This window comes from Hippopotamus amphibius, chromosome 14 (assembly GCF_030028045.1).
Source record: "Hippopotamus amphibius kiboko isolate mHipAmp2 chromosome 14, mHipAmp2.hap2, whole genome shotgun sequence".
Lineage (NCBI taxonomy): Eukaryota > Metazoa > Chordata > Mammalia > Artiodactyla > Hippopotamidae > Hippopotamus > Hippopotamus amphibius.
The window spans coordinates 79,760,349-79,829,265 of record NC_080199.1 but is presented as its reverse complement, the minus strand read 5'-3'; the positions used below and the strand labels follow the sequence as shown (position 1 = coordinate 79,829,265).

Sequence of the window (68,917 nt, the reverse complement as noted above, 5' to 3'; positions counted from 1 at the left end):
TCCACAGTCAACGTTATCACTGGCTGAAGAGACTGGAGGCTCATTAAACTGACAAGTGACATACGGTTGGAAGGAATTACTGATAAACTGAATACAGGGCCCAGGAAGGTCTAGGGGACCCAAGGGATACACCAAGGCCGGCAGGATGAAATCCCTTCCGGGGGAAGAGGCAAAGCCCTGAATTTAGGCCTGAAAATCAGGGTGACACATGCTGCAAAGGAAAGCCTAGTTTTTAAAGGAGGTGGGGGATGGGGAGCGGGGAGGAAAGAGGGTTACTCTTTGTGAAAAACTGGAAACAACGCAACGGCTCACTACCAGGGCCCGGTTACACACTTTGGCTCAGGCATTCTGGGGAACGTTGCACATCTGCTAAAAAGAACAAGTTAGAGCTGTACACACAGGCCTGGAGAGCGTTCTGAGGCGTCTTAGTAAATGAGATGCTGTCGCAAAAGAATGATGTAGGAAAAGCAAACCCACCAACAGTGTGGTTGTGTGTGCGTGTGCGTGTGTGTGCGTGTTTGCATGTAAGCAGCTGCAACGCGGGACGTCTGCGTGGCTTTGCGTCGGAACGGTGACACCGACACTCTGAGCAGGGCCGGAAAAGAGACTTTCACTTTGACTTTATTTCTGTATTTAATCCGAAAGCAAATGTATTTATGTATTAATTCTACAGTTACGCACACCACATCAGTGGCCTTTTTGATTGAAAATGAGGAACGGTGATGAGGCTGTTGAAAAGCTAGCTGGAGAGCAGACCTCTTCAGCGACGAGGCCGGGTCCTGGGCGGGCAGTGGCTGGATCCGTCTCCCTGCAGGGGGTGGGGGTGGTGGCAGGGGTGGAGGTGCCCCTCCTGCTGGACACCGGCCGGTCCCGGCTCCACAGGGGAGGCGAGGGGGCGTCTTGTCCTGTTTCTTCTCTGCCTGGACCTACTGGGTCCGGGCACGGGGGGTGGGGAGCTGCTTCAGAGTGAATGAACGGAGGAATCAGTGAATGAGAGGCTAACGTGGACCCGTGTCCCTGGAAAATGAAGTCAGGGTTGAACTTGGACGTGTGCTCAGCTATCGAAGATTCCTGAGTGGCAGACGGACTCCTCTGGGCCCAGCAGAGGGCAGAGCAGGCGTGGAGGCAGGTGCCCCGGAGGCAGGTGTCCACCCGGCCCAGGGCCCGCTCCGCGGGCTGCCTCCCTCCCTCCATCACCCGAGCTCTCCCCACACACGACCCCCGGGCGGCTGCGCGCCCTGCCTGGGCCCCGGCACCTCCTACTCCCCGTGCGACTGTCTGCGCTTGTCTGCTGGGACGGGCTTGTATTTTGTTTGTTCGCATCCCAGCTGCCCAAGGGCTCCTGGTGCTCCGCTGGCGCTCGGTGACATTGGCCGAGTAAACAACCAGCAGGGGCAGGCTCGCCGCGCCGTCTCGGAGGCGGAGCCCTCAGCCCTGCCAGCGCCGGGAGGGGCACTGCCAGGTTCAGGAATCCCCCCACCCCCCACACCCGGGGGCTACGCAGTCCCCCCACGTGCCCTGTGCTCCCGCCCGGGGGCTGTGCCGGCTTTCTGAGCTGCCCCCACCGTCTGGAGGCCGAGGGCAGCGCTCTGGCGGCGTCAGGGACGTCGTGTGCGTGAAGCACTTGGTAAGCTGTGCGCGAGGTGCGCAGCGCCCCAGCAAGGTGGATCAAACCTCTCTCTCTTACACGCGACCCTTCTCCAGGTGCAGAGTGACAGAGCCGCCCTGTTGTCCCATCCGCCCTCAGCCTCTCCTCCGCTGTCTCAGTGGTGTCTCTTCCCCCCCCCCCCGAACTGTACTTATTTCAGGCTCTGAGGACGCGGGCATTTTCCCCAAGCCTCCCCGCTATGGAGGTGTGCGAGGCTCATTCCTGTCTAAAAGCCCCTCCGTCCACTCTGCAGCCTGTGCCCGTCCAGTGGAACGAGAATGATGGCATGTCACTCAGCGCTAGACCGTGCGGCGAGGTTTACACGAATCACCTGTTGGAGGGCCACGAACCCCGGGGAGCACTCCGCGGGCCCCGTGAGACGAGGACGCTCGGTCTGGAGAAGCCAGTGAGCCCCGGTGGAGCCACGACGACCCCTCCGCACGCCGCCTGCTCCCCCGGCCCACCCCGACGTCAGGGGCCGCAGGAGGGGCGGCCCAGCCCCCCCACCCCGCCTCCGTCCTCCCGATTCCACTCGGATCCACGCACGGAGGAGCGGGGCCCAGGGCTGCCCGGCCCAGGGAGAGGCAGCCGCTGGGCTCTTCCCACTGCCTTTTAAGGCGCCGGAGGCCACGCTGCTTCCGGCCGGCGCTGACCCCGCCCCCGCCGAGGCCGGCCTGTGAGGCCCCGCGCTTGGGGCGGCCAGCCTGGCAGAGAACGTGGGTGGAATCGTTAGACATAAGACAGGGAATTCCCTGGTGGTCCAGTGGCTAGGACGTGGCGCTTCCACTGCAGGGGCTCGGGTTAGATGCCTGGTCAGATCCCACAAGCCACATGGCACGGGAAACAAAACAAAACAAAACAGAGCTTTTTCTTACCTCCTGCACATGATCGGTGGATGCTTTGAGATACAGACGCAGCACGATCATTCCCAGAGGTCAGGCTCTAATTTTCAGGCATGTGGCCAAACCTGTCTGTAAGTGCTTAAAAGTGGCCAGTAGTTGTCTGTAATTATTTCAACCCCGTCTTTTAATACCCGAGACTAATAATCGTCACAGGTTGTACGTGAGCACCTCTATTTAAAAAGTCACACGCTCCTCTAACAGGCTGTATGCAGGGCACCCTGGAAGGTGGTTGGGGACCGCTTCTTATCCCTTCTCTATCACTTGGAGGAAAGTTGACTGCTTTTTGTCATTTTAAGTTGATCTAAGGCGTTCCCTGGCGGTCCAGTGGTTAGGACTCTTGCGCTCTCATTGCCGAGGGCCCGGGTTTGATCCCTGGCTGGAGAACTAAGATCCCAAAAGCTGTGCGGCACAGCCAGAAAAAAAGAAAAAAATCCATCTAAAAAGTGTATGGTTCCCTATAGAAACACTCGTAATTACTGATGTGTAAAATGCTTTCAGGTCCCTGGATGAAGGCTCCGACCAGGGGCCGCTGCTGGCTGTCCTAGGAGGGACACAGCCGCTGCCGGAGCTGTCAGGCCCCACACACGGATGGGAAGGGGCCCTGGGCACAGAAAGCACTTTATGAGACAAGTTGTGGTTCCTCACAAGTGTGCATTTGTCTGAAGTCCTGTGGAAAACCCCACAGAAAAGACACCCGACAGAATTCTTCTCCTGCCTCAGCCAACCTTGACCGGGAATAACATTTTATAGTGTTTCAATGATTCGTCTAGGCGCCACCCTGGTCACGTGACCCCAACTCCGCATCCTCCAAGCAGCAAAACCAATTCACACCCCACACGGTGCCTGTTCCTCAGGAACCTGTCTGCAGTGAGTGGGGGCAGGGCAGGAGTCATCCTTCTTCCTCCCTCCCTGTCAGTCTTTCTGGTGACGGAGGCTTTTCTGTAAATGGGGCAGAAGGATCCCAGAATCGTGGACAGACACCGTGGTAACTTACCCGTTTAGTGTTGCGAAATATAAAATATGAACATATTTTTAAAAAACTGGCTAGAGATGAAATTAAAAGCTGCTAGTCTATTAAAAACTGTAATAGATTTTAAATAACTATCATGTAAATTAATTCTATTTTAATATTTAAGTAACTTTTGATATTACAAAATTATTTTAGTTACAAGTATGTAACTAAAGCTATTATTTATTATTACAAAATGTTTTTATAATGCTGTTCTTGGCAACGAGAAAATCTTTACTCTCATTGACGCATGCTGGGTACCAATTTTTGGAAACCGTGTCAAGCATCATGTTAATTTAGGATTCGTTTTGTCTTACAGAACTGCTAAAAGTCATCTAAACCCTAGCTTCTATTTTTAAAAATTAGTTAATTAGTTTATTTATTGGCTGTGTTGGGTCTTCATTGCTGCGAGTGGGCTTTCTCTAGCTGTGGCGCGTGGGGGCTACACTTCCTTGCAGAGCGAGGGCTTCTCATTGTGCTGGCTTCTCTCGTGGCGGAGCTTGGTCTCTAGGCTCATGGGCTTCAGTAGTTGTGGCTCGCGGGCTCTAGAGCACAGGCTCAGTGGTTGTGGCACACAGGCTTAGTTGCTCCACGGCATGTGGGATCTTCCCCAACCAGGGCTCAGACCCGTGTTCCCTGCATTGGCAGACGGATACTTAACCTCTGTGCCACCAGGGAAGCCCCTCTAGTTTCTATTTTTAAAAAGTGTCTATTAATTCTATTTTCACTTAAAAAACCTGGATGCTGAAAAGGGAAGCAAACAAACCTTTGAAGTAGATGAAACATTTTTAATTGTCAGAATTTAGTCTTTCCATCTGTTCTTTAGAAACAGTAACTACCCTCACCCCCCAATGTTGCCATTTTGTTCTGCAGCATTAAATCGTACTGTGGCAATAAAATACTCACAAGCCACCTCTTTAAGTCAGCGTTCTCCCCACCCACTGTTGGTAGTAGCTGGTGTTACATCCAGTCTGTATCTCTCATGCAAAATCACATCTAAACTTTTGAAATGAGGCCGTTCGCTATTGAAAGCCATCACTAAGGACTTCTAGTTTGCAGTGCTCGAGAGAAGCTGAAATGCAGCACACACCACGCTTCACATGATAGCCTCTTGGGGGCACTGCAAACCCTTCCTACCTGAAAGGCCATATGTAAATTCAATGGGAGCATCTAATTATATGCTGTTTACATATCATAATCTGAGCCTTTGAAATTAGAGGAACATATAATGAGTGGTTCTTTGTAGATCAAAAGAGCATATCTTATTTTAAATTTTCACTTAAAAAAGTATAACAGAGTTTGAAGCACTAGGTAACCTCGTCCATTGTTAAAGACTAAAACGTCAAAGGAAATAAAAGAACCAAGATTCTCTACGTTATGTTCACCTTTAATTCAGGGGAAATGGCAAAGGGAGCCCTCACTGGATTGACCAGAGCTTCTCAGCGCCGGCTTCAGGCCCTGGCGTTTCTCTCCTTTCCTCAAAGAAAGAGAAACAAACGCCACGTTCTTTGTCTGAAATAGGGAAGTACTGTCGGCACCGCCCCCCCGCCAGCTTTTTCAGAGAAAAGTGGCAGAGGCTTGGAGCTCTGCCCTCCAGGGGCTGCAGCCCCTGGAGGCACCTGGGGTCCCACGTGAGATCCACAGGGGGTCAAAGGTGGCCTTGAAGACGGGACGCTGGACCTGGGAGGCTCGGGGGCCCGTGCCCACCGCCGGGCACACGGCTCCATCCTGATGCTATCTTTTATCTGAAGCTGGCTACTGTGTTACACTGGTCTTTTGGACTTTCCGGAACAAACTCTAATCAGCAGGTAACACAATTCCGTGACATTGAGTAGGATGCAAATTCCAGACACGGCGACCATGAAAACCGTGAACACGGTCTTCTCCGTGGGCCTGGACACGAAGCAGTCCACCGTGTTGGGGCAGGGCCACGCGTTGCACTTCACCAGGCGCTGCATCGCGAAGCCGTCGTACATGACGTAGAACACGTACATGAAGGCGGCCTCGAAGATGACCCGGAAGAAGATGCTGCCGGTGTAGGTCCACCACAGCGAGCCCTCGATGCGGACCTTCTGGCTTTTGATCTCTTCGATGTCCTTAAATTCGCTCTTCATCTCTCCCTTGATGAACTTCCTTTTCTTCTCGTGTCTGTAGTAGGCCACGTGCATGGCCACCAGCAGGGCGGGCGTGGACACGAAGATGAGCTGCAGCGCCCAGAGCCGGATGTGGGACACGGGGAAGTAGTGGTCGTAGCACACGTTCTTGCACCCGGGCTGCAGCGTGTTGCACACGAAGTCAGCCTGCTCGTCCCCCCACACCTCCTTCGCGGCCACCACGAGGATCATGACGCGGAAGATGAAGATGACCGTCAGCCACACCTTCCCGATGCTGGTGGAGTACTTGTTCACGCCCCCCAGGAGCGACTGCAGCCCGCCCCAGTCCATCTTCTCGGCCGGGCAGCTTGCTCTGGAAAAGAACGTGACACAACACGGGGGTGACGGGCGGGGCCGCCCCGAGAGGCGCTGTGTGTCCAGGCGAGTCAGCACCAGGGCCCCTCCCCAGCCAGTGCCGGCTCTCACACAACCTCACACAACAAGGGGAGAACAGAAGCCACTTCGTCTGCCGCGTGCAGACCACCTCGAACACGACCTCCAGCGAAGAGGGGGGGCACGTTCACCCCAGAGACGCACCTGACCTGCAGCACGCGGTCAGCCTGTGGGCGGGGCGCCCCAGCAAAGCTGCCCGGCGCCCTGGACACGCTGCCTGCACCCCCAACCCTCCGACGGCACCCCGTGCTCCCAAGTGCTCGTTGACCTCCGGTTCTGGACGGTACCCGTGACTCACGCCAGCCGGACCGACCTCGCCTTGGAGGCCAAGCCGCCAAGTCTCCCGGCAGCACCACTTTCCTTAACTATTTCAATTAAGCTTCCGGCCGCGGGACACAGCAGTGAAACCACTGTCCCCAGTGGCAAAATCCACGTTCAATGCTGCCCAAAGGGCTTCAGGTTCTTCTTCTATATGAAAAGGAACAGATCAGAAATGGTCCTCCCGGGACTTCCCTGGAGGTCCAGTGGCTAAGACCCCGCTCTCCCAGTGCGTCTATCCCTAGTCAGGAACTAGATCCTGCACGCCACAACTAAAGATCCTGAGTGCCGCAACTAAGACCCGATGCAGCTAAATAAGTAAATAAATATTAAAAAAAAGAGAAAGAAATGGTCTTTCTGTGGAGAAAAGCATGGGTTTTTGTGACCATTCTATGTATGGACTGGGGTCCTTGCCGTCCTGATGGGTCTGACAGGTCGGTTAGTACTCAGGTTTGAAAAGTGTTGTGGCTGCATTTTTTATCTTGGGCTCTGGTTTTAATTTAGAAGGGTGTCTCAAGAGGTGCACTGTAAAAAAAAGAAACGACAGAAAGTTTAACTCAGTGATTCCCCAGGGACTGGCCCTGTCAGGCGCCCTTACGCTGTGGAAGGTCAGTCGGATGCTGCTGGGTGACATGCTGCCTGTTGAAAAGGGACCTGGAAGCCTGTGCAGTCACCTTCCACGAGCCGGTGGCCTCTTCATCCCAGGGTATGAACTGTCTTCAGGTAAGCACAGTCAACCCATCTGTGTCAATCAAGCCTCTTTTAAGCAAGACTCCACCCTCTGCAGCCTGATGAGTAATCTGTGTCCACCCCTTCCAAACTGGTTCTCAGTCCTCCTCCTTCTCTTACTTAAAAGCTCAGTGCTCTTTACTCTGAGCAAGTCGGGTCCTGTTTCCCGATGGGCTTCCTGCGCAGGCTGGGGAAAGTCTGGTCTCCCCGCCGCCTCGGGGGCACTGCTGGGGGCACCCAGGCCTGGCTGAACTTATCCGGGGCCACCTCGTTCACAGGACACAGCGGAGACGAGAGGAGGGTCAGGACAGGAGAGCTACGAGCACTGAGACGTCATTGGGGAAGGTCTGCTCTGGGCTCAGCCCTGACCCTACCATACAGCTGGCCCAGGAGGCCTCAGCTTCTGCACCTGGTCCGTCCTGCCCCGGCCACGTACCCAAAGCTCCTGTGAAATCAGACCCTCCAGTTCTTCGCTGGCACTTAGTGGAAACAGGACACTCACAGAAACAGTCCAGCCGACCTGTATCAGCACAGCCGGCTAAAAACCCAGGGTGGGGCCAGTGCCGCCCCACCACCCACACTGCTCAAACCCGCGCCATCCGCAGCGGCTGAGAAGAGCAGCACTGGCAGTAAACCCGGCATCCTGGTTGTTTTTGAAAGCTCTTGGGTGGGCCGCAGCCACCTGCTCTAAAGATCCTTCAGGAAGAGGAGCAAATTAAAGCTAGATCCCGATGGGACCGGGTAACGGGGGGAGGCGGACCCACCGGCAGGATGAAACTGTTCCCAGGCCCGCGCTGACCCCTGCCCTTCCTGGCCTGCCCGCCCCTGCCGGGCCGGGTGGAGGAGCTGGCTGTGTCCTTTAGGGAGGCTGCTGGGTGACCACCAGGTTCCAGAAGAGGCAAGAGGAATCTTTACCCCGTAACTTTCCAACCCTTACTCTTCTCGATGGTGGCGCTGGACCAGCCGTCTCCGCAGACCCCCGCCCCCCAGGTGCGCCGCACCTCCGACCCGACCCAGAGGGCAAGCGGGACGCGGCTGTGGGCACCCATCTCGAGCGGGCCCCGGGGCGGCCGCGGGGTCGGCTCTCCGGAGGCTGGAGGACGGGCGCGGCCTCCTCGCGGTCCAGCAGGGGAGGTCCAGGGCCCACGGCCCCCCAGGCAGGGCTCCGGGCTCACCCCCTGCGCCCCGACAGCCGCCCCCCCGGCCGCGCGGCTCCGGAGCGGCCGGGGGGGAACAGGCCCCCGCGGGGACAGCGCAGTGTCCCGCAGGGGCAGCTTCCGCCCGCCCCGCGACACCGAGCAGAGGCTCCCGGCGGCGGCGGGCGCGGCGGCAGGTGAGGCTCTCGCGGAGGAACCTGCCGACCCGGGCACCGGCCCGGCCCTCCTTCCCGGCGCGGCCCGGCTCCGGGGCGGCCGGTGCCAGCTCCAGGCTCTGCCCGGGAAGCTCCCGGCCAGGGGCCCGCGACCGCCGCCCGCCCTGTGCCCGGGACCCGGCGGCGGGGCCCCGGTGGCGCCGCGTGCAGGCTGGGGGGCCCGGGTCCCCCCCGCGGGTCCCGCAGCCCGAGGCCTCCCGGGGGTCCCCCCTCGCGGGTCCCGCAGCTCGCGGCCTCCCGGGGGCTCTCTCCGCCGGGTCCGCAGCCCCACCGTCCCGAGGAGCCGCGAGTGGCGCCGGCCTTACCGCTGGCAGCGGGGCGCACGGGCTGAGCGCGCGGCGGGGCCGGGGGTCGGCGGGGGCGCCGCGGCGGCTGGGAGTCGGGAGAGCGCGGCGCGCCGGGCGCTCGGCCTTGGACACCTGTCGGCGCGGCGGCGCCTTTTTAACCGCGCCCCGCGCCCCGCCCCCCGCCGCCTCCCCCGCGCTGTTGAGAAAGTCCGGGACCGGGCGGCTCCTCGGCGTCCGGCCGCCCCCAGCGCCGCGGGCGGGGCGCGCCAGCCCCGGGTCCCCGCGCCCCCAGCTCCCGGCCCGCGTGCGAGCCCCGGCTCCCTGCGTTTTGGGGAGAGGAGGAGGTTAAAGGTTCGGTGTCGTTGCTTTATTGTTATTTCTGCTGGGACCGGTTCAAGAGTACTGTCGCAGTCAGAGCTCTGAGTTAATTGTTTTTTTTTAATATTCGAAGAGTAAGTTCGGGCCAGAGGTCCGGTTCCCCGCGAGGCTCTCCCCGCGGCGGCGCCGGGCCGGTTCCCTCCCGGGGGTGTCGGTTCACGATGGGCGAGGGAGGGCACCTCTGGGCTTGGCCACGTGCCCATTTCTTTCTCCCCCAAACCTCGCAGGCAAACTTAACACACGCCTCCTTGGGTCCCTATTTAATTCGGTCACTTTCAACTGCGTGCCAGGGGCCGGGGTTGGAGGTGGTGGGGACACGGGGCCTGCCCCAGGGACCCTGCGCGCAGACCCAGCCCTGCGCCCCAGCGAGGGCGCCCCCCGGCCCTGCCTCCCACGGCTGAGAAAACGCAAGGAGGCTCCTCGATTCGGGGTCGGGGCCCACCACGAATGAAGTCTACCGACCCCCTCCCCCGCACACACACCAGGGGCGCACGGGTGGCATTTCTGGAGAGGCTCCCTGGGAAGCTCGGTTCCTGTCCCGGAAGCTTGAGCTCGGATTACGAGGTTTCATTGTTCACATGTGGTTAGGTATTTTGATGTTCACAAAGCAAGTGGATGGAGAATTAAAATCGCAAGAGTGGGCCGCTTCTGGGGAACCGTGCGCGCGTGGGGGGCAGGAACCTCGCTCCAGAATCTCTGCAAAGAGGCCAGCCCTGAGGGGCAGGCGTGCTGGCTCCCACGCTCGGCTTCACTTAGGTAGGCTTTGCCGTGAACAGAGGTGATTCACCTTGACAGGGCAGATCTGGCCCGAGAAATGGGTTTCCCGTGATTGCCAACATTAGCGTAAAAGTATTGACTTTTCCTTGTACAAGTTGCGCCCCATCGCCACGGGCCAGCTTAGGCCGTTCTTGCTGGGCGAACCTGAGTTTGTCCCGCGGTCACTACCCCACCTTCCAGCCCCAGGTCTTAGTCCGCGAGAGAGTGTCTGTTCGTGAACCGACAAAGCCCTACGAGGCCCGTCTGAGAGATGTGCTGAATCCACTGGTTAGAAATTACAAGGGGGAGGTGGGTGGCCTGGAGGAAGCTTCCTGGCCTGAGCCTCCTGGGAGCTGGTGGGCTACCCTCAGGTTGTCGGGGCAGCGCTCTGCGGGGGTCTCCGCTGGAGTGAAGGAAGGGTCTGGAAATTTTGCGGGAAACGGGCTGGTAAAGGAGGTTTGGAGATTGAAAGTTGACCCACTTTCCCTGCTGCAGAATCTCTCCTTGGCGTTTCCCTGTGTGTTTCATGACTGCAGATTGCTGTTCAACTTCCTTTTTCTGCTTTCCCTGACTTAGTCTCCTTATTTGCGTAATGACTGCATGTTGTTGGCTAATTGTGTATCCTGGCCACTCTGCATTTTAGGATTTAGAGTTAGCCCTCCTACAGCTCTTAAGTCTTAATGACAACTCAGCACTTGATTTTCCTCCGTTTGGGGTGACGTCTGTTGTTTTCTGTGCGTTGGTGTTTTCTTCTCAACCAGACCCGGATTCCTCCAATAAGGTAGATCTCTCGGAGGTATTTCCGTGTCCTCCAGAGCAGAGGGGAGAGGGTGTAAGATAGAGAAAGGGTCTCAGTCGGGACGTCTGACATTATTGCCGCAGGACTTAGACCTATGTGCGCTTAGCAGATGACACCACAAATTAATATTTTTATAGATCCTGAAATTATCTTGTGAACAGCACAATCCTATATTGCTGCATTGTTTTTGGTTGAAAGCATTGCTTTGCTGTATGTAAGCAATGAAAATAAGCCTTCATTTTCAGGTCTTCACCTTTCCACATAGCCCCTGGAGAAGGCTGACCTGTCCTGCCTTCCACACCAGCCTCCCCGGCCTGGTGGGTGCACCTCTCCGGCCTCATTAACTAGGCACCAAGCTAAATAGAGGATAGTTTTGGGCTCGGTTTTATGGAAGAACTCTGGTGTCTCCTGGGTAGGTCTCGAGTGACGCTGATACAGGCCCTTTCCAGGGACGGTCAGGCCCTTTCCAGGGACGGTCAGGCCCTTATTGGGTAACTATTGATGAGTAACAGGTGGGGATCAGTGACAACTGCACCTGTCACTTCACAGTGTCAGACATGCGTGTGACTAAGGTTTTTACATACGTGCTTCGTAGCAAGCAGACAAATCCCAGGGATTCAAAATGGAGTGGAACTTTTATGCAGGTATTTAACGTGATGCAGTTGTCGGGCTCTAAGGGGAAGTGCTGTTGTGTAAGGCTATTTGATATTTCAATCTGACAGTTGTTTTGTAAAGAAACCAAGAAAGTTGCTATTGTGCAAGAAATCAGTGTGAGACAAACGCTTTCTTTTTCTTCTTTAAGAACTTTTATTGAGATGCAATTGACATACAATAAACTGCATGTATTTGAAGTGTACAGTGTGATTTTTTTCTTATCAGTGTGTTTAGGGCAATCCCAACCTCCCCATTTGCCAACCCCGCCCTCCCCCCCCCCCCCCCCGCCGCTGCCGCGTTCCCCACTTGGTGTCCATATGTTCGTTCTCTACATCTGTGTCTCTATTTCTGCCTTGCAAGCCAGTTGATTTGTACCATTTTTCTATATTCTGCATATATCAAACACTATTTCTTAATATATTTTAATGAATGATTGCCTACCGGCTGCCTGAGGGGGCAGCCCCTTGAATTTCCCCAGGAAGGACGCTCTGAATGTACAGAAAGAATGTCCCAGTTAAATTCCTGACTCATAAGTCGTACGTAGGTGATAGCAGAAATGTCTCCAGACAAGAAGGGACCTGTGAGAGAGCGAAGCCCCCGTGCTGACACTTGGCAGTTTGGGGGTCGTTGGGTGTCTCTGAGCTATTGGTTATAAGCCATTAGCTGTTGATCTGCACCTACGTTCTTGACTTTGCTGTTGAAACATTAATCATATTAATAACTGGCAAAAAGGGGTAATTCAACCCTCCTCAAATGAGCAGACATTAAGAACTCCTGGCGTCCCTGCATAATTAGTTAATAATGACTTACATATGATAATATCATTTTAAAGCAGGCGTGGCCCTAGTGTGATCCTTTCACGTTTTTGTGGATAATTATCACAGGAGAAGAGCATTTCACTAAGCTTTCTCTCTGCATCATTGACCCACACCCTCACGTATGTATCCTGAAAACTGTTCATGTCAAATTTAGGGAAGTAGATCAATCACATTCCAGATATGTGGGACAAAAAAAGATCTCAGGTGTTACTAATTTGTGGTTCACTTTCAAATTAAAGTAATAAAAATTCCAGCTTTTGAGTTGTGACCAAAAGTGTTATAAGCCTTTCCATTTTCCTCACTCTATTTTTTGGGGGGCCACACGGCACAGCTTGTGGGGTCTTAGTTCCCCTAACAGGGATCGAACCACTGGACCGTGAAGAATCCCCCCCCACCATTCCCGTATTCATACATAGAGTGTTTGGGGGAAACCTGAGTTGTCGGGTGTGTGGGTTGCAAGGCAGTGGTCAGAGAAGTTGATTTCCTTGGCTTTACCAGATCCATGTATACTCTTACCAGCAAATCCATCCATGCAGCTCTGGTACGATTATTTAAGCAGACTGTGGAGAAATTACAAAGAGGCTTGCAGATGTATTTGTATCAAAAACATGTATTGGTCAGAAATGAATTCAAAGCTATAACTCCCAGGCAAACTGGTAGGGAAAATTGACTTTTACTGAATATAAAGATTAGGTTCTGTAAGCTTTGGTGAAGTGTCAAAATGGAAATTCTGCACAATTCATAAAGGACCAAAAGAGATTTCTACCTTTTCGTTGTGTTAGAACAATATAGTGTTATATATCATCTCGAAGAGCTTTTGGAATAAGTTAGGGTCTAGTAAACACTCATATTAAGGGTTTCTTTATTAAAAAAAAAATTATAGGCATAGGTTTGACAAAGGGCTGCAGAGCAACGATCACCTGGTTTGCTAGACCACAGCAGCTTTTTGTGCAGTGCTAGTGTGGACGGTCCTGCGTTTAGATCTGTCGCTGTCTGAAAACTGAGGATTCCAGGGTCCGTTTTGCACCATGGGCTGTTCTCTGGCTTGGAAAGCCCTCCTTTGGGAATTGAACATGGAGTCTGTGATCTCAGAGCTGGGTTTGTGTGTTAGCCATTCATCTAAACTTCTCCTTGAACTGTTTCAGAGCCATTTGTACTTTGGGGGAAGAAGCCCATATTGGATGGTTGCATCTCATCCTTGAAAAATCTTGGGGTGGGGGTGGGGGTGGGGAGCAGGCACTTGCAATACCCAGAGTGCCCAGTAGATGGCACTGGGAAGACTCCCCGGGGAGACACTGGGGAGGAGGTCTCAGGACAAGGATGGATGACCTTTTGCTTTAGTCTATAGCGTTGCTTGTCGCGACCTTGTCCATAGGCTGGGAAATAAGTGTCGTTCCTTTTTTTTCACAACTAAATGAAATGGAATAGAATAGGGACATCAGAACACATTGCTTTTAATAAGTTAAGTCACGGTTTAGGAAATGTTTGCTTTGGTATTTTCACACTCACACGTGTGCTGATCTCAGTGTAAAGTGTGCTTGCTGCTGTAGGCTTCTGTCACACATGTGGAACGTCGTTTCCACGGAGACAAGCGTATCCCTGTTGCCTCGGGAGACGTGGCGTCTCTGCAGGAGAGACATCCCGGCGCTGAGCGTGGCCTCCTGCCCTGCTGTGCCTCCTCCGAGCTCACAGCCTGGGGACCCCAGCAGCTCCCAGCTGCTTAAGACCCTTTCAGGCTGGAAGATGACCTCTGCCATCTGACTTGTCTCCCAGGGCTCCTCTCTGATCTGAGGATGTGGGTTCGTGGGATGGAGGAGAAGGACCATTTGATTGAGTCCTTTATTAACTTAGTAAAGTTGTTTGTCTCGGAAAGGACACACATGCTGCTCTGATGTCCAGCACGCGTGGGTCAGGGGCCAGCCGTCTTAGCCGATTACGCATTTAACTCAAGCATGTGGGCTGCACAGTTGTGCTTTGGGAAAGAGGAGACGATAACCGTACAGCCTCGCGTCGTTCCTTTATGGCCTTTGAGGTGAGCCCGAGGTGGTGGAGCCTGGGCTTCTCTCCTTAGCGATTCGGAGGCTCCATACGTGTGGCGGACATTGCTGGAGACGGTGGGGTCTCCTGGAGGATCTCGGCGGCGGCGTCTCAGCCCCTGTCTGGTGTGAAACCCCATCTCTGCTCTCAGGCCATGTGACGCTGCCTGCTGGGCTGTCGTTCGCTTTGGAACAACATGGTCCCTGCTTACAATCTACCAAAGGGAAGGAGAGACAGTTGCAGAAGTAACGTGTTTGAACAGTTAATTTATATTGTGTAACTGACACACAAAACACAAACACAAACGAAGGAATGTCTGGGGATACTCTGTGCAAAGGTCCCTGGGCTGCTCATTGACACGTGACTGGTACCCTGGCGTGCCAGGTGCTTTAGGGTTACTTCATCACACAACACGAGGGGAGTATTGTTTTAAATTGTATTGTATTTTATTTTAACTGATTAATTAATTAATTTTTGGCTGCGTCTGGTCCTAGTTGAGGCACGCAGGCTCTTCGCTGGGGCCCGTGGGCTTAGTTGCTCCGCAGCCTGTGAGATCTTAGTTCCCCAACCAGGGCTCAAACCCATGTCCTCTGCGTGGGAAGGTGGATTCTTAACTCTGGAGCACTAGAGAAGTCCCTCTGTGAGAGTACGTTTAATCCAGCCCAGGGGCTTCCTAGGTGGCGCAGTGGATAAGAATCCGCCTGCCAATGCAGAGGTCACGGGTTCGATCCCAGCTCCAGGAAGATCCCACATGCCGCGGAGCAACGAAGCCCGTGTGCCAAAAAAAAAAAAATCCAACCCAGTGGCCAGCTTGCAGGAGACGCCTGATAAATTAGGATCTCCAGTGTAAAGAGACCCGCTTTGCTTAAAGGAGGGAGAGAATGTTGGGGGAGGAACAGCTGGAGCCAGAAGGCAGCCTCGGCCCCTCGCGGGCAGAGGCGGTTGGAGCACGGCCCCCGGCTCACCTGCGCCCACGGCCCCGGCTCTGGACCTGCAAGGGCGCAGCGCCCTGACCCAGAGCAAAGCAGGACTCCGGCTGTCACCTCGTGCCGGGACCTCGTGCTGGGACTGTCTGTCTGAGTCGGGGAAGATGAGGAGGGCAGTTTGAGACGGAGGAGAAAGCAGATACTGGGGGGGCAGAGCCAAGGAGCTGGCGGGAGGGGCGAGGGCGCAGCCGAGGACCCGCTCGGTGCGGGGGAAGGCGGACGGCAGGTCCAGACGGGCGTTGGCAGTGTCGTTCGCGGGGCCTCCTTTGTGAGGAGGTGAGGGTTTGCTGAGCGACCAGCAGGACGTCCTCCGCAGGGCAGAGGCGGGGGACAGGCTGTGGGAGGACAGACTCCTGTTTTGGGTCCGCGGGGGCTGCAAAGAGGAGCCGCGGGCCCTGGCGCTGGTGCAGGTCTGTCATCCTGCAGCCGTGGCGCGGCTCTCTCAGCTGCATTTCCAGAGTGCACGCATTGCAGAGGGATGGGCGCCCTGTGTTCAAGCCTCCTGGCTGAAAGGCCACGTCTGTGAGTGTCTCTGGAGTCCAGAGGGGTGGGGGGGGTGTTGGAATGCAGGACACCCCCATTCCCCCCGCCCCTCCCCCCCCCCCCCCCCCCGGCTGAACGAGACTCTGCAGTGGCTCTTGGGACCAGCCAGGCCGGCCGCAGAGAAACCAGCTCAGGAGTTTGCTCAACACACCGCTTCCTGGACTGTGGGACCCGACCGTCTGGCCCCGTGGGTTTGGGGACCCATGGTCTGTGCTCTGTGTTAGTCTGTCCTCACAGTTTTGTGACCGGACTCAGCAGGGTCTTGACACACGTGCTTCAGGGGAAACTCGGGATCCTGACCCCGTGATGGTCGCGTCACCTGAGGGGCGTCCTCTCCTGTTTGGGCTAGAACTGCCGCGTCCAGGGCAGAGGCGCGATAGGATGAAATCCCAAATCCCAGCCTCTGGTGAGGAGGGGACAGCCCGTGCCGTGCTACTGGGAGCATCTCTTTGGGGTGAGTGCTGAACCCAGAGGTGAGTTCCTGGCACGTGTTGGGTGTCCCTCAGCTCCGAGCAGAATGTAGGCCGTTCCCGGGTCCTTTCAGGGCTCGGGGGCAACCAGAAATAGCCAGGCCCTTTCTCAACACAGCCCTTTCTTTTTCTGCACATTGACGATTTGGATACTGATGACCAGTCAGGAGACACTGTCTCAGGCTTCATTAATATATTTTGGATAGAAACTAATCTCTCAGCTAATAAGACATGAATAAGGGTAACACGGCATACAAAGAAATCATTCCTTACAGCTTAGTGCTAAATAACTACAGCTTCCAATACCACAGCCATCCTGAACCCATACGTTTAAACATGATCTCAACAGACAAGCTAGAAATAAATTATTTTAGTGTCTGTCTAATAAATCAGCCCAGAAGTGACGTAGGTTAACGAGAACCTTCACATTTCCGTGGTTGATTAACGACGGAGTCTCTGAAGTCTGCATTCTCGGCTTAGTTTAGTTCCTCGTCGGGGCGCGTGTCTCCCGCTGTGCTCTGACACCTGAACGGCTTCAAGGCCTTCTGCCGCTTCTCCGACGTTCCCCTCCGACCGTGACCGGGAAAGGCCTTGGGCGGCGCCTGCTGTAGCATCCGCACTCACCTGTGTCCGTGCTGGTGGGGAAACCCCAGCCACGGCAGTCCCGGAGGCCGGGCGGTCACCCTCCGGGCCGCGGAGAGCCCCCTGGGTGCCCTGGGACGCAGGGCGGAGGGCGAGCTTCGCACAGCCCTGCCCCGGCGCCGGAGAGAGAGGGCTGGGCAGCGGGGCCCCGGGGACTTCCAGGCACCCCCCCCCCCCCCCCCGGTGCTCACTGTGTGGAGGGACACGTGTCGGGGGCAGAGGGAGCAGCATTGCCTCTGCTCTGCCCAGGGGCCCCCACCGCAGCAGAGAAGCCGGGACCCTGGAGCCCACACGCCCCAGTGACTCTGGCGGCGGGGGCGCGGGGCAGTCTTGGGAACAAAGGCTTTGGACGCGTCTAGGAGGACGGGCTGGAGGAGGGAGCCGGGGTGAGGCCTGGCGGGGCAGGGGAGGTGGGGGGAGAAACGCGGGCGCGCAGAGAACCAGGGAGAGCCACGGGGAGCAGCGCTGGCGTCACAGCGACTCTCGTTCACGGCACACGCGAGGATGGAGGACGCGACACAGCCCCGCGAGTACGCAGTCAGCGAAGGCCAGGCTGTGAGAGACTCTGGGAGACAAACGACCCAGATCCTGAGAGAAAACAGTCGCAGGAAAATAAAAAGAGGTGGAGGGCAGTCAGCACCTTAAAAGGCTTGAGCGACGCGTTAACCGGTCGTAGCGCGTGGGCTTTGGTGATGCCCCATCAGCTGCTGCTTAAAAGACAGGGGATTTTTGCTTCCGGGAAGATGGCTGATGTACTTTTTCCGAGTCTTCTGGCCAAGTACAACTAAAAACCCTGGAAATTATATAAAAGGAGGACTTTCTAGGTGGCGCAGTGGGTAAGAATCTGCCTGCCAATGCAGGGGACATGAATTCGATCCTTGCCCCAGGAAGATACCACATGCCGCGGAGCAACGAAGCCCGTGCGCCACAACTATTGAGCCCATGTGCCGCAAGTACTGAAGCCCACGCGCCTAGAGTCCGTGCTCTACAAGAGAAGCCACCGCAATGAGAAGCCCGTGCACCACAATGAAGAGTAGCCCCCACTCACCGCAACTAGAGAAAGCCTGTGTGCAGCAACGAAGACCCAACACGGCCAATTAAATAACTAAATACATGAAAGCAAACAACTCTGAAAGCTGGCGAGAAGCAGGCAGACCAGGCAGGGTCCTCGGGCAGATCCTTCAGTGTGGTTTCTGTGGGAAAGATGAGGAGGCAGGGCAGACGGGCTTAGGGTTGGCTCGTGTGAAACATTTCAGCCACTTGTCTGGAGCCTGGCTCTGGGGTGATTAGGGCAGGTGGACAGTGGCCTGGCATGTGAGAGCCTGAGAGGAGGAGGGCGGTGTGGGTTTGGGGTTGGTCGGTGGGCATATCACAGAAGACTTGTTTGCTGTCTCTAGGAATTAGCCAGCCCTGGGAGGGGCCATCTCCCCAGTGTTGGTAAGGCCAGAGATGCCAAAATAACAGGAGAAAAAGGCATGCTTAATATACGGGCCATTAAAAAACCTCAGCACATTTAAAATAATTGAGATAATAGAGTGTGTTCTCTGATCACAGTGGAATCAAAGTGGAAATCAATAGTTATTAATCAATAATAAGTGGAAAGAAAGAAAACAAAAGTCTCTGAACACTTGAAAACTAAAACTCTTTTTTTTAAGTTCTTTATTGGAGTATAATTGCTTTACACTGTTATGCCAGTTTCTGCTGTACAATAAAGTGAATCAGCTGTATTTATACATACATCCCCACATCCCCTCCCTCCTGTGACTCCCTCCCACCCTCCCTACCCCAGCCCTCTAAGTCATCACCCATCATCGAGTTGATCTCCCTGTGTTATGCAGCAACTTCCCACTAGGTATCTATTTTACATTTGGTAGTGTATATATGTCAATGCTACTGTCTTACTATGTCCCAGCTTCCCCTTCATCCCCCACCCTGTGTCCTCAAGTCCGTTCTCTACATCTGCATCTTTATTCTTGCCCTGTCACTGGGTTCATCTGTACCATTCTTTTTTAGATTCCGTATATATGTATTAGCATATGGTATTTGTTTTTCTCTTTCTGGCTTACTTTGCTCTGTATTACAGACTCTAGGTCCATCCACCTCACTACAAATAACTCAGTTTCATTCCTTTCTGTGGCTGAGTAATATTCCATTGTATATATGTGCCACATCTTCTTTATCCATTCATCTGTTGATGGGCATTTAGGTTGCTTCCATGTCCTGGCTATTGTAAATAGTGCTGCAATGAACATTGTAAAACACTCTTCTAAGTAAACCATGGGTCAATACACTGTATTGAATGAAAATAAAAAGCCCAAGGTATCAGAATTTGCAAGACACACTACAGGAGTGCTGATGGGGGTTACAGCCCTGAATGCAAATATGAGTGAGGAAGAAAAGACTCAAGTCAATAATCCACACTCCCACTTCAATAATCTAGAAAGAGAAGTGAAAAATAATCCCAAAGCAAACAAAAGAAAGAAAACAATAAAGGTAAGAGCAGAAATCAATTAAATTGAAAACAAAAAGAATAGAGCAAATTGTTGAAACAAAAAGCTGGTTCTTTGCAAAGATCAATAAAACATGAACTTCTAGCAAGACTGACAAAGGGGAAAAAAAGAGAGAGAGTGAGAAGATATTAATTAACAGTATCAGGAATCAAAGAGGGCACATCACTACAGACCCCGCAGACATCAAAAGGATAATAAGGAGTACTATGAACAATCCTATACTTACAAATTTTGCAATTTAGATGAAATGGATCACTCCCTCAAAAAACACACGGGGGACTTCGCTCGTGGTACAGTGGTTAAGAATCTGCCTGCCAGTGCAGGGGACACTGGTTCCATCCCTGGTCCAGGAAGATCCCACATGCCACAGAGCAACTAAGCCTGTGCACCACAACTACTGAGCCCACATGCTGCAACTACTGAAGCCCGAGCACCTAGAGCCTGTGCTTTGCAACAAGAGAAGCCACCGCAATGAGAAGCCCACACACCGCAATGAAGTGTAGCCCCCCACTCGCCACAACTAGAGAAAGCACGCATGCACCAATGAAGACCCAATGCAGCCAATAAATAAATAAATAAAAAAATAAAAAAATAAAAAAAAAAAGAGTTTCGTTTCTCAAAAAAAAAAAAAAAAAAAAACCAAAACACAAGCTATCACAACTCATCAAATATGAAATAGATAATTTGAAGATCCTTGTAACTGTTAAGGATATTGAATTTGTAAAAGAGAAGTTCTAAGAACTGTCCAGGCCCAGATAGTTTCACTGGGAAATTCTACCAAATGTTTACAGAAGGATTACACCTGTTCTGCATGACTTCTTCCAGAAGATAGAAGAGGCAAGAACACCTCCCAGTTCATTTTGTGGTGCTGGTGTTACCCTGACACCAAACCAGACAAAGGCAATTTAAAAAAAAAGAAAAGAAAACTACAGGTCAATATCTCCCACAAATGTAAAAAGGCTTAATAAAATATTAACATGAAATTCAGCAATATATAAAGAGAATTACATACTGTGGCCAAGTGAGGTTCATTTCGAGGGTGCAAGATGGTTTCTGTATGAAGATTAGTCAAGGTAATCCATTATATTAATGGGCTAAAGGAGAAAAGTCACATGATCATATCATTTAGTGCAATTTTTTTTCCATAAAATTCAACACCTCTTCATAATAAAAACTCTCAGAAAATAGGAATAGAGGAGCATTTCTCTATCATTTCTCAACTTGATAAAGAGCATCTACAAAACCCCTACAGTTAACGTTGTACTTAGTGGTAAAAGAGTGAATCTTGTCCCTTTAAGATCAGGAACAAGAATTTCTGCTTTTACGATTCCTATTCAACATAGTGCTTGAAGTTTTAGCCAGTGCTATATGGCAAGAAAAAGAAATATGACACATAGATCATAAAGGAAGGGATAAAACTCTCTCTTTGCAGATGATATCATTGCATAAAATCCTGAGGAAACTACAAAAATCCAGAACTGATAAATGAATTTAGCAAGATCACAGCATACAAGCAAAGAGATGTTACCATTGGGGGAAACTGTGCAAGAGCACACAAGACCTGTGTATTATTTCTTCCACCTACATGTGAGTCTACAGTGATCTCAAAATAACAAGTTTAATTTAAAAAAGAAAAGAACATGAACAGGACATTTGGGGAATTATGAACATAGACTTTTTAGTGTGATGGTGGCATTGTGTCTCTGTTTTAAAAGTGTAATCTATACTCTTTTAAAAAAATATTTATTTGGCTGCATTGTGTCTTAGTTGTGGCACGCGGGCTCTCTAGTTGTTGTGCATTGGCTTCTCTCTACTTGTGGCATGTGGGCTCCAGAGTGTGTGGGCTCTGTAGTTTGTGGCACTCAGGCTCAGTTGTTGTGGCACACGGATTTAGTTACCTCACAGCATGTGGGGTCTTAGTTCCCTGACCAGGGATGAAACCCATATTGAAATATCTACAGATGAAATGATCCGTCTGGGATTTGCTTCAAGGTCATCCAGGCTGGGGGAAAAGCAGGTGAGACCCCCAGAACGTGAGCAGGCACAGCCAGATGACTTTGGATGAGGGGTGATGGGCGTCTTAGCACCATGGTCCCCGAGCACTGAGCTGCAGGAGCAGCCGTGAAGCCACCGACCCTGGAGACAGTCAGCCTGCTTTGAACCTTGGCTCTGCTGCTTATTAGCTGGATGACCTTGGGCAAGCTCAGTGGTCTCATCTGTAAAATGGAGATAATATCTCATAAGGAAGAGTGCAGGGAGAGGAAAGGAGAGGCCTCCACCAGGTGGGGGTGGGGAGCCAGCACAGGAGACCCAAGGGTAGGGGACGGTGTCTCGGAATCCGAAACAAGCCCTCAAGGAGAGCTTTATGAGGACCACGCTGGGAAGAGGCCGTTACACTGGTGTCAGAATGTCGCTGGTGCTGATGGCGGCCTGGGCTGGTGGTGGGCTGGGCCCAGATTCAGGTGCTGGAAGTGGGGGGCGGAAGGGGGGAGGCTGGCAGTGTGGACACCGCCTCAGACCTTGATGGGTGGCCAAGAGGCAGCTCCGGGGGCAGGAGCGTTGAGGGGGTGGAGAAGCTGAGGAGAAATAGAAGATGGACGAGCAGGGGGATGGCCAGGAGCCCCAGAGCACGCAGGTGGGAAGAGCCTCTCCCACGCGGTGGGGGTGTCACCAGGGCCTTTTCATCCACCCCCCCCCCATACCCCTCTTCCTGTTTATGGGCGTCACCTGAGACCTATTCAAACAGCCTGTTATCAAGAAAGGCCGTCCTGGGACCGTTGGGAATTACGGATGAGGACTGGGTTTTCCATGGGAGAGAATCGTGGTTTTGTTTTTAAAGGTTAGAGTTTGGTTTTCATGGATTGCTACTAAAATATTTATGGATGGAAGGATATGTCTGGAATTCACTTTGGATTCTGAAGATGAGCCTTCCTGTTCTGTTTTTCTGGGGAGAGGGTCTGGAATCCTGGTGCACGCACATCCAGCCCTTGAGAAGGTTCACTAAGTGTCCCTACGCGGGGCATGTGTGCTGACTGTGCCCTTCAGAGGGGTGGCCCTGGTGTGTGGCATCTCCAGAGTGACCGGCCCGCAGCTGGTGCAGCAGCACCCCCGTTAAAAGCATCTGTGTCCACCCAGAAAGCCTGTGGGTGATGAGCTGGGCACTTCCTCGGTCACCGCGGACTGAAGGACCCCTTCCCTTTTCTGAGGGCCTCCCCAGCTGCCCTCTGTCAAGGCTGGGCTGACCCCGAGGACACTTTCCACGTCCTGCAGCAGCCGACCCCTCTCCAAGCTGAGGGGTGAGAGGAGGATGCAGAGGTCTGCGGAGACCCGCTACTCCAGCCTTGCGCCCACAGCCTCCCCAGCAACCTGCCCCAACCACTTGTCAGACCACCCGGACAGAACAGAATCCCTGAGCCGGTGGCTTCAGCAATGGGCTCATCTTTATTGAGGGAGTGCATTCCTGCCTCAGCTGTTTGATTGCAAATCAGCCTCTTTAAAAAAGCTTCCCGCTTCCATACAGCTCTGGCCATGCCCAGAAAGCAGGGAAAATACATTGCACAGTGAACACGTCCCACCCTAAGAGCCATGACAGTTCATAGACTCGTCAATAGACCACACAAAACAATACCTACAACAAGACAGAGTAAGTTCAAATATTAGATACTTATGGCAAGATTCTAAATCTAACATCATGTTTTCCAGGTAAGGAAGACCAGTCATTATAAAAATAGTTTATATAAATTCAAAGTCAGAACTAAAACATTCAATCCTATAAAAATATCTCTTCCTAATAAAAGTATCAATTTCTAGATAAGTGTTCTTTATTGATAACAGTTACACCCTTAAATTTTCAGGAAATACCCCCATGTCAGACGGTCCACTTAAACCCACATGTAAAAGTCACACCAAGGCCTGGTGGTAGAGACAGACCACATGATTGATTACGTGCCACTTTCGTGGCCCAATTATTCTACAGAAAGTTAACTCAGGTCTCTAGAAATTAAGAAAGTCATTTGTAAGGACAGAGTCTCAGCTGAGAGCCAGGGTGCCGGGTCGGCCCTGCCTTCGGGAGAAGACCCCGGCTCTGCGACACGTCCGCCCCGTGTGCCGTCAGCCGTTTAACTGGGAAAGCCTGTGATGGCGTTCTGCCCGCTCTCAGAAATGAGCTCATTCATTTCGTTCTGTTTACTCTCTTTGAGGGCGTGGTTGGGGGCATGTCTGTGCTTCTGCGCTCGCTTCGATCGCCTGAAACACACTCTGAGCAGCAGGTAGCACAGCTCGGCCACGTTCAGCAGCATGCAGGTCACAGACGCGGAGACCATGAAGACGGTGAAGACGGTCTTCTCCGTGGGCCTGGAGATGAAGCAGTCCACCGTGTTGGGGCAGGGGTCGATGCCACACTTCAGCACCCAGGGCAGGTGGTACCCGCTGTACAGGATGTAGAACACGTACATGAAGGCGGCCTCGAAGATGACCCGGAAGAAGATGCTGCCGGTGTAGGTCCACCACAGCGAACCCTCGATGCGGACCTTCTGGCTTTTGATCTCTTCGATGTCCTTAAATTCGCTCTTCATCTCTCCCTTGATGAACTTCCTTTTCTTCTCGTGTCTGTAGTAGGCCACGTGCATGGCCACCAGCAGGGCGGGCGTGGACACGAAGATGAGCTGCAGCGCCCAGAGCCGGATGTGGGACACGGGGAAGAAGTGGTCGTAGCACACGTTCTTGCACCCGGGCTGCAGCGTGTTGCACACGAAGTCGGCCTGCTCATCCCCCCACACCTCCTGGGCGGCCACCACGAGGATCATGACCCGGAAGATGAAGAGGACGGTCAGCCACACCTTCCCGATGCTGGTGGAGTACTTGTTCACGCCCCCCAGGAGCGCCTGCAACGCGCCCCAGTCCATCCTGCCGCTCTACTCCTGAACAGGCGAGAAGTAGCACAGGGTAGTCAGTGGAACATTCCTTCTTTATAAAACTGCTGTTATGTTACAGACGGGAGACCACCGCTCTGGGGACACCCTTTAAACGGCTAGTAGGTGGCTTTCCAGGAGGGAACACCCTCTCTGAAGACACTCTCGTGCTCTCGTGGGGGCTTCCAATCAGGACCACACGTCAGGCTGCTTCCCGACCCTAACCTAGGACCTCTGGCAAGCGCACTGGTCTCCAGGCTCCCTGTCCTCCCTGTCCCGCTTTGCCCAAGGGAGCACATTCACTACATGGTTTTCCAAGAAAAAAAAATCTTGCATTGGAACGACACAATCTGCTTTACTCAGCAGACTAAGAAGGGAAAAAAGAAACCAAACGTGTATCCGTTCACTTTGTACAATATACTTAGATCTACCTCTAGCGGGAACAGCATCCTCTGCGGTAGTCTCGGCTTCTTAGGAAACCGAATTCCGTAAACCACTCAAAGAGCCTCCCCCAAAAGAGATCCACAGGCTTTTACAGAAAGTGCTGACTTTTCTCCCCTGGAATGGGCAGGGCTGCCCCCCTGCCCACAAGCACCAAGTTCACACCAAGAGCCCCGCCTGCAGCATGGGGCCCCCCGGGAAGGCTCTGATCCAGCGTCCACGGGGGAAGGGGCCTCGACGTCTACAGAAACTCTGCACAATCCAAACATGCCCCTTCTGCGTTGCCACAGCAGACCAAAGAGTTGGTCAGTATTCTGCTCAGAAAAAAGAAGAATAATGGACCCTTTGAGAATTTTTTGAAAGTGAAAGACTGTCTCCTCAGAAAAACACGCTCACACAAGTACCCTTTCATGGGGAGGGGGCCCCAAAGGCCTTTTGTCAATCCCCTGGGGGCAGACTCTCTTGCACTTGAATGTGGGGTCAGGCTTCTCCCTCTCAGGCCGACCCCCGAGCCTCCCCAGGGTCCCCCACTCTGTCCACCGGCCGCCTGTGCGGCGTGGACCGGCTGCCCTCGGAGGCAGTGGGTGATAGAGGCGGCACCCAGGGGTGCCCAGGGTGCCCAGGCGCCGGCTCCCGTAGACGCTAATCAAGCCAGTCCTGTGCTATGAGAGGAAGCCCTCATTTTGGTTGCTTTCTGAGAAATCCGTCTTTTGCCCTTGGTTTGGCTTTTCGAGTCTTGGAAGGACTCGGGGTCTCAGGAGGCCATGCCTGCGAGGGGCCCTCCTCCGTCGTCTGGACGGGGCGGGGAGGTGGGCGATCGCTGGGCGGAAGGGGGGGGAGGCGAGCAGGGCTGCGGCTGGAATCGTCCACATCTCCTGCCTTTTTCTTTGGCCAGGACAGACGGAGCCCAAGCGCGGGGAAAGCCCTGCCTCCCAGCACGTCACCAAGGCCCGCTGCAGCCCCGGCCCCGCTCAGCATTCACCCAGGGTCTGCTGGACGCAGCGGTCAGCTGTCCCCTCGAATCCCCGGGCCCGGGCCCCGGCCCCCCCACGTCGCGAGGAGCTCGTCGCGTGTCCAGGTTATGAGTCCCGCACCCTGACGCTCTCCTGCAGGGCTGTTCGTGTCCTCCCCAGGAGCAGCCCCACAGACGGGATACGTGTGCCCCACGACACGGTGCCGGGAGGGCTCGAGAGCTCACAGGCTGGTGAGGAGCCCGGAGCCCGGGGAGCCCGGGGTCCCTGGGCAGCTCTTCACGCCCATCTCCAGAAAGACCCGTGCGTGGGTGGCGTCCGCCCGGCGGAGGAGTGGGGGCCGAGCCCAGAGGGAGCCCCGCAAGCAGCCGAGGGGCCGGGGGCACGCGTGGCGGGGGGCTCGATCCCTGTGCGCGTCCAGGACTCAGCGGCACACAAAGCAGCGTTTACAGACAGCCAGGTTTTCGCCTTTTGAAAAAAAAGAGCTGAGAAAAAAGCACAACTCTTCAAACACACACTCCTTACAGTTGTGGCTCCTCGTCCTTAACGCTTCTGATCGGGGCTGGGTGAGCGCCACGGTGGGGACGTGGGGGCCTCCGTCAGGAAGACGGGTCTCCGGCTCTGCGTCTGCCACCCCCCGGGCCTCTGACCCCACGGCCTAAAGGATTTCCAAGTCCATGGTAATATCTTTGACTTAAAAACCTCATTGGAGATGATGCGACGGTAGAATTAACTCTTAGCACCTGGTGGAAGCTGTCAGAATAAATCTTCCTAATTGTCACCCTTCTACTCTGGAAGCACCAGGATGCGCCCAGTGGGAGGAAAAAATGAAAACCTTGATGTTTGAGCATATTTTACAGTGACTGCTCACCTGGGAGGTGCATCCTGTCTGTTTACAAGACGGAGATGTTCTTGGTTAACCAGTACACGCCTCCCACTGAAGTGTGGGGAACTCACCCAAGCAGCGAGGTTTTCATTTGTCAAACAAAGGTCACATTTTCTCCAACCCTCCCAAGTGCAGAGAATGTAAATTCTCCCACCAGTAAGAAGACTGTTTCCTCTCTGAGTTCTCTATCTTCAGCTGCCTGAGTAAGGCACCCCCACCTCCCACCAGGGGCCAGAGGCCACTGGCCTGAAGGAATTCAGAGAGGCTGATGTCACGGGAGAGGTCGGGAGGTTAACCTCTGCCCCCCCCCCCCCTTTCCAGAGCAGAATCCTTGACCCCTGCCCACTGGGGCATCTCCTTAAAAAACAGGATAATTATCGTGGCAGCAGCTTTATTTCTTTTGACTTTTCTGGACCCCCAATTCACACGCTCTATCAAAGTAGCAGAGCTGAACAGAAAATAATCTATTTTACAATACTTACTGACTTTGACTAAAACCCAGCAATTTGCCTTTAAAGAAAGAAAAAGAAATGAGAAGCCTTCTACAGTGTCTGTTTGCATCCTTCCGTGGCTCTTAGGGGGAAGCCTTGGGGTCTGGCCGCAGGTCATTCTCAAGGCTTCCAGCAGAAGCAGAGCTCACCTCACAAGTACTAGGAGACAGGCCGGGGGTGTGTACCCCACCCCCAAGCTTCCTGCCCCCAGGACTCTTCCACCCCAGGAGGGAAGGCTGGGCCCCCTTCTCCCTCCCCTGCAGGAAAGCCCCCGGGGGAACCTGTCAGAAACATTTTGGTGGCAGAAGATCTGAAGGCAAAGACCTTTGAAAATTACTTTCCAAAGTCACCGCCTCTGTTGACACCCTCACGATTAGTATTAAATGAAGTTCCTCTTTCCTTTCATGCTGCAAGCCGGCTGCAGCCAATGGGAGGAGATTTTCCAATAAAAAGTAAAATATTAACTCTCTTTGTGGACCAGCACGGTTTATTTTAACTGGTGCCTTCCTGGCTCTCTTTTAGGGAGAGAACAGGTTTGCTTGGCTCCTCTGCAGGAAGGTGGTGACACAAGCTCCTAGAGGCAAAAGCCGCCGGGCTGCGCGGCGTCTCTGGTCACGGTGGACACTCAGCTGCGGCCAAGTGCTTAGCTCTGAAAACAGGAAACCAGGGTCCTGACTTCTGATGAGACACAGTGTCAGGAAGAGTGATAAGTAATTCAAGTCTATTAGCATTCTGCCTCAGTAATATAATTTCTTGTTTTAAAGCTTCTTATACAAGAATTTAATCCTAACTAGTTTGCTTAATAAAGCTGTGTCAGTTCCACTGATGACAGAACCAAAGTGAAAGCCTCAGCATCGCGCAGCATCTGCCACGAGGCGAAGCCCTCCCAGGGTGTTACTCCCTCCAAAGTCATCCCCGAGTCCCTGGTGGACCTGAGGACAGAACGTTCCTCACTGTGTCCTCATGGGCTTCGGACGGTGGAGGAGCCCGTGCAGACAAGAGGCAATAAGGCCAATGCAGCACCAGCGCCCTGGGCCTCCCTTCAAGGACTCACAGCTTGGCGGCCAGAGAAGACTCAGGGCGAGGTTCCCTCTTCCGGGGCCGGCCTCCCCCGCACCATCCGTCACCAATCGATCACCCATCACCAGGCGCCAGCAGTGCTCAGCACCCCCAGGAACGGGAACCCGGGTGCAGCTTCCAGAGGGCCGTGAGGATGTGACCCGTGGAGGGGAAACTAGTAGCCTCCCTGGGGGTCCACGGCACGGCCCCGGTGGTAGTTTTTCTTGGTCCCCAGGACTGTTATGGGGCTGTCTGGACCCTGCCAGTCTCCTGATGCTCTGTGCTTCAAATCCACAGTAACATCAAAATAAAATCTTCAGCGTAGATTCTTTTCCCATCAAAACAGTAATAACAAGAATGATGACAGAGATGCCCGATCCCGAGCCCCAAGCCCCTTCCCTGAGCACCGAAACGGAGGAGGTGGAGTTTGAGGAATCGGATAGACTCCCTCACGCCCAAGTCAGCAGCCTAAAAAAAAAATCTTAAACTCTCTCCTTAATCTAGAAGAGTCTTTTCCTCGTGTCTCTGGAAATCTCAGGTCATCCAAGGGATGATAACTGATGTTTAAGTTTAATGACTCAAATATTCATCACCTGTCCCTTCAAAGTAACGACTAGCGATAAAATGGATTTAGGATTTATATACTTCTTCAAAATTAACGCAATAAAAATGAAAAAAATCCTGTCTGTGGAGTCTAAACATAAAAATAGACAATTCATAGAATTACATGTACTTTTTTTTCTTTTTGTCCAAAGTAAACTTTAACGGTTCGGAGCTATTACAAACCGAGATTCAATGTAATCATATGTCCACATGTGGGAGGTGTGTTATATAATGGGGTCCTCTGAATTAAATTCTTTGGTATTTATTAAAAGATACATTTAAAATTAAAACGTGTTCCAATTTGAATATATGTATATTAAAAATGTATTTAACATATACAATTAAAGTCCAAAAGTAACTGCCACAATTATTTAGAACCTAGACCCACAAAATATTTTTTTCAGGAAGGCGTATTTTAATACTGTACATGTATTTCTTATTCCATTTAAGAATTCAAAGCGTTAAAAAATGTGTTGCCATTTAGCAGTCCCTGTTCATTCAAGCAAACCTGGGTCCTTTCCACACATTTAGGTCCAGCTGGAGTTAAATGATCCTGGGAATAAAAACAGAAAAGCCCTCTGGGGACCCAGTTCATTCTCCTGGATCAAGGGAGTCAAACAAATCTTAACATGAAAATGAAGCCACTGGCAGGGTTCTGCCCTCACGGACCCGACGCTCGGGCCGGAAATTATTTTCCCACAATTTCATTCCACCTAACAATTTAACTGAAGCATGCAAACCACTCACAGCTCCCGAGCTTTCAGACTGCGCCGGGCGCCTGGCGAGGAGCTGCGGGTTAGAATCTGCCCCTCACCCTGTGGAAACGGTTCAGTCGGAACCTCTGCTGGTTCTTTTCCTTCTTAAAGCTCGTACTATTCAGAGAAGTAAAAGAAAAAGAGAAAGACGTTCCCATTTCCTGTACCAGACGTGGCTTTAAATGAAGACACTGCGAAGCAGCGGAGCGGACTGACATCGTCCGGGTTGGGTGTACCTGGTGCAGGCGATGGGGACCCCCCCCCCGTTATGTCACAGGCGTTCTCTGTGGAGGCTCCCTCTTCATCACCCCTTCCCCCCTGCCTGGCAGGGCTCCAACACCACCCCGGAGGCTCGCGGAACCGGGCCGCAGACAAAGCCGCAATTCTAAGGAGCCTGGCTGGGGCAGGACGTCTCCTTCTAGAACACTGGCCAGACGCGGCCAGAACTGGGGCAAGAAAAGCCTTCTGTGGCCTCAGCTCTGCCCAAGGGAGAGGGCGAGGGCCGGGGGCGCTGGCCCGGGTCCCTGCGCGGCTTCCAGGCCGCACTCACCTCCCACTCCGTGCTGCTCGCCAGGCAGGGAGGCCCAGGCGCTCCGAAGCACACGGCCGAGCCGGGGGACGCCGGGGACCCGGCTTCTCCGTCGGGCAGGAAGCACCTTCCGGTGCCTCCACCTTTCAACTGAGATGTGTCACCGGCGGCAACCACTGTTGTCCGGGGACCGGGTGGCTGTCACGTGCGGCTCGCAGGCTCCCGGCTTACGTCCTGCGGCCGCTCCGGCCGGCTGCCCCGCGCCCCCAGACGCGAGCCGGACCCGCTCAGGGACCCACGAAGGCCAAGAAAATCCCCACCGCAGCAGAGGAAGGGGCAGGGGCACTTGTACACGCGACGTGAGGCGTCTATAAAACCTGTTGTGCAAGTTAGGGGGACCGTCGGGGTAAACGTCAAACCGGTCCATCCTCGTTCCTGAGAGCGGGAGGATGCGGGGCGCGGGCGGATGCGCCGACCGCACCCCGCCCCCAGCCCGGCCCCCGGAGCGGGTCGCCCGCGGGGGTGCGGGGGCCGAGGGCGCGGGCGCCGCCGGCTGCCGACCTACCTGCACCGGCTGCTGGAGGCCATTCCTCCGCCCGAGGGGCCCCCCCACCCCCCGCCCCATCCCGGGCTCACCTGCTCGGCGGGGCAAAGGGCGCGCGCGGAGATCCGGGCGCGGGGTCCGGGGCGGGGGTCCAGGCGCGGGGATCCGGGTCGGGGATCCGGCTCTGGGGTCCGGGGCGGGGCGGCGTCTCCGCCGCAGCCCGACGCACAGGAAGGGCGGGCGCCGCGGGCTCGCGGGAGCGGGGCGGCTCGGCGGGCCTGCGCGCCTCGGGGATGGCCCGGCTCCCACCTGCGGCGCCTTTTAACCGCGCCCCACCCCGCCTCCGGCCTGACGCTGGGCGGGCGGGAGGCGCGCCGCGGGCGCGGGGGGATCGCGGGGCGCGGGGCGCGCGGGGCGGGCTGCGTTGGTGCCGGACGCGGCCGCCCTCCCCCGGCCCGCCGGGTGCCTCGCGCGCCCCTCGGAGAGCAGCCTGCAGGCCCGGGGCTGCGGGGCTCTATTCACCGCGGCCACGTCGCGGAGGTGAAGCGTTATTGGTCACGCCGGTCCCCTGCCACCCCTCCAGCGGAGGCCGAGCGGGCCTCCCTCGGCCAGCCCCGCCTCGCCGGCGTAGACCCTGCCGGCGCCCCCTCCCACCCACGGGTGGGCTCTGAGCGCCCAGGGCCGCCCCAGGCAGGGGCTGCAGGCCAGCGGGGTGGGAAGGTTGGGAGCCGCACAGGGACCCGGCTTTAGGGGTCCGGACCTGCCCCACGTCAGACTGGAGGTGTGTGTCTTGCTTATTCCACGAAATGGGTGGGTAACTGAGTCCCCCGAAGCGACGCTGCTGCGGGGGCCTCTTCTGGAAGGCACAGGGCTGCGGGTGATGATTGAGATGTGTCTTCAGCGTTGCAGAAGAGGAAACAAGACTTTACAGAGATCCTTCTGCCTAAATATTTTGAGGAGAAGGAGGTTCTCAGAGAATTGTCCCTGAAACAGAGAGGGTGAGAATACTGAGGCAGCCCCTGGAACACCTGAAGGTGGGGTGGAGAGACAAAAACCTGTTCCGGACGTTTTCACGGGGCAGACCTGCTGCCTTCGTGTGTCTGTGGCCTTCAGGGTCTGGCGGGTCCTCCCCTGCCCTCCAGAGTCTGGCACTTTCCCAGTCTCCCACTCCCCCAACCCCAGCCCCAGACAGACGCTCCAGCCGGGCACACACGTTGGCATAGTAAAACAACTCAATTTTAAAAGCAGATTGTAAACTTCTTTGGGGACTATAAGCAGTTTAAGCCCTTTTCGCCCTCCCACAGCACCGGGCAGGGTCCTCGTCGGGTGGACACAGCACATGCCGCTCCGGGCGGCTTTGCGTCTCAACTGGCACAGCCCGGCCGACACAGCAGCTGGCCCTGGAGATGGCTCCTGCTGCCGAGGCAGGACCACCCGCGTTCCGTGTCCTGTGGCGGGCTCCACGCGACACCGCCTGAGCGGTTATGCTCTGGACCAAGGCCCCTGTTCCGGGGCGGTAGCCTGGAACTAGAGGTAGCCTTAGGTTTGGTGATGAGGTGATGACTTTTTAGCTACAACGCCAAGGAAATGCAAAGTAAAACAGCAACGAGATACCACGACACACCTATTCAAATGTCTAAGATCCCAAACCATGAAAAGTCCAAGTGCTGGGGAGGGTGTGGGGAACAGGAACTCTCACTCGCTGCTGGTGGGAATTCAGATTTACAGCCGCTTTGGAAGACAGTTTGGCTGTTTCTTACAGAGCTAGTCCTACCATACGGTCCAGCCATCGTGCTCGTCGGTACCTACCCAAAGGAGCTGAAAACTTACGTCCACGTGAAAACCTGCCCACGCATGTTTACAGCACTTTCATTCATAATTGTCAAAACTGGAAGCACCCAAGATGTCCTTCGGTAGGTGATGGACGAATAAACCGTGGTGCAGCCAGACAATGGAATATTATTTAGTGATACAGAGACATGAACTATGGAGCTATGGAAAGTCATGGAGGAAACTTAGGTGCATGTGACTAAGTGAAAGAAGCCCGTCTGAAAAGGCTACATACAGCGTGATTCCACCTATGTGATATTCTGGAAAAGGCAAGGCTGTGGAGACGGCAAACGGAGCAGTGGTGGCCGGGAGCTGGGTGGCTGGAGGGATGGACAGATGGAGCACAGAGGAGTTTTAGGGCAGCCTGCTCTGCATGAGGCTGTAATGCTGCGTACACATCATCTTACATTTGTCCGAACCCGGAGAAAAAGTACGCCACCAAGCGGGAACCCCGGTGCACACCACAGATTCCAGGCGATGCTGATGTGTCCGTGCAGGCTCACCTGCCAGAACAAGGGTACCATCTGTCGGGGATGCTGGTAGTGGGAGAAACTGTGTAGGAGGCGGTGGTGTGTGGGAACCCAATATACTTTCTGCTCAGTTGTTTTTTTTTTTGTAAACCTAGAACTACTCTAACAAATAAAGTCTGTTAATTAAAAACTGAATAAAGTAAAGCCCTGGGCCCTTTAGCTTAAGATCTGGCATTAATTCACAGAAGAGTGTTCTGTATCTAGCAGCATTTACTCACAACAAACCGTGGAAATGTTGAAACAGCTTGTTCTCTTAATGGATGTGTTTAGTATCACACGGATCCCTGCAGTGATTTTCTTTCTCATTTGCTCAGTAAATAGGTGAGGACTCGCCTTGTTCCAGGCCTCACACGGTGCCCGGCAGCTGCCGAGCGGGGGTGGGAGACCCCGGACTGCAGCCCTTGGCCCCTCAGCCGCCCCCCTCCCCCCCCACCGCTCTCTCTGCCTCCTCTCACCCGCCTTTATGTCAGGGGCTCCAGGCTCAGGGTCGCTCCTGTGCAGTGTCTCTGTGGTGGCTGCTTGGAAAGTCTGGGGGCTTCTGACTTTCGCAGCAAACCCACAGAAAACGGGAAGGGAGCAGACCGCACACAGGGAGGCCTGGGTTCTCAAAGCATTATTTTTTGAGGGGCAAAGAGGGTTTGGAGACAGTTACTCATCTACTTGACAGCTACGCCCTGGGGCTGTGTGCAGACTCTGAGCTGACCTCAGTGCGCTGGGCTGTCCAGGCCCCGCCGCAGGACGTTGACCCAAAGCCGCGCTGTTTTACTCCTGAAGCTCCCGTGTCCGCTCACAGCTCAGACCGTGCAGGCAGCCAGCCCTCCGTCTGGGCTGGACGCAGCGCTGTGCCCACTCTGCTCTGGTCAGTCTTTGATGAAAACCTCTGCGTGGCTCGCGGGAGAGTCACCCGTCTCCTAGCCGACGACGCGGGTCACATCCTGGCCTGAGCACGTCCAGCCGGTGCCGGGGGAGCAGCCTGGCATCCGTGGGCCCACGACTCACACCCCTGGGTTGGGCGGCCTGGACGTGCAACCAGGTCGTTGCCACCTTGGAACTGTTTCCTCTTCCTGGGGTGAATGACGCCCCACCGCCGGTGGATGGGGACGCCTTGGATTTCCCTTGTGCCTCCTGTGCTCGTGTCCAGCAGCGCGAGGGCGTGGACGGTGTGGAAGCAGACTCGAAGTGTATTATTACAGGTCCCGCCAAATCTGACCCCACGGCGAGGCATGGGGGGAGGGGGGGAGCCTGGCGAGCCAGCCTCGCGCTCACCGGCCGCAGCCACGCCCCCGGCGGCCCTCCGGTCCCTGGCGGGGGTGGGGGACATGGCCTTGATTCTCTCCTCGGGTTCCTCTGCCGTCTCTGGTCGCATCTTTCTGGTGACTTTATTCGGGCCTTTCATTGGCTGATTCTTTCATCCGCATCCCTCGTTGAGGGTCCACGAATGGGGGGGCCTGGGGACAGGGCGCGGGCCGGGGGCTCGCGTGGGCGCCGAAGGGAGAGCCCCCGAGGTGGTCCCGCTGTGTCCCCGCCCCGCCCCCGCCCCGGGCGCCGGCCTCCCCCCCCCCCCCCCCCCCCCGGACCCGCCGGTGGCCGCAGGCGCATCGGTCCCCGCCCCTCCCCCCACGTGGCGTCCCCGCCCGCGTCTCTGGGTGACGCCGCTCCCGTGGCCTGGGTTTTACGCTCTCCATCTGCTCTCAGGGCCCAGCTGATGCGGCTTTTCCTGGTTCTCATGAGTAATAGTCACTTCCCCCAGAAGGTTCTGTGTGTTCCTTGTATTTATGTGATACTGAGAGTTTACCTACACGTGTTTATGGTGAAACATGTCCCTGAGGACAGAAATATCATTGCCTCTTCTAGTACCCAGCACCCAGCACCAGCACCCAGTACCCAGTACCTAGCATCAGCTTCCAGTACCCAGCAGTAGCACCCAGTACGCAGTACTCAGCAGCAGCACCAGCACCCAACATCCAACAGCGAGTACCCAGCACCAGCACCAGTGCCAGCACCCGGCACAGCAGCCCGTAAAGTGCCTTGTCCGTAGCAGGTTTTCAGGGAATTTTGTTAAATCCAATGAGCACTCACTTTCCTAACCTGAGTAATGGTTTTAAAGACTCTTCCATGATTAACAAATTATCTCTGCAGAATTACCATCTATGGGTGTGATGTTGTAATTTTTTTGCATGTAATTAAAACCTAGTGTCTTGTGACAGCTGGCACCCAAGTCCCTGCAGTTCAGTACGGGGTGAGGAGTGACAGCCCAGGGTGTGGGCTTCACCCTGCCCTGGGGGGATGTGCCCTGCGGAGGTGCCACCAGTGTCCGCGGGCACGTGAGGCAAAGACCCGTCTTATGAGCCCGGGTCTGCCCTGCAGGCGGGAAGGCCGCTGAGCTCTGCTGGTGCCCCCTGGCCGGCCGCCCGGGAGGCCTCTGCGTGTGGTCTCCTGAGGCCCTCCGCAGTGGGAGGGCTGTGTGCTCACACGCCCACTGTCTGTGCCCCACGGGTCCGGCGCCACTTTCACACATGGGAGCTCCCTGGGGAGCAGCTCGCAGATGAGGTAGTTGTTTTCCCTTTACAGAGGAAGAAGCTGGGGGTTCCGAGAGGGCCGTTCATTTCTTCATTTCACAGGTATTTACTGGCAGGCAGGCACCTGCCCAGACAGGTGAGGGTGTCTGAACCCAGCCTCCTGGTTCCCCACCCAGGTGCTTCCCAGCACCTCGTGTGCCTGGAATGAAACGCCAGCAGAAATGGGGGGACGGGAACACCTCCGTTCTGTAACGCAGAGCAGACGCGCGACGCTGTGAGCGGGAGGTGACAGGAGGGGGTGGGGGGATCGAACAGCCGCTGTTTCCTCTGCAGGAGCCCCTGGGAGACCGCAGTTCTGTGCGCTCAGCCCTCCTCCCCGTTTTCCACAGACTCGGGGCCTCTCTCTTGCTGGTCCAGCTTCTCGGTGACATTGTTTCCCTCCTCCCGCAGCCAAGAGGGGCCTGGAAGGACAGTGAGGCCACCTACCCGGCCTCCGTTCTGTCCTTTACAACCATCCCTGCAGGCCTGGGCTGAGCTGCCGCGGAAGCCCGGCCTGGGTCCCTCCGGGTGCTGGGTGTGCCTCTGACTGGCTCACAGATGTGGCAGCCTGCGGCCAGCGGTGACCTGGAGACCTCGTCCTGTCCTCCAGCTGCGTCAGCGCTGTCTCGGGACTTGCAGACAAGCGTCACCCACACATTCAGGCTTCATTTCCCGTTTGTGTGTGTGCAGATAACGTGCTATCGGGTCTATCCTCTCAACTGATTTTAAGCTTCACAGCAATCCTTGAAACACAAGTGTGGTCCCCATTCTACGGTCAAGGGTTACGTGGTGTGACCGAGACGCACAGCTGGAAGCGGCAGAGGTAGGACTTGAGCTCCCGTCTCCTGGCCTCGGGGCCGGGACCCCAGGCATCACGTGGAGGATTCTCAGTCTGGAGCCCACACTCTGCCAGCACAGCCACAAGGGCGGGCTTCTGGTCCCTGAGGCCCACACGATCGCACACGAAGCTTGTGTCCACGTGCTCACGTGCGTCTCTCTAGGGAAGGTGTCGTGGCATTGATTAGACCCTCGGAGAGACCCACGGCCTCAGAGGGACAGGCGGCGGGTCCTGACGCCCAGGTCTACACCGACGGCCCTTCTGTCTCCGTGCCAGCCAGGCGCTGCCCGCGAAGACCGGCCCTCTCCCATCTAAGTTTCTGGCCTGTTGACGTCTCGGAAATGTAGTGTCAGGTTCCGTTTATCATGTGAGAAATTCCACCCAAGCAACTGACTTTTATGAGTTTGACATAATGTTTGTAGTGATGATCCGTTTCCCTCTGTCATCTGTGACTCAGTGTGGACCTGGCGCAGGTGAGGGGAATGTGAAGTCTGAGGATGAGGGTTGTAGCCGTAAGAGCCTGCACCCCTTGGAGTCTTTTTACACGTGGAAGTAGGAGCTCCTCTCTCTGGAAAGCTGACCCTTGATTCCGCTTCCCAAAAGGAACAGTCCCAGGGAGGGCACAGCCTGCCCCTGAGCTCTGTCTCTTCGAGGCCCCCCTCATTCGAGACGGCCTCCAGGCGCTGCTCACGGGCCCCCGGTGCTGTCTTGCCCTGTTTGGGCAGCAAGAGCTGGAAAAGCACCCTGACGTTCCGTGCGGCACAAGTGTTGCTTCCCCAGCACGTCCTCACGAGGGCTGCGCCCCGCGGCCGCGGGCTGGGAGCTGATGACCTGAGGAAACGCCAGGTGGGCGGCCAGCTCAGGAAGGCAGCGGGTTCGTACACAGCCCGAGGGCCCCCGGGGCAGAGGAAGGACCGGGGCCTGGAGCGGAGCCGCTCGAAGCCCGGCTGTAACGCAGAGCCCCCGGGCCCAGGCGGCCCCCTGCTTCCCTGGGGTGACACAGACTCAGCTCACATCTCCACGGCCGAGCGCCGTCCTTTTCCATAGTATGTGGAGTGACGGTTGCAGGGGATTTTTGAATTTAAAAAGGAGAAATTGAAAAAAGCAACAATCTGCGTTTTATTTCTAACAAGCCAGCTGTGTGTGGGTTTGGGGGAGGGCTTGGGGGAAGGTCGGGGAAGTCGCTGAGCTGCTGGGCGTGAGCAGCCCTGGTGCCGCAGGTGCCGGCTGGGCTCCCTCTTCCCACCTCGAGGAGACGACAACGGACAGGGCACTCTGTTAATTAACATAAACCCAGAGGAGGGCTTCGCCGCGTGAGTGACGACTGTCCCCTTCAGAGCTGCCTGTAGAAGGAGCACAGTTTTGTCAGCGATGCAGACGTCTTGAGAACTTTTATTATAGTTATCGCTTAAGTGATCTGCGTAGCAAACGGCTCCAAAACTTCGTGGTTTGAAAAAAATGCTGATTGGTTATTTCTCATGATTCTGTGGGTTCTGCCCATCTCACAGGGAGGGTCCTGTGCAGCGTGTCCGCTGGGAGCGGGGCCGGCATCCCCAGGACCCCCCCCCCGCCGCCCGCAGGGCTCGCTCCTCGTGGGGTTCAGCCTGAGCTGCCTTCGGGGCGCTGGAGCCCCGGGCCGGGCCCAGCATCAAGGCTGCTGCATGGTACTTGCCCGAGTGGCCATGCCCCCCCCAGCCCATCACGGGTCCCTGTGTTTGCAGGTCGACAGTGTGCAAAGCCTGTCTATGCAGCTACCTGACACGACCTGCAGGGCAAGTGTAGCCCTCACATCTAAGAAACCACATCTCAGAGCAGGACGGGGACGACCCTGACGTCCCATCAGGAGTGAGAGACGGACCCAGAACCTGCCTCCTGGCCCTGGACCCTGGTGCTACAGAACTCGGTGAGTGGATCTGCTCTTTGGAAACATCTGAAAGTTGTTCTGCATCCCGGCTGCTTATGAAGAAGTGCTGAGCTGGGGAAACACCGGCAGGTCAAGTGAGAAACGGAAACGTGTTACTTATTTTCCTGTGTGTCTCGGAACTGACTCCGGAGTGGATGTGGACGTGGGTGTGGCCTGCGCGGGTATGCAAGTCCCCCTGTCGCTATGCGGGTCCCCCCTTGTGAGCACGACGGGCCTGGGGTCCCTGCGGGGCCCGACGGTGGTCGCCAGCTCTCCGTGGATGAACTCCGCTGCTTATTGGTTTGTGGTCATTTTGCTGCCTTTTCAGGCTCTCTTCAGAAAAATGCTGGGAAAGAGGGATGCTTTGAAATGAAAACCTTTTACCTTTAAAATTTTTCTCCCTGAACGAGTCTCTGCAGTTTGTCTTCCATTTCCCTCTTGCTCCCACATCTGGTTTTCCCCATCGCACCCTGTCGTTTCCTTAAAAGTGACCTTCCTGTGCTTTCACAGGCGGGCAGGTGGCTTCCCCCTGCGTGGGGCTCACTATTTTCCTTCTTCCTTTTTCAGACGCAGTTTTACAGTCACTCTTGTGATAACTGTGCTTTCATGTGGCTGAGTTCAGCCCCTTACTTTCATGAGATCAGGTATTTTAAAAACATTTTCTCCGAGCCTCAAAATGTTCTATGCATTTTTCACAGCATGGAAGTTCTTGTAGGATTAAACAGTTTGTCGTTTGTTACTTGCCATGGAGAATTTGTTTTTGTTGTTTGGGTTTTTTTTTTTTTTTTCTGTTTTGTTTTGTTTTTATTGAGGTATAGTTGACATACAACATTATATTGGTTACAGATGTACAATATAGTGATTTGATATTTGCATATATTGTGATCACCAAAGTCTAGTTAACATCTGCTAGCATCCAGCGTTACAGGATTTTGGTTTTTTCCTTGTGAGAAGAACTTCTAAGGTCTACTCTCTTAGCAACTTTCAAATATACAATACAGACTTGTTAACTATAGTGGCTACGCTGTATGTTACATCCTCACGGTTTATTTATTTTGTAACTGGAAGTTTGTAGGCTTTGACCCCCTTTCACCCACATTCCCCACCCCACCATCACCTCTGGCAACCGTCGGTCTGTTCTCTGTATCTATGAGCTTGGTTTTTGTTTGCTGTATGAAGTGAGATCATACGGTGTCTGTCTTTGTCTGACTTACTTCACTGAGCATAATACCCTTGGGGTCCGTCCATGTCGTTGCTAACGGCAGGATTTCATTCTTTATGGCTGAACAAACAAGGTTCCATTGTGTGTGGGACACATTTTTTTTTTTAATCCATTCAAACATTGATGGACATTTAGGTTGTTTCCAGATCTTGGCTATTATAAATAATTCTGCAGTGAATATGGGGATGCAGATATCTTTTCAAGTTAGTGTTGTGTTTTTTCTGATAAATATCCACGAATGGAGTTGGAGGATTTTTTTTTAATGTGTGCTGACCATTCATTCATTTACTCAGGCAACAAAGATTAAGTTCCTTCTATGTCCCGAACACCGGGATTATAGTGGTGACAAGATGCAAGGGTGAGTCAAAAATTATCTGCACTCTGGCTGTAGAATTTAATTAACTTTTAGAAAAGACGAATACATTATTTTTCGACATAATCTCCTTGCTTTTCAATACACTTTGTCCACCTGTCAACGAGCTCTCGTATTTCCTCATTAAAACGTGTTTTAGGCTAAGCTGCGAGCCACGAATGCACCGCTGTCTTCACTTGCTCATCAGAAGTGCATCTTGGTCCTCGTAGGGCTGCTTTCAGGGGACCAGACAGGTGAAAGTCTGATGGAGCAAGATCAGGACTGTAGGGAGGATGCTTTAACACCTCAGAACGAAGTTTTGGCAGAGTGTCGGCAGTGTGGGCAGAAGTGTGCAGACGTGCACACCCTCAGACCACAAAATACGCATCCCTACCGCTGCTCTTCTTTCGTGCAAATCACAAGTGGGGCGTGCATGTTTGTTCTCACCGCAGTTGCAGATGAGCTGATGTAACACGTTCACACCTGCACAGCAGTGACTGGGGAGACAGTAGCCTCGAATGGAAAGCGCTGATAAGACAGTGCTGCCAACAGACGTTTTAATATAACCGGAATGCGGATAATTTTTGACTCACCCTCGTAGATGAAGGCCCGTGGAACTTAGTATTTTGTGTTCTGAAATGGCAAGTAGCCGTTGCCTGAAATCTTGTGGTTTCTCAGAGTTTTCTGACAGTTGTGCTCACGTGATTGTCAACCGCTGTCCCTTTTGCTTTAAGCTGGTGTTGGAAGCCATGAGCAGGAATGACACAATTTTAGACAATGAAATGCAACAGATCGCTGGGAACACCCGGCGGGGGTGGGCAGGGTGGGGGTGGGGGAAGGGCCAGCAGTTTAGTTACATGACAGTGTTTTAAGGGAACACTCAGTAAATGCTGTACCATGAGCTAGACGCTCTCTCTTCCGGCAGGAGGACAGCAGGGTGATGGCAGGTGCTGGGCAGGGAGGAGGCAGCCAGCACCAGCAGGACCAGCCGGCGCGAGCGGCTGTGGGAGCTACGGCCGGTCTGCCGGACCCGCCGCCTTGCCGAGGGTTTCTCCTGAGGGTCCTGCAGGAAGTCACGCCGCCCTTCCACCCCCTCCCTCCTCAGGCACCTTTTCAAATTGCCGGCTCTGTAGGGTCACAGCATCCTGGTGGAGTCACAGGCCCCTCGGGGCCAGGAGCTCTTCCCGCCAGGCCTCTCTCCGCTCTGCACCCGTGACCACGTGCGGCGCTCCCTGGGGTTCAGCCGGTCCAGGATTCCATCAGCCTTTGGGAAATGCATCACAGCATCGTGGGTGCAACCAAAATTGCCCGTAAGTAAGGGCCTTCGGGGACAGTGGGACCCACATGCTCTCGGGCGGGCCTCAGAGTCTCAACGCGCTCACGTCTGTGAGTGGGAACGGGGTTCTAGCGCCTGAGTAAGGAAGATGAGCGTGGCCGTCACAGGGGAGCTGAGCGTCCCAGCTTCCTGAGGGACGGGACCTTGGGACAGAGGCTTCCTGGCTTTCCCGAAACCGTGTTTTAGGGCACGTGGAGGGAGGAGGGGCAGACGGCCTGATGGGTTTAGACCGTGAACCTGGGTGCTTCAGGTCGGAAACTTTCCTCCCTCTTACGTTTCCCTAACTTCCTCTCCACCCTGAAAAGAGCGCTAATAGTTAAACGTTTGGTCTCCGGAGGTCTCGCATTTCAAATCCTTACGAAGCCTCCGGCAGTGACCACGCTCCTCTGGGGCTGCCGTGGGTGGGGCTGCGGCCCCTCCGGCCGGGAGGCTGTGTTTCCCAGTCCTGTCTCACGTGGCACCAAATACTTGCTGGGTGTCCTGCTAAAACTACGTTCCACTATTTAAATTTGTAAAATACAGGGTTTACTTCTATTTCACACCGTTTAAATATTGACTAAAATATGAATCATTTAAAAAATTTTATCAAAATAATGTGTACACAGTTTCAAAATTCAAGTAGAACTAAAAGGCTTTCAAGGAAGCAGTCCAGCCCTCCCGCACCCCGCTACTCACTGCAACCCTTCACTCCAAGGGCAACCACAGCCCTTCATTTTTCATAGCTCTTCCAATAGTTACCCCTGGATTTCTAAACAATGGGCTCATTCTGCTGTTTACCGGTGCTGGGTTTGGAGCTGTTGGCATTTGTGGACTTGGGGGCCGGCTTCTACTCACCCCCGTGGCGCCCGCCCAGCACACACCCCTTCCCTCCGTCCTCATGACAATCCCACATCCCCGGTTCTGGGCAAATCAATCCTGCTTCCTTACGTGATTTTAACTACGTACAGAGTCACTCCTGGGCCGCGCTGGCTGTTTACACTGTTTTCCTCTCATGACCCCCCACCCGGAGCCGCAGGGACCGCCCCTCCTCGCTGGGCCCTCTGTGTGCCTATTGTTCCGTGTCCCCTGCCCTCCCGCGTGTGGGTCACACGCTCAGGAATCGCTCTTCCGGCTCCCGGACGTGGTCTGCCCTCCCTCTCTCTGCACGCATCCCCTGCTGCCCCGCACCCCGGTCTGGATGGTCCCGCGGGCCTGCCCGCTGCCCGCCCTCCTGGAGGCACCTTTCCTCGTCTTTGCTTTATTCCCTCATGCTGCTGAAGCACATCGTCCAGCAGGAAGAGAAAGGGACGTGGGGGCACAGTTTCGTGTCCTCCTGTCACCTCGACCTCTCCTGTTAGCGTTGATCTTACGCGTCTGCACCTTTCTCTGGCTGTCACTGAGCTGGCTCGAAGGTGGGCGTGCAGCTGAGTGGGCGTCGGGGCCCCGTCCTCCAGCCCGCAGACCCCCGGCACTCGCGGGGGGGGGGGGGGGGCTGCCCTGTGAGGTGGGCCCTCAGTGCCTCTGGGAGGTGATGCGAGGAGATTAGTGGTGTGATGTCCCCAAGGCCACGCAGGTAACGACGGAAGATCAGAGCCTGGGAGTCTGAATCAGACCGTCCCCTGCCATCCACTAGCCAACAACCCAGCATCTCCAAATACAGATCAGCGCCCGGAGATGCCAGCTTGGGGTGACTGGGACGGGCTTCGGGGAGGAGGTGAGGACAGGCGGGGTGGCAGAGATAAGGGGGTGTGGCTGCAGCCAGACGGAGTCACGGCAGCAGTGACGGCACGGGTGACACAGAAAAGCAGCGGGGTCGGGGGGAGATGGGGACCAGGAGGCCGAGGGTCGGGGTCCCGGCCCCTCCCCTGCCCACTGACCTCAGCCAGTGACCCCCTGGAAAAGGCTGCACTGGGGACATGCGCAGAGAGCAGCCTCTTCAAAGTGCTATTTGGAGGATTAAATAATTTATTATATGCAATCAAAGCACTTAATACATATAACGTATAATTCTTCTCAGTCTAGGAAAATCAACTGTGAGTTCACAAGACCTGGGGGCCGTCTGAGGAACGCTTTTTACAGGCAAAGGAGGAGCAGAAGGGCCTTCTGCCCAGGGAGCGGCCGGCGGGGCCACAGTGCCTGCCCTGGGCCCTGTCTATTCCTAGGAGGGAGCCCAGTGGAAAATTTCAAGCTGCAGTGAGAAACCGTGTACGGTCTTGGAAACTGAAGATGTTCCTTTAAAAGAAAAATCAGTGCTTTTTAAAGTCAAGTGACAGCACTGACCATTATCTGCTTTTCTCTCCTGCCAGCGCTAGAGTTTTCTTGGCGTGTTATCAGGGCAAGGATCCGAACAAAGCCCACTTCTGTTTTGGTTTTAACCTGAATTACAAATGACCGATCGGCAGATGCAGGCCGGGCAAGGAGGCTTCTCCGGACGCTGGACTTTTGCAAAAATGTAGAGGCTCGGGGGTGACTGCAGCTTTTTTCCTTTCCTTTTCCCCAGGGAAGGTCCTTTCGGTGTCTGGTTTTTGAGGGCTACTGAAGATCGTTTGGGACCTCAACTGCTGTGGCAGAGTCCTGAAATTTTTTCTTGCCAACTGTTGTCTATTATGCTAAAACATCAAACAAGCACACGCGCTCTCTCCAAAACAAACCCCACACCCAAAACGAAACATAAGGACAAACCACGACTTTCCTGTGGCCGCTGAGACGCAGGATGGGTTCGAACCTCAGGCGTCGGGCGTTTGGCCAACACGGCGTCTGCCTGATCGTCTGTGTGGCTGCGGGTACGTTTCCCTTCTTGAAAGAGGGACTCCAAGGACCAGTGGACGTGTCTGGGGTCCCCTTCCACCCAGTTCCGTTTCAGGGCCTGGCGGGGTGGCCCGCCTTCCCTGCGTGTCCTTCAAGCCCCCTCCCCTTCCGCCGTCACCTGCTTCCTGGTGGCCTGTGACCCTCTGCTTCCCACTCGCGGGGCCGCGGGGGGCGGGCCGCGTGCTCCTCACGAGGTCGAGGGGCCCCACGGCCGTCCTCCGACCGCCCGGTTCCGGGGGACGAGACGGGCGAACCTGCCGGCTTTCCTCCCGGTTGGGGTGTGGGGCCTGCTTACCTGTCTCTGCATCGCCTGCCCGGGCAGCGTCCCCAGGTCCTTCGTCCTCTGTCCCCACGTCCAGTGTGTGCTCGTGGGGGGGCCGCCTTGACGGCGGCGGAGCGGGCAGGAGGAGGAAGCAAGGGGAGAGCCGGGGCCTGGGAACGCCGCCCACCCGCCCCCCAACCCCCGCGCCGCTGCGGGGTCTGGCCTGGGGGTCTGATCCTGGGTCCTGGGGGCGGGACCTGAGCTCTCCATCACCGTGTGGATGCGCCCGGGAGGGGGTCACGGGGGACGCACGGGGACCAGCCCGTGAGGCTCAGGGGCTCCTTCTCAGCAGAGGCTGGCCTCACGCCTTCACCTCACGCTGTTGAAAAGCAGGCTGTGCCTCTCCCCAACGTTTCTACCCCAGGGCCAAAAAACAGCATGAAACAGCTCAAAAAACCTACCTCAGTGTGTTCCACTGTTTACTGAAAGGGTCATAGCCGGTGCAAGAGACCAGAGGATGCGGATGGTCTGTGACCGCGCACGCGCGTGCGGGCCGCAGCCCTTTGGGAAGCAGGCGCCGCCGGGAGCAGGAAAGCTGATGCTCTAACGAGAGTTAGACTGAAGGTTCCATTAGGGCTGCGTAGTTGGATGCACTTTTGCTTACGACCCCTCCTTCGTGCCCCGCCTGCAACATTCAAAAAAGGTAGGGCCAGGTGAGCACACGCTCGTGTGTGTGTGCGCGCACACACCTATGCACTTATTTCCGTGTGGCCAGGTCAGGACGGGAGTTTCCTTATGAAACACGGGTGTTCAGCAAGGTGTCTCAGGGCCCGTTTCCTTCACGTTTATCACCAGACTGTCTCTCCTGAGCATAATCAACACACAGCAGACTCGTAGGAAAACCTAAGCATAAGCCCGGACTGAGTCTTTAGAAAAAGGTTTGGCATTTAGTGTTTTAGGAGATAAAAGTTGGGCCCTTGGTATTGTCCTCACAACAGAGTGCACAGGATGTACTCTATTTTTGTAGAGTAAAGACCGGTAAATCCCAACAGGCCTTGGCCTTTAGGAAAACATTAACGCTTTACCTATTAATTTACTCTTTAAGCGGTGATTCTGTGCGTCCACGTGAGATGCTCTGTGGTCCGTCTCTCGTGGGCTGATCTTGCAGAGCAGAGTGTGGGTCAGACACTGTGGACAGACGATTAGAAGGAGCAGCCGGGCCGGTTACACCCGCAAACGTCCAAAATAAGGCGATGAGCGGAAGCAGCCTGCGCCGGTCTGCGGGAGCCGCGGTCCTCACTTAGTTGGGGGTGCGGGGGGGCGACAAAACGGTGGTGGCCGACGTTCATCCCACGTTTGCTGTGTTTGGGCTGGAGCCTTGCTCACCGTTACCTTATTTAAGCCTCAGCAACCTTGTGAAGTAGGAATATCCTTATGCTGCTTTACAGATAAACAAGCTGAGGCTAAGTAGCTTGCCCACGGTCAGATGCCCCAAAAGGCTGGGAGACATTATTTAAATAAAATTCCAGCTAGGTTGACATTTTCAGCCATGATATTGTACAGTCTTCCTGGTGAGACACCCGTCTATGGATTCTCCTGGTTTAGCTTCCATTTCACGGGGAGTTTGATGAAAAAGACATCACTCTCATTCTCACACGTGAGACTCTAATGCTCTCTCCTCCCAGGACCGTCCCCTCCCCCTCCGGTCCTCGACGCAGAACCCTCAAGCTCACATCAGCTCCGCGGCTGCACCACCTCCTCCGGGCATCCCGCCTGGACCCGCGGGCAGCTGGGGCTCAGGGAGGGGCCTGCCCCTCCAGCTCCCCCCCACCCCGGCCACCACATCCTCCTGTCCCTCTGGTTCGCTGTCCTTCCCAGTCCGCGTGGGTCCAGGCTGTGCCCTGCCGCTGACTTCCCGCCGGTGCCCCACCAGCCTGGACTGCACTTTCCTTCCCTTTTTTTGTTTAAACGGCTGCGTAGACTCATCACAGTGAATTTACCAGGTGGATTCATCGTAGTGAAACTCAGCGAGGGAGGAACGTGTGTGGTGAGTGGTCCGGAAGCCCCTCCCTCACCTGCCTGGCATCCCCTGCCCCGCCCCGGTTTCCTTGTCATGGACCGCATGGCTGGAGCCCGGAGGTTTGCATCCTTGTCTCCTGGGTAATGAATGCCTGGTACCTGGTGGGTTATTGTTGTTTCCAATCATCCCACGAGGAGAACTTTACTGTATTTTCCAGTTAAGTTTCTCTAGAACACAGGGCTGTTTACCCTGTGCTGTATTTTACTGAATGAAATTTTACTACACTGATTCCTTCCAGGGTATTTTGGTTAATATCCTGCCATACAGTCATGGGATGCACGAGGAATAAGGAAAAAAATAGAACCACAGACACTTAAAAAAATCTCACAGCTATTTCTATAAACTGAAAGATGGAAAAGATGATTAATAGGAAAGGTGATTATTTTCTATTTCTATTAAACATAGAAAAAGTGAGGTGATTCTAATTGTCATCTTTCTCTTTTTAAGGGAAAGGAGCTACTGTTGCATATAATATCATAGCCTTGCTCTGAAGTACTCTAATCAAGAGTAAGATTCTGAAGTGAGAATAGTTATTTAAAACACTAACAATTTTTCTTTTCTTTATTAATAAAGTAAGTTATGTTTTACTAAAAACTCAGAAAACCCTTGTGCGCTATTGGTTGGGATTGTAAAATGGTACAAACACGATGGAGAACAGTACGGTGGTTCCTAAAAAAGTTTAAAAAATTATTATATGATCCAGTGATCCCACGTCTGAGTACCGACCCGAAAGAGCTGCGAGCAGGATGTCTGAGATACCTGCACGCCCACGTTCCCAGCAGCGTTAATCACAGCAGTCAAGAGGCGGAAGCAGCCCAGGTGTCCGCCGATGGGTAAAGGGAAGAACAAGATGTGGTCCATACAGACACAGAACACTACATCGTCTTGAAAGGAAGGGGATCCTGACACGGGCCACAGCGTGGGTGAGCCCGGAGGACACTGTGCTCAGCGAGATAAGCCCATCACAGAAACACACGTATCGTCTTTTTTTTTTAAGGCCACTGAAGCGCTCACAGAGCTTTCCCACCATCTTGGAACTGCCTTTTTCTTGGTTCAGCATTTGCTTGGTTGCTATACACTTTTGACTGTTTTCTGCTTTGACTGTTTTCAGCTCTGCTATAAACTTTGACTGTTTTGACTGAGTTCTGAAAAAGTTGGTTTCACCCATTTCTGCTTTTTTTTGCTGTTTCTACACAAGGACGAGAGCTTGGCGCCGCCTGTCCACCACTCTGCCGCTGTCGCTCTGTCTTCCTTCTTGCTGCTCTGCCCTTGGAGATGCTTTGACCGTTGTCTGTCGCCTGAATAGCACCTTCCCTGCGCGATGGCCTCTGGATAACCGTGCTCTGTAGCTCTCCCTGGGTCCTTCCTAACGGGGGCTTTGAACACACACGGTCACGTGCAGGATAACTGTTTCCTTATAGGTGTGTGCTCTCCACCGGGTGGGGAGCCCTTTGAGACTCACGTGGTATCTTGGCTCCGTTTCCACCCATAACCAGAGCCTGGCATGGAGCGGGCGTCCACCAGCGGCGTGTGGAAGAGCTGAGGGTAAGGGGACCCTTGGTGGGGACCAGGCGAGCACGCACGTCCTGTGACATGGGGAAAAGCCTGGTCGTGCAAGGTCCAGACGGGGGTCCTCTTTGGAAAACAGAAGCAGCAGCGACAGTTGGAGACGGGGTGGCTTGGATGTATCTTCGGATCCTGTAGGGCTCTCGCGATAACTGTCATTTTCCAGAAAATCATCCCTATTTCAGCCCCCAAAGGTAGAATAATGGCGATAGGAAGAATTAGAATCAGTTGGCACATATGAAATTTGTGTGTTTTGTTACATGCGAGGTAGAGGAATGTCAGCTGGCAGGAACTGTTGGCAGGCGGGACACTCCATTCCCTCGGTTAACTATTATTCAAGAGACCTTTCCTTCAAATATGTAAGCAATTGAGTTCTCTGCTCTCCCTTCTTCATTGACTAGCTTTCTGCCTCTCCCAGTCACAGGCTGGTCTCACCCACTTTGGCGATGGAAAACTCCTCCATCTTTTTGGACAACAGTAGCCTCTTAACTCTTGTGGGGTCGGAGGAAGGCTCGCAAGTGCTGTCTTTTTGATTCCACGTATGTGAGGTCTCTCAAGTAGTGACGTTCGTAGTAGCGGGGGCAGGGGAGGGCTGGACGAGTTGTGTTATGGGTGCAGAGTTTCAGTTTTGCAGGATGAAAAGTTCTGGAGGTTAGGCTTGCATAACAATGTGGATGCACAGGGGCTGGTCCCAGGACCCCCTCAGATACCAGGATTCGAGGACCCTCAAGTCTTTTGTCTAAAGTGGTGCAGTACTGGGCTTCCCTGGTGGCACAGTGGTTAAGAATCCACCTGCCAATGCAGGGGACACAGGTTCAAGCCCTGGTCCAGGAAGATCCCACATGCCACAGAGCAACTAAGCCCGTGTGCCACAACTACTGAGCCTGCACTCTAGAGCCCGTGAGCCACAACTATTGAGCCCATGTGCTGCAGCTACTGAAGCCCATGTGCCTAGAGCTCATGCTCCTCAACGAGAGGCCACAGCAATGAGAAGCCCGCACTCGGCAACAAAGTGTAGCCCCTGCTCACTGCAACTAGAGAAAGCCTGTGTGCAGCAACGAAGACCCAACACAGCCAATAAATAAATAAATAAATAAATTTTAAAAAGAAAAAAGAAAAAAAAAGAATCTTTAAAACGGTGTAGTATTTGCATATAACCTACGCACACACCCCCACATACTTTAAACCATCTCTAGGTTACTCACTACACCTGATACAATGTAAATGCTATGTAAACAACCGCTAGAGCTCAGCAAATTCAAGCTATGCTTTTTGGAACTTTCTGGAATTTTTTTTTGGAGTCTCTTTGATCCACAGTTGGTTGAATTCAATGGTGGGGAACCCGTAGATAGAGCGCGTCACCTGTATACTAACACTACTGAACTACAAGCTCAACAATGGTGAAGACGGTCAACTTTGTTCTGTGTTTGTTTTTTTCCCCACACACACAACACACACACACAGAAAACTTCTGAGGCCACTGGGACTCAGGACCTTTTGCTCTTATCCTTGCTCAGATCTATGGTCTTTTCTTCCTTGCACGTTTTCTCCACGTGTTCGTGAATGTAACCTCAGAGCCACAGAATGTCAGGGCTAGACGGCGTGTGCACACGCGCACACGCGTGCACACACGCTGGAAGGAGGGAGGGAGCGGAGGCAAGAGCCCCTTCGTTTTGGGCCGGCAGCTCCCCGAGGAGCAGGGCTGCACCCACCTGGCTGCAGATGTGCGCCTCCACGCCGCGTGTCCCAGCTCAGCGGGCCCCCAGGCCACGGGGGTGTCCGTGTGCTGCGAAGTCTGCGTCACGGCTTCCTCTCTCTGCACCGTCTTTGTCTCGGATCGTTTTTCTGATGTATTTTGTTGGGCTTGGTTGCGTTTCTTCAACGTCTGTGCCTTTCCGTTTCTGTAAAAGGGAGGGAATAGTTCCTAACTCCATGGGTGGTTTCGAAGAGTACATGACAGGATGCTCAAAACACCGTGTCTGGACCTGAGTAAGCGTGTGATAAATGTCAGTGACTAGTGTCCGCAGGGTTATTCAAACGCACCATTACGGCCACAGGTGTGTAAGACGTTATCCATCGCGTTACACGTGTTCTCTCACTTAACCTTCAGCACCGCAGAGTTCCTCCCTGTGCACACGCGAGGAAGCCGAGGCCTGGAGAGGCTGAGGGCTCGCCCAGCGCACGCGGCTCGCCTGCGACGCGGCGGTGACGGCTCCTTGGACTTCGTTTCTTCGCTGCGTCCCTCTGCCATCGTCTTTTTATAGGAGCCGCGGCTCAGGTTCGGGCCCGAGCTGCGCGCTGCCCTCGCATCGGTCCGTGTTGCCATCCTGCTCCCTCTCCTCCCGTCGTTTTTCTCTGCGTGTCAGGACTTCCACAGTATAGTTCTTTATTCCTGCTTTTTTAACTTAAGGTTGTGAGGTGAGCATAGCTCACAATATCTCAACAGCACAGGCGTGCCGCTTTATTACACTTGGCATGTAGTGTATTTTTTACAGAGAGAAGGTTTGTGGCACGTCTGTCGGTGCCATGTTTCCGACAGCGTGTGCTCAGTTCGAGTCTGGGTTACGTTTTGGTGATTCTTGCGATATTTCACACGTTCCCATTTAGTAGACGGCAGTGTGCTGTCAACATAACTTTCCTACGTGCTGAGAAGCCAGAACATTCGTGTGACACTTTATTGTGACATTGGTTCTAGTGCAGTGGTCTGGAACGGACCCTGTGCGATTTTTAGTGGCTGAATGGTATTCGTGTAGCCGTTCCCCCACTTTTAGGTATGTTGGATAATTGGAATAATTTCAGTGTCTTGCTATTAAAATAGCTGTAGGGATTTTCAGTACATCTCTGATCATTTCTGTAGGCTAGAAATCTAAAAGCAGCGTTCCCAGCTCACTAGAGATGACTATTGTAAGACTTTTTGTGACCTGTTGAGGAATTTCTATTTCATTAATCCCTTGCCAACCCTGAGAATTATAATTTTTTGAAAAACTTTGCCAATTTTAAAAGTTAAAATGGTAACTCCTTTTCACTTGTATTTCTTTTGTTTCCATGAGTTACACTTTCTTTTCTTCTCATTTGTATTGGCCACCTGCCTTGTTCTTCTGCAAACTGCTGTTGATATTCTGTGCCTGTTTTTAAGTCCGGAAATCTGGGTGTAAGATACTATAAATTAATACTATCAGCATCTTGTAAAATACATTATAAACATCCTGGGTGTCATTTTAATTTTGTTCCGTGGTTTTCTCACCCATTTTGCTTAACGTTAGGTCTCATACGGCCATTTGTTACGTTAATCTATACAGTAGCTATTCTTTTTCATCTCCTAGGTAGTTTCTGTCCTGCACTGTTTTAGGTTCGCAACTAACTGGCAGGTGCAGCAGGGCAGCCGTGTCCACTTCAGGAGCTTCCTGGGTGGTTCTCACCCTCGGCCCGCGCTGGGGGCATTGACGTCAATGTTGTATTTTAACCATTTTCTTTTTTTTTTTAATTGGGTTATAGTTGCTTTACAATATTGTGTTAGTTCCTGCTGTGCGTGTACCTGTATCCCCTCCCTCTTGGACCTCCCACCTCTACCCACCCCCCCCCCACCCACCTAGGTCCCCGCGGAGCACTGAGCTCCGCTCCCTGGGCTGTAGAGCAGGTCCCGCTAGCCATCCGTCTTACACATGGTAGTGTATTTACGTCAGTCCCAATCTCCCAATTCATCCCACCCCACCTCCACTGGCCCCCCGCCCGTGTCCACACGTCTGTGTCTCTATTCCTGCCCTGCAAATAGATTCCTCTGTACCACTTTTCTAGATTCCACATATATGTGTTAACATACAACATTTATTTTTCTGACACGGAAGCAACCTCAACGTCCATCGACAGAGGAATGGATAAAGAAGATGTGGTGCATGTACACAATGGAATATTACTCAGCCGTAAAAAGGAATGACACTGGGTCACTTGTGGAGACGGGGTGGACCTAGAGACTGTCACCCTGAGTGAAGTGAGTTAACCGGCCGTTGTCACCTCGGGCTGTTAACCCTTGTGTCCTGCGGACGGGGGTCGTCATGGCATCCAGGGAGCCGAGGGCCGCCCCCCGCCTCCCGCACCAGAGAGCTCACTGTGTCTCGTTTTCCTCACTAAACTCCCCTGAGCTACAGTATTTGCCTTGTAAGGGCATCACTGACTCAGGGTCTTTGTTGCTTTTTGCAGCTGCAGGATTTTGTGGGCCCATGTCAGGGTCCCTGCCTTAAAACTGGCCTATTGACTGAACACAGGAACTCGGCCTGACGGCTCGCAGGGCGGCTTCCGGAAGCCAGGCCCCGGGACGTGTCATCGAGTATCTTCACCACAGCTTGCCTTTCCTCCCAGCAGCTTGTCAGGGCCTGTCTGCGTCTGTACAGTTGGAGAAAAGGACGATTTAGACTCTGGGGACTCCTGGGAGATGCTCCTGCGGGCGTCCTGCCCCTTTCAGCGTCTTTGCTGGGGACTGCTGCGCGGGAGAGTCTCTTGGGGTGCTGGGATGGGGTGAACGGGCTCTGCGTGAGGAGGACGTGAATCTGGGGAGCCGGGGTGGATGGCTGTGGACTCCGTCTGCCCCCCGCTTCGCACATTGAAGCTCTGGCCCCTGTGCCCCAGAATGTGACAGTGTTTGAGGACAGAATCTTTATTTTATTTTTTATATTTTTTTAATTTTTTATTTTTTTAAAGTGTACAATTTGATATTTTTTTTCTCATTAGTAACGTATACATGGCAATCCCAATTCATTCCCCCCACTTTCCCCCCTTGGTGTCCATATGTTTTTTCTCTACATCTGTGTCTCTTCCTGCCTTGCAAACTGGCTGATGGGGGACAGTCTTTAAAGAGGTGATTAGGTTACAGTGAGGCCATAGGGGGGCCCGAATCCAACCTGACTGTGTCCCTTTTTTTTTTTAATTGGAGTATAGCTGCTGTACAATGTTGTGTCAGTTTCTGCTGTGCAACAAAGTGAATCAGCTACACATATACACATATCCTCTCTTTTTTTGGATTTCCTTCCCATTTAGGTCAGCACAGAGCACTGAGCAGGCTTCCCTGTGCTCTACAGCAGGTCCTCAGTAGTGACTGTGTCCTTCTAAGAGAGAAAACTTGGGCCGCAGAGAGATGCTAAGCATGTGGGCTCTGGAAGGGCCTTGTCCATTCCAACGGGGCTCTCAAAGTTCTTATTTAGCTATAGGAGTTTTTACTTTAAAATAAAATACATAATTATAGAAAGTATTTTATGTAAAGTAAATGTAAATTATTTTGTTTTCAAACAAGGTATATATTTTTTGTTTTCTTCCACTCTGTGGTTGCTTTTTCATGCCCTCTCTCTCTCTTTTTTTTTTCTTTTTTCTTTTGGCCACTGTGCGGCTTGTGGGACCTCAGTTCCGCAGACCAGGGATTGAACCTGGGCCGCAGCAGCGAAAGCGCGGAATCCTAACCACGAAGCCACCGGGGAACTCCCTTGCCCTCTTACTGGTGTCTTTTGTTGGACTGAAGTCCTTGATTTAGATCTTAAATTAAGTAAACGTCTTAAAGTAATTTAAGTATGAAGTGATAATTAAGTATCAAAACAGCCCAATTTGTTAATATTTTCCCTTTACAGCTAATACTTTGTGTTTGTTTGCCTTTCACATCTAGAGCTACAATTAAACCGCTGTGGTGTTGCTGATGGGGTGAAGTAACAGCCAAGGTTCACGTTTCCCACGTGGCTAGCTAACTGAACGAGACCATCTGCCAAAAAAAGAAAGTCCTTTCCGCGCTGCTGTGTTTGCGGGGCTGCCTTGGTCATACACGGAGCCGGCGGGCGTGGAGCTCCTCCTGGCCGCGCTCCCTCTCTGGGCGGCTCCCCGCCTGGCCCAGCACCACACCGGGCAGGGCACGTCCTCCTCGTCACTCTCCTTCAAGAGGATCTGGCTCCTCTTGACGCTGTGTATACGTGTTAGAATCAGCTTTCCAATCTCTGTGAAGAACCGCGTTGGGACTGCGCTGCGCTCCTTTGGGGAGAACGGACATGTTTATCCCACTGAGCCGATCGGGAACGTGGGAGATGCTCCTGTTCCCTTAGGTCTCTTCTTCGCGTCCTCTCAGGAGCGCTTCACCGTGTCTCGAGCGCCTTGTGTTGGCACGATTCCCGGGAACACTCAATTGTCCTTATTTGTGGATTTTGCAATTTACAAGTTTGCCTAGTTGATGAAATTTATGTTGCCATAAAATCAACTCTGTGGCAACAAATCTGAGTCACCGAACGCACATTCCCAGCTGAGGTCAGACAGGCTCGGGTGCTGCCTTCTTTCCTCCGCTCTCACGCTGCAGACAAGTATCCTTCTCGAAGGCTACTTAGGGTCACATTTCTGGTTAATTTTTCTTCAGGGGAGAAGGAGAAATTTCGCGTTTAAAATAGCCCCAAAGTGTTGGGCTGACGTGCTGTCCGGTGTCCTAAATACAAGAAGGCTGTAATGTATTCCCCTTATGGAGAAAAGATGTGTGTCCAGTATGGTTTGCTCAGGCCGCAGTTACAGTGCTGTTGGCTGTGAGTTCAGTGTTAGTGAGTCAACAACACAGGTCAATTAGGGGTCTCTAAACAGAACACACATAACACCAGCCTAGGTACTGACCCACTGATGAACATGTGGCCAGAGCCTCACAGGAAGCTCAGCCTTCATTTCCCCAGGAACCAAGATTCAGGATTTGCTAGTTCAGTGCGTGCGGTGACTTCATGGAACGCAACTGCTGCAAGTAATGAGGACGACGTGACTGTTTCCAGACGATCGTAAATGTTATCTTTTGAAATTTTCAGTTTAAAATATGTGTTACTGGTATTAAGAAATCCGATTAATTTTTTCCTAACTGCAGTATGGCTTACTAAAAACATTCAGCAAGGGACTTCCCTGGTGGTCCAGTGGGTAAGACTCTGTGCTCCCAATGCAGGGGCCCGGGTTCGATCCCTGGTCAGGGAACTAGAGCCCGCGTGCTGCAACTAAGAGCTCACATGCTGCAACTAAAGATCCCGCATGCAGCAACAAAGATCCCACGTGCCACAACTAAGACCTGCTGAAGCCAAATAAAATATATTCAGCTAAAAGATAACATTGGAAAATTGCTGATAAATAACTCTGTAACAACTCTAGAAAATTAAACTATCATTATTCTTTTACAAATATGTAGATTTTATAATATTATTTTGCAAAATTATATAGGGTTTAGAAAGATAAAGTGTATCACTCATTTTTAAATGGGAGTCAGACTTTCTAATATGTCATATTGTGGGATCCATTAAAAAGGAATATAAGTACTAAATGTGGCAAAACTCTGTAAGCTAATGATATAGTGAATAGTTTAGAAAACTGACATATAAGTATAGGAAAAACACAACACTGATGAAGACTTATTTCCCCCCCAATGCGTTAACCAGGTGGCCTTGGGACAGGGCGTTATGATTGCTGAGAGGCAGTTACGTATTTTTGACCACACGGTGATTTGATCTTGGAGGCTCTGCAGCTCTGAGTGCTGGCCCCGGGGGGGACGGTGTGGCCTCCCCCGGGGCAGGGTGCAGAGCGGCTCTGGCACCCCGAAACCCCCGCTGCCCCCGTCGTCGCCCCAGCCCTCACCTTAGCAGTCACTCACCTGTTCCCCACGGCTGGAGTTTTATCTGTTTGAGACGTCCCATAAATACAAGAGGAAAAGCACAAAGTTTTTCACAGTCTGGACTTTGCCCATCTCTCTAGCAAATCATTTCTTTTTATCTTAATCCTGTTTTCCATTCAAAACATGGTCAAATGTCCTTTCTCTGGGCATCTGTAATGTCTGTGCATCTTCTAAGCTATCAGTTTTAATCTCTGCTAGAGTCCAAGCTACTTGGGGGGCAGAGATTATGTCTTATTCCAATTTGTTTCCCAGCTGCCTACCGTAATATATATGAATATGTATATACACGCATGTGGTTACTTATTACGTATTTGATTAATAGATGAATAATTAAGAGAGATGCTGAAGAGGGTGACACTGATGCTCCTAAAGTTGGGTGTCTGGTTGCTGGAGCTGAGAAAAAAATAAAAGGAGCAGCACATAGTGACTTTGAAATGCAAGAATTTGAGAAAGTTTCTTAGGAGAAAAATCAGATTCCGTTATGTGTTAGATATTGCAACTCCACACACGTGTTCAGGTAGTCCAGGGCAAGTATCTTCACAAACGGGACTGTACTTGATGGTAGGAACCAGTGGGGCTTGGCTCCGGGGAAAGTCGGTGGGACCGGGGAGTGGGGCTCCAGGCCTCGGTTTTAATCAGAGCTCAGCTTTTGTTTCAATTGGAAGAAAGAGTTCCACTGCTTAAAAACATCCGAGTTGGAGCCCCACGGCCTGAGACCAAACAGCCACACAGCCCGTGTCTGAGCCTGCTGTGCGGCTTCCCTGCGTCTCCGCTGGGGTGTCTTTAATTAGACCCTTTTCTCTGCCATCTGCTCCCATCCACAGTCAGAACCCCCCTCGTCCTGCCTTCTTGAGTCTCTGCCACGTCGTAGACGCTGCCGTTGGTTCGGACGGTCCTCTGGAGCTTCGTCCTGGGAGTGTGGACTTCGGCCGAGTCCGGAAGCTCCTTCCGGAGGCAGCAGGCACCTCCCTCCTCCCTTCAGGGCGCTGGCAAGTGAAAACCCTTCTCAGTGGATAATCGCGTTAGCAGTCCGTAATCCTTTCACTAAGACTGGCCATTTTTACTTCTTTACGGTGCTCACTGTGTAGCACGAAATTATGAGGCTTGTAAATAACAGAAATAATTCCACCAGAATTCCAAAGTCAAGTTTAGAATTTGCATCCTCATGGGATACTATGCGCGATCCTGAGGAACCCGTGCTTTAACCCTAGGGTCGCATCCTGAGCGGGAGGGGCGGCAGGTAGGGCGACAGGACGGGAGGGCAGGGCAGGCTCCGCAGCGGGAGGAAGAGCAGGTTCCGTGGGTGCGAGCCTGTGGGGACGTCGGGAGAGGCAGCCCCGGCAGGAAGACTCCGGAGGCGGGGCCGGTCTGAGCGATGACAAAGTCCAAGACGTGGCCCTGCTGCCGGGAGGGTGACGGAGTGAGCTGAAGGCCAGTGCAGCTGAGGTCAGCTGGTCAGGCGGCTGGTCGGCCGGAGGGCCGATGGGGCTGCTCTGGCCGGTGGGCCTTCTCCCACTTGGGGTGGACCCTCTCGGTGCTGTAACCACACCTCCAGCCCCGCTCCCTTCTTGGCCCTGGTGTTGCTGGAGCCTCTGACCTCCTCGGCCTCCTCTGACCTCCAGGCTTGATGCTCGGCCCCCCTCCCTGCCCTGTCATCCTGGAGACGCGCTTTGCCTCTCACGTCTCTTGGGTCCCCGATTCAACAACCCATGTCTTCGTTTTTCTTTGTTGAGTCCCTCGTTTTGGTGGAGAACAGACTTCAGGACGTTCCTGAGAAAAGGTGCACGGAAAGCATATGTTTTGAGACCCTGCATGTCTCACGGTCTCTGACTTCACTCCCTATTGTTGTCTGGAGGTAGTAACCGTCGTCCTCCAGGTTCTACGGCGGCCTGTGCACTTCCCATCGAGTTTGCTGAGTCTTTCCTCGTGTGTGTTCAGTCTACTGATTCATCCATTCAAGGAATTCTTCAATTTGATGTCGTGTTTATTCCTGTCCAGTTTGTCCACTTGATTTTTTATCATAGTTCTCGTGTCTCTGCTGAAATCCGTCACGCGTTGTCCGCCTTTTCTGCTAGATCTTTCAACAAATCAATCATTATTCTAAAGAAGTAGTTACAGCACCTGGGTCACCTCCGAGCCCCATTCTGCCGATTCTTCCTCCCTTAACGGTACGTGTTTTTTCTTGCTCTTACATACGCCTTGTGATTTTGGGCTGAATATAGGACACTGCAGGTAGAAGAATAGCAAAGAGTGAGGTGAACAGAATTTATATGCAGAGATGGGCGTGTCTCTCCCGCCAGGGCTCAGTGGGGGGCTCCGCAGATGGAGTCCGTCACGGAGCAGGGCTTGGATTCAGTTGTTACCATCACTGCGGTCAGTGGACCGCTGGTCTCCAGGTGCCTCTGGCATCGGGACACTGCTGTGCCTGTGCTCAGAGAGGGACCCGGCGGCCAGAGGGTTTTCTTAGTTCCCTGCCCCCTTTCGCGCTTCGGCCACGCCTGCATTACTGCGCCGTAGAGGAGGGGTCTCTCTCCGGTGACCCCCCCAGTAGACAGCTGTCCGCTGTTACTCAGTGCTTGGCTTGGGGGTGGGGTGGGGGGCAGGTCTGCTGTCCTGTTTCAGCCTCCGTCTCGGGCAGGCCCTATGCACCTTGGCCTCAGGGACACCTCCTCTTAAGCTTTCCTGCCCCCCCACCCCCGCACCCCGTCCCCTTGGTGACCAGACTGCCTGTACCCGCATCCGCACGTGAATGGGCTTTCCTGCCCCTCCCGCGTCAGCTGCAGACCACTTCTTGGCAGACACGTAGGATCCTGGACCCCAGACACGTTCCCCCCCTTCCGGCAGTGGTCCAGGACTTATGCGTCCACCTCCCCCACGTCCTGGGAGAGGCTCTCCCGTGTCTCCTTGGAGCGGATGGGTCAGTGCAAGAGGGCTTGCTGCCCCTCCCCCAGCAGCCCTGGGTTTTCAGCAGAGGGGGATTTGAGGCAGTGGGAGGGGTGCCAGTGTCAGCAGCGTGGCTGCGCTGTCGGCGAGGGTCCTTCTGCTCTCTGGCCTTGTCCCCTGTCTTCTGAGCGGTAACCAGCTGGGGGCCTGGGGACGGGAACTGGCAAGTGAGGGCAAACCCCCTTGCAGGCAGCGAAGCCGCGGCTGTGCCCCTGCAGCTGAGACGGGGCTGGCCACTCGCGTGCCCACCTCGCAGTCCCACAGTGTGTCGACTCGGTCTTGTCTGCTCCTGCCTTTCCTTGGGCAGCTAGACATTTACACGGACAGTTTTGTGGTCATTTGAAGGGGACTTGGAGAGGAGAGGAGATAAAACATGCATTCGGTCTGCCACGTTTCCACTGTTTCTTGGATATCATTAGAATGAAGGAAAGCTGAGACACTGCAGTAAGCGAGACAAAGCAGGAAAGGCCCAGCAACTTGCCGACCGAGCCTCGTGGCAGGGAGTGGTTGGTTCGTTCCTCCTGGTTAGATTTTTGAAAACAGAGTATGGGGACTTCCCTGGTGCTCCAATGGTTAGGACTCCAAGCTTCCACTGCAGGGGGCACGGGTTTGATCCCTGGTCAGGGAACTAAGATCCCACAACATGTGCATCGAGGCCAAAAAGAAAAAAAAAAAAGAAGAAAGAAAGGAAAGAAAACAAGGTATGAAGAATTGAGATGGACAGGACGAAGGAGCTACCTGAGGCTAGGCAGCAGGACCCTCTAGAAGGGAAGTGACCTTGATTACACTTAACTCTGTGTCTTGGTGGAAACTCACTACTTACAAAAAAAAAAGAAAAAAGAAGAAAAAGAGAGTGGGGAGAGTCTCTCTTCCTCTTTATTATTATTTAATGGTTTATTTTCCATGGTCTTCTTCTGATGAATATGAAAGGTGTTTATTACTAAATAATTAAGATACCAGAACTAAAATCCTGTGACGCTCAGCTCAGTTTAAGACCAGTGTTGACTGCTTATAAAAGGGAGCGTATTTAGGCAGTCCCGGGAGGATTTACCCCAGTAAGTGTTACAGAGAGAAAGAACTTCTGTTTCCGCTCCCATCACATGTCAACGAAGTTAAGCAGGCGCCTGCCCCACGTGGTCGCTGTGGCGGCCCGATGAGCTTTATTCCTCACGGAGCTGAACGTTGCGTTAAAATGAAGCTCGGTTCTGTTTAAGACATATTGATTGAACTGTTGCAGGTTCTGTGTTTGCGCTGATGAAACAAAGATGAACCAATGGGTCCCTCGAGCCCTGGGGCCAGCGGGAGGGGGAAGACGCGACGGCCACGTGGGTGACACGTTTCCCGGCGGCGGCCCACGGCACACTGGACCGCCATGTGCGCGCCGGGGCCGTCCTGCACGTCTGTCCCCAGGGCCACATTCAGGATGGTCGGTGGGAGTGTTCGCCCGTCACACGTTAGCAAACGCCGCAGATCAGGGCTCTCCCCGCGGAGAGCCAGCCGTCAGGCAGTTTCCAGAACACGAACGCAGTTCACTCTGCCTCCTTGGAACTTTCTCTCCCCGAGAAGCTTCCGCAGGCAGATGCTGTGCCCCTAGACTCACCTCCCATCTCGGTGTCCCTTCCCCGTGGCGCGTCTCTGGTGTGGGGGCACGGTGCTTTCCCAGGTGGGAGATGAGACGGGCGTGCGGGCCAGGGGCTGATTTTCTCAGCTGGTCTGGACTTTTTCTTTCTCTTTTAGGCCAAACAGATGCATCAGCAAATCCTAGCAGCTCAGCCTTCAGGAAACCTAGAACCAGCCTCTGCTCACGGCCTCCATGCGGCCCAGGCACCACGACCTCATCGCCCGTCGGCGTGCCCTCGGGGGCCTCCAGCCGCTCGGCCCGTAGAGACTTTTCTCCACGTACCAGCCAGAGTGTTCTGTTTTCAGTCAGATCACATCATCTACCTGCTCAGAACTCTTGGTTGGGGCGGGGGGAGGGGCTGCCATCTCGCTGGGAGTCGACGCCTGCATCCTCACAGGTGGCCTCCAGGTTGCCGCGGTCCGGCCTCCTCGCCTCCCCCACGGGCTCAGCCCCACAGCCCCGCCATGAGGCCAGGCGCCTCCTGCCCCCGGGCCTCGTCGCCTGCTGGGAGCGCTCCCCGGACAGTCCCCACCCCTCCCCCGCCTCCGTCAGACCTCTGCTCAGACCCCCCGCTCAGGGGCCCTCCCTGGTCGGCAGCGTCCACACCTCCCGGGTCCTCGCCCCACGGCCTGCGGCGTCCGCACGGCCCTCCGCGCCTGGGCTTGTCCGTGGCTCCTGTCCTCTGACCCCCTCCGCCAAGGACGTGAACGCGTAAGGGCAGGACCCCGGCGTCTGGACCGGGGAGGGCGTGGGATGGCCTAGAGGTCACCCGATGTCCCGGGGACCCTGGGGATGGGAACGGACCTCTGGACGTGAGCTGGCCTCTCCCCGAGGACGCGGCCCGGTGACAGCGGGTGGGGCAGGGCGGCCTCCTCTCGTGTGTGGTTCTCACACGCCCACCCCCGGGAGGGCTGTGCCGGGCGAATGTCCACGAACACGTTAATGGCCCGCAGCAGGCGGAGGGCACGGGCCGCCCGGAGGGGACAGTGACGGACAGGCGGACCCTCGCCCGTCTGCGTGCGGACTGCGGGCGCGGAGCGCATCCCCTGCACGGCCTCGCCGTCCGGCCCCGAGGGCCTCCGCGCGCAGGCCACGCCTTCTTTACAGAGGCGAGAGACGGGGCTCCGAGCAGCTAAGCGACACCCCCACAGGCACGGAAGCGCTGGGAACACAGCCCCACCCGCCCCGGCGCTTTCTGGGCCCCACGCTGCCAAAGGGGGTCTCGGGCCACGCCCCGCCGGTGCCGCTGGACTCTGTCCGGCCACCTGCCTTCGGGTGTGCGGTGCCGGCCGCCCCCCGACCAGAGAAGAGGCGGCGGGAGGAGCCACCTCTCCGGTCCAGCCCACGGGCTGATCCCACGTAGCAAGATAAAAATACGCTCAAAGGGCCGCGGTCCCAGGGACAGGACGAAATCACAGAAGTGTCACTTGGGTTGTTCCAGGGGCTTCACGTGCATTTCTTCAAATCCTGGAAGACATCTCCTGGAAGATGGATCCCCACCGTAGAGACAGGGAGACGGAGGCTCAGCCGCACGCCGTGTCCTGCCTCCGGCCCCGGCGCCCCGTGCAGCCGTCTCGGCACAGAGCTGCCTGCGCTCCTGCAGCAGCCCGTCCCCGCGCAGCACATCGGGGGTTCCCGTGAGGACCCTCTCCTCCTGCTACATCCACGCGCCAGAAACACAGAAGAGGAGGGTGTGTTCAGGAAACAGACGCCCCCCGCGGCTCTCGCTGTGCTGTGGGGTTTCAAACCCAGAGCGTGACCGTCTCCCGCCTGTGGGGTCCGGTGGCTCGTCTGCGCTCTTACCCGCGTACGTATATTCTCTTCCTATCTGATCTGTCGGATGGAATGCCCTGCCGGGGTCCGCCCCACACTGGGACTTCTGACATCCCCTGAGTTTTGCGGCCCCCCTGGGGGGCTTTACGGCAGAGAACATCGTGGGGTGAGTTTCAGCTGCTGGTACTCACAGGATCTGGTTTGGGAAGACGGGGATTGGGAAAACGCAAGTATTGCAAGAGGGGTGTGTGTGTGATTCAGTAAGTGATGAGACGCCTTCTGAGTCCAGGCTGAACCCAGATTTCACCCGACATGCAAAACTGCAGGGCCGCCTGCGGGACCCAGCCTCTTCCCAGCAACCCTGATGTGTACTGTATTTCCTGGGCAAATACCCGGGCTTCTGAACAGCATACGTAACGCCACGGAGGGGATGTCTCCTACCAAACGGTTCCTTTTATCAGCTATCACTTAAATCACTTGGATCCTTCGGCAAACAGATAATAAAAATCCAGTTAGTGTCTCACACTCAGAACACACTGTCAGGAGATAAAGGTGATACAGACCTTCGAGGGGCTTCGTTTAGGAGATGGAAGATACACACACACACACACACACACCAGAGCACGTGGGTCACGTGACAAAACACGCTCTGTCACAGGGTCCTTTGGCTTCTTCCTACGACTGTTACACTGTCAAAAAGTCCTCCGTCCTCAAATTCTCCTTGGAAAAACTCAGCGTCCGCAGTGGTGAGCCCGGTAGACTCAGCGCTGAGTGTCCAGGCATTCCTGCCGACGCGAGCTGGTTTTCTCCGTCCTCACCCGGCCTCTCGAGAGGCGCTGGATTCCTTCGTGCAGCCGCAGTGTCTGACCCACCCTGCGTCCTCGGCCGCCGGGGCAGCCCCTCAGGGAACCGGGATCCGCACACGGCGTCCACGTCGGTGCTGCTGGCGTGGGGACCCCCGAGCCTGGGCTGGGACCCCTGCGTCCCCGGAGGCCTGGCCTTCAGGTTCGTTTGAGGAGAACTTCCAGAGGGCGTACACGGGTTAAAAGGGAAACGAGGCCACGGATGGGGGTTTCTGTGTTTATTTCTTGTTGTTTGATGGACACACAGATGAGCGTGTTCACCAAACCTCGAGCGGACCGCATCATCCAAGCTCGTAAACCACGCCCGCCGCCCGCGAACACCATCACAGTCACCGCGTTAGAGGACGAGTAAACGGAGAGCAGCACGGCTGTTAGGAAGCGCATGTGCTGTGATTCAGAGGAAAAGTCCTCAGACGGGAGCCCGCTGATTTAGAATTATGTGCAGAAATAAGATCGCTGGTCTCACAGCGGTGGTTACATCCACAGACACGACGGTCGGAAGATTAGACCCTCGAGGGGTGGTGTTGGGTGTAAACGGGCGACGGTGAGAACAGAGGCGAGGAAGCGGGGAAGCGGCAGCTCTGACGGGACCGGGACTCGGTGGAGAGGCGAGCAGCCTGGGGGCCTGAGGAGGCCGGCGGACCCCAGCGTGCTGCAACGCGACCACCGGAACCCACGGGGACGGCCCTGGGCCACTGCAGGTGACCTGTGTCGGCTGCCCTCTGCTGGGGGGACCTGATTCACGTAACACGTTACAAATATTTTTCACAATATGAATATAATTATTTTCTTCGTTCTTAGAGGCAAACCAGGATTCTCTGCCAAAAGCGCTTGGGTGGAGCACGGGGGCTGCTCACTGGCTGAGACAGGCCGCGGGGGCTCGTGATGCGGGCGGGGACATCCCGGCGGGACTGAGACACCCAGACCTGAGTCTCCAGGAAACCTCCGCGGAGCCGCGGGGAGGCCGGGGGCGGGAGGCCCCCAGGAGATGCTGCGGGAGAGCGGCTCTGGAGCTGGGGCGCAGGGAGGCTGTGCGGCAGGAGGCCCGCTGACGTGGGCACTACTGCAACAAACCTGGTGACTCACTGGACGTGGAGGTCACGGCCGTGTGGTCCAGGCGCCCGGGCCGGCGGGTGGGGGAGGGGAGGGGCCGGTGAGGGAGGTGACAGGTCAGGTCTTGGCAGGGCTGGGTCTGGGCACCGACGCGTTGACCTGGACGGGGACAGGTTTGGGAGGAGGTGACAGCATGTACCTGGTGGGTGGCTTCCTGGGTGCGACGGGACGTTCCCAGGCAGAGCCTGTGGGACGAGGAAGCAGGAAGAGGGCAGAGCTTAAGAAGGAAGATGGGAAAGGATCTAACAGCCCCATCCTCGGCTTAGAAACAGGAGTAAAACATCCTGCTGGCTGAGGTCCCTGGAGCAGTGATTTCTTCCCTTGTAACCGATCACCTTGCATTTAAGTGTTAACTACCTTTCCTTGTGCTTTTTAATGTTTTAAGTTACACCAAGTGCTTTTTGCAAGTAGGTGAGCATAAATTATAAGTTAAAAGATCATCTTCTTGATCCTGGTGGATTTTAGGCCTTTGTTCCTAAATGTTATGACTGGAATGGCCTGGGGCGGACCTCTGGTCACGCTGCTTTCTCATCTGTACAAGTAGAAACTCCCCTACGTTTAGTTTATGTATAATAGGTTACCAAACAAACACCACTTTTTAAAAAAGCAAAGGCAAGTGACATCACGTAATGACTGCCTTTGTTTCCCACTATCTCCTCGTTTCCACTCTAGAGCTTGTCAAATCACAGGATTTGGTAAAACTGCTTCTGCGTGTATTTTTCATCCCAGAGTGACTGCCATGTTCATAATGTCGGTATAGCCAACAGAAGTACTCGACCCTGTAGTTCCATGATTTCAGGGTCTCCTTGTGTTTCTTTATTTGTAGTTTCAGATGGGGCTGACGACTGTACTGTTGGTCTAGACACCACGTACATCAGTGGTTCTGTTTCTTCGGGGCAGGGGGCGGGGTGGTCCTCACTGAATTGTTAAATTGCCAAAGACCCCGGCCCAGCCACGTGTTACGGTCCCTGTGACGGTAGCACTGAGCGGACCGCTGGGTGGTCACTCTCTTGAAAGAAGAAACGGCCAGGTGTGTGATTGTACCCTGTGGCCAATGGTTTGGCTGGACGGTCAGGGGCTCCGGAGGAACGTGATGGGAAAATTGGCAGCAAGGGACCTGGGGAAGAAGTACGTGTGTAGACCTCCCTGAATGGGCAGAACCACACAGATACATGTGTCCCCTGTGGGTGCTCACGAAAGGGTGATGATCTCAGCTGAGGAGATCGGTAACCGAGTAACGGGACGATCTGAACCCAGGATGCCAGGCAGCCTCTATCCTCAGCCACCGGGGGCTCGTGGCTGCCGTGGCAGGGACAGAGGTCACGCGTGGGCTCAGCAACGTGGACGTCCGCCGCCAAGGCTGGCCTGGCTGCGGCTGCTGCCGAGAGCCCAGCACAGCCCCCAACGTGGCACCGCTGGTTCCGCGGGTGATGGACCAGCTACCTGGCGGCAGGCTGACTGCACAGGCCACGCCCCTCGTGGCAGGGGCGGCACTCTGTTCTTGCTGGGACAGAGGCTTACTCAGGGTCTGGATTTGCCTTCACTCCACCAGTGCTTCTGCCCAGACTGCGCTCCACAGGCTTCCAGAATGCCATATCCACAGGCATGGAGCTCCAGGTAGCATCGCTTTGGGTCAGGGAGATCGCTTCACAGCAAACGAAGTGCAGCAGTGGCCCACACGTGTGGGGGTCACGGGGCCACCCGCCCCCACCCTCCTGAAGCAGCTGGCTTGCTAGGACGATGGCGCGGCCTTTGGAAGACTCAGCAAAAGCTCAGCCAGGAGGCGATCCTTGCAGCGCTGGTCTCCAGGGGGCTGTCTAGGCTGAGTGAGCACCAGGTCCACGTGTCCCCCAGAGCCAGGACTGAGGAGTCCAGGGGCCATGGGGTGGAAACGGGGGGGGCCACTCACTGCCACCCTGGTGACCCCCCAGCAACGTACTGGCTTCCTGTCCCCACCACCGCACGCTCTCCTGGCCTGCGGGTCTCCGTTCCGCAGGGAGAGACGCTTCCACCGGGAGACACAACGATTCCACGGAACCAGGAGAGGGCTACTCGGCCGCCTCGGGCTCCTCGGGCTTCAGGATCAGCCCTCCGAGGAGGGGCTCCTTGCCGCCCGGAGCGGCTGATCCCACCACCAAGGGGAGATCGGGTGACTGCTCCACACTGGAGGTGAGGAGGAGACTGTCCGGGATGCAGGCGCTCCCCGGGGCATCTCAGTACCACCAGGCCTTGGGATTAAAGTCAGTGGAAAACTACAGCAACCTGGACCAGGCAGGACCACGGATGGTCCAGACCCTTCGGGAGTGAAGGTTTGAGTCACCCACCAGGCGAAGACCCACAACCGGCTGAGGTGCTTCCTGAAGGCAGAGGGCATGCAGAACGGGTGGTCGAGGAGGGCACTTCTCGGAACCAGCCAGGGCCGCGTGACCAGTCACGGCCCTGAGGACGGATTGTCATCAGTATTTCTTCCTTATCTTGTTGTGAATATGCCTGTGTGTGCATAGCAAGCCCATGTCTTTGTTTTCTTCCTGTTCCTAGGGCCTCATCATGTAATGTAAGGTGCGCTGACTTTACATCCTAGGATGGAAGCTGTGATGTGAAGAAGAACGCACACCACGCAGGGACGTCCTAGCCTTTTCTGGAAGGAGTTGGCGCTTTTGGTGTATGAAGGGCGGCTGCACCACGTGAGGCGGAGGCGTGGCCTCCACGCGGAGATCAATTACACTCCAAGGAGACGTGTGGGTGTCAAGAGGACAACAGTGGACGCGTGATGGTTAGGTTCACGTGTCAACTCGTCTGGGCTGTGGTTGCAGATACTGGGGCGAACCTCCTGGATGTTTCTGGGAGGAGGTTTTTGGATGAGATTAACACTTAAAGTGATGGACTCTGTGCAAAGCTGGTTGCCTTCCGTGAGGTCAGCCTCATCCAATCAGCTGAAGGCCTGAACAGAAGAAAAAGTCTGATTTCCTCCGAGTCAGAGGGAATTCTGTAGCAGACGCCTCCACACTGGGACGGCTCTTCTCGGAGTGTGCAGCTGCCAACCCACCCTGGACATCTGGGTCTCACCAGCCCCCCCAGTCAGTTCCTTAGAATCAGAGAATCCGTTCCTTAGACTAAATCTCTGTCTATAGGTACACATCCTAGTGGTTCTGTTTCACTGGAGAAGCCTGACGACTACATTCCCCGAAAGTCTCACCTGGAGATCGCTACCTTATTGCATTTAAATTACTCTTAATTAGTTATAGATTCTCAAATGCTTCAGATGCATCCTGATTGTGTTTGTGTGTGTGTGCGCGTGCGGGTGTGTACACGGTTATGAGGAATTGGTTTACTTCTGTAAAGTTAAAACGAGATGGGGGCCATTAGTTGACAAAATGCACTCAGCTTGGGCGTGAACACAGCCCGACCTTTGTTCGATGCTGGGACAGGGACCAACCCACCTTCCAACACCCGGGCCCAGTTTGCAGAAGAGAGTGAGTGGACCCAGTGTGTCCTCTGACCCGCAGGCCAGAGGAACCCCCAACTTCACAGAATCCAAAGACCCCTTTGCAAAGGTAGCGGGGTGAGGTGCAGGCAGGTGGGCTCCGCGTCGCAAACAAGACCACCCCCCGTCTGCAGCCGCAAGTACCCGTGGAACCGCTTACATACGCATTTCCTTTACACAAATATCTCTAGTGCTGGGGGCCCGTGGTGGTGACCTCCGCGCAGAGGCGGTGGGCCACCCCTCCCTGGCATCGGGGGCTCCCGGGGGCATCTCCGCCACCACCGCACCCGCGTCCCTCCCGGCGGCGGCGCGCGCGTCTGCACGCACGTTCGAGCCCGTGGTTGGGAACGCGGTGGCTGACCGCGGACACGCGGGCACATCTACGCGTAGGTCTGAACCCGACCCGCCACCTCTGCAGCCCTATGTCCTAGTTAAGGTGGTGCGCAGACGAGGAAGCGGGGGCCGGGGCGCTGCTCGCTGGAGGAGCCCGGCCAGCGCGGGGACACGGGCGCGGACCCAGCCCCGAGCCCGAAGGCCCAGGGCGGAGCGGCCGCGTGGAAACCCAGGCGGCGCAGGGACGCGCTTCCGAGGAAGGCAGCGGGCCCGTCCGGGTCCTGCTTCTGCAGGTCAGACGCTCTGCAGCCGCCGCCACGCACTCACAGCAGGTGAAATGCGGGGGAAACGGAGAACTCAGCCCCTCGTCTTAGATCCGCGAGGGGAGCGAGGTCAGAGGCGAGACCGCGGCCCCCAGACGGGAGACCCAGCCGGGGACCCGCAGCGCGCCCGAGGGCCGGGGGGCCCCCCACCCCCAAGCGCCGACGGCCGGCTGGCCGGGGCCCCTCGCCCCGGACGTGGGTCCGGCGGCCGGGAGAACACCACAGGCCCCACGGGAGGCGCAGCCACAGCCTGCAGGGACGGGGCGCGCCTGGGCCCGGCCTCAGCCACGGCAGGCCTGCTGGAGTTTCCAGCCCGGGACTTAAGGCACGTGTGGGGCGTAGGCTAAGAGGATGCTCTGGCGGGTGAACAGCCGGCCGCCAGGAGCGGGCGGGCAGGGTCCGCAGAGACGGCCACCGTGGGAGGCACCGAAGAGACGTGCTGCAGGCGAAACGCGGCAACGGGAGCGAAGGAGGCCTCGGGGACCGCCCTGGCGGTGCAGTGCAGGGCCCGGGCCCCACGCCGGGTCGGGGAGCCAGGTCCCGCCCTCCGCGCGGTGCGGCCAGAAAGAACACAAAGCAAAGGAAAAAGAAGTGCAGAGCGCCTTCATGGGCTTGTGAGTAGAGTGGACATGACTGAGGAAGGAACCCGCGTCTCAACAGAAACCTCCCAAACTGAAGAGCGAACACACAAAAAATGAAACAAGGGCCGGGGGGCAAAACATGCAGGAACCCCGACTGTGAAATACGTAGCACACAGGAAACAGGGACTCCAGCGGAAGAAAGAGGGAAAGGAACGGGAGGAATATTTGAAACAACGACAGAATTTCCCCAAACTTATGTGAGTCACCAAACCACAGATCCAGGAGCCCAGGCAACAGCGCGCAGATTAAATGCCAGGAAAACGGTACCAGGCTCACTTTCAAACCAGAGAAAATCAGTGATACAGAAAAAGT

At 54.7% G+C, this 68,917-nt stretch overlaps 3 protein-coding genes and 1 long non-coding RNA gene across 15 annotated transcripts; 2 read left to right on the top strand and 2 right to left on the bottom strand.

Moving 5' to 3' along the window:
* Positions 1 to 4,326: 4,326 nt before the first annotated feature.
* Positions 4,327 to 8,980, bottom strand: LOC130835663 (gap junction beta-2 protein). The gene is made up of 2 exons (XM_057707348.1): positions 8,830 to 8,980; positions 4,327 to 6,025 (listed from the first exon to the last, which is right to left on the bottom strand). Exon 2 carries the CDS (start codon positions 6,001 to 6,003, stop codon positions 5,323 to 5,325), a length of 681 nt encoding a protein of 226 aa, XP_057563331.1. The 5' UTR covers positions 6,004 to 6,025; positions 8,830 to 8,980; the 3' UTR covers positions 4,327 to 5,322.
* A 13,829-nt stretch (positions 8,981 to 22,809) lies between these two features.
* GJB6 (gap junction protein beta 6) lies at positions 22,810 to 30,888 on the bottom strand. Of its 2 annotated transcripts, none has more exons than XM_057707684.1 (2): positions 30,686 to 30,888; positions 22,810 to 24,323 (listed from the first exon to the last, which is right to left on the bottom strand). In XM_057707684.1, the coding sequence occupies exon 2, from the start codon at positions 24,306 to 24,308 to the stop codon at positions 23,523 to 23,525; it is 786 nt and encodes a 261-aa protein (XP_057563667.1). In that variant the 5' UTR covers positions 24,309 to 24,323; positions 30,686 to 30,888; the 3' UTR covers positions 22,810 to 23,522. The 2 variants fall into 2 exon arrangements, with proteins under 2 accessions (XP_057563667.1, XP_057563666.1); XM_057707683.1 differs by lacking the exon at positions 30,686 to 30,888 and adding an exon at positions 30,071 to 30,359.
* On the top strand, positions 29,508 to 33,097 carry LOC130835823 (collagen alpha-1(III) chain-like). 2 transcript variants are annotated; one of them, XR_009049047.1, is made up of 2 exons: positions 29,508 to 31,591; positions 31,898 to 33,097. XR_009049047.1 is itself a non-coding variant. In XM_057707682.1 (2 exons), exon 1 carries the CDS (start codon positions 30,516 to 30,518, stop codon positions 31,341 to 31,343), a length of 828 nt encoding a protein of 275 aa, XP_057563665.1. In that variant the 5' UTR covers positions 29,508 to 30,515; the 3' UTR covers positions 31,344 to 31,374; positions 31,898 to 33,097. The 2 variants fall into 2 exon arrangements, 1 of the variants encoding a protein (XP_057563665.1); XM_057707682.1 differs by having other exon boundaries at positions 29,508 to 31,374.
* A 2,387-nt stretch (positions 33,098 to 35,484) lies between these two features.
* Positions 35,485 to 60,330, top strand: LOC130835985 (uncharacterized). 10 transcript variants are annotated; one of them, XR_009049078.1, is made up of 6 exons: positions 35,485 to 35,574; positions 35,923 to 36,716; positions 38,071 to 38,252; positions 40,752 to 41,136; positions 43,642 to 43,924; positions 53,505 to 55,347. It is a non-coding gene; the product is annotated as an uncharacterized LOC130835985 (long non-coding RNA). The 10 variants fall into 10 exon arrangements; XR_009049084.1 differs by having other exon boundaries at positions 35,529 to 35,574; positions 36,202 to 36,716; XR_009049077.1 differs by lacking the exon at positions 35,485 to 35,574 and adding an exon at positions 56,336 to 56,391 and having other exon boundaries at positions 35,614 to 36,716; positions 53,505 to 54,636.
* The last annotated feature ends 8,587 nt before the right edge of the window (positions 60,331 to 68,917 follow it).

Bases quoted from the DNA above. Each gene is read 5' to 3' on its own strand.
- GJB6 (XM_057707684.1), bottom strand. From the start codon at position 24,308: ATGGACTGGGGCGCGTTGCAGGCGCTCCTGGGGGGCGTGAACAAGTAC.
- LOC130835663 (XM_057707348.1), bottom strand. From the start codon at position 6,003: ATGGACTGGGGCGGGCTGCAGTCGCTCCTGGGGGGCGTGAACAAGTAC.
- LOC130835823 (XM_057707682.1), top strand. From the start codon at position 30,516: ATGCGCCGACCGCACCCCGCCCCCAGCCCGGCCCCCGGAGCGGGTCGC.